We start from the raw sequence: 72,089 nt of genomic DNA, 5'->3' as shown, positions 1-72,089 counted from the left end.
TCCCAGACATTGCTCAAATAAAATACCGATACTGTTTTACTCTTAGCAGATAAAGAACAAAGTTCATTCTTATTTATATTAACACCTGAGCTTAAATTGCAGTTAAAATCATCACAACACGACTACATCAATATCACTTCACTGATGTATTATTTGTGTAAACATCTAAGAGCATGATTTCCAGATATCGCTCCTAAATATAGGCAGTGTTTAAGCTACATATGAACACACAGAGGTAGCTTTACAGTTGTGCTGTGTCTGTATAGTCTTGAATAGCATTCTAGGTATTTCTCATACAGATATAATAAAGATAACCACAGTAAGCAACTATGAATGAGCAAAGAAAAACATTCAGATTAAATCGCAAGGTATATATAGTAAAACTGACACTTCTACAGAAAGGATAGAAAGTATTTTCAATAGCTGCCACCTGGTTCATCTCCATTGTGAATTTCTAGAAAAGGGTGTTCCAACACCCCAGAAATACAATAATGTCCTTGAAAGGGTTGAGCAAAATGAAGCTAATGAAAATTCCACGGTCAAGCTTTTTTTTTTCCTAGAGCATGCTTAAATCTGCTGCCCATGAATTCAGAATTCAGACTGAACCTTACCTTGAAAATGGTGTCTCTTCATTGCCTGCTTCGTGATCTCTTCTGCCATGACTCCTTAGAAAGGTGAGGATCTCATAATAATGAAAAACTGGAAGTTTTAAACAAAATTAAAACCATAAATATAAGAGGTATGTTGCTCTGATGAACAAGTTGTATAGGAACTTTTGTCAATCATGGGACAGTCCCCCTTCTTTCCTGTCATTGTTAGAGAATTGCAGGAGCCAACAATATTCAGAAGCATTACTGCAAGCAGTAGAGTAAGGCATGGTAGGAGCCCTTCAGACTAGAAGAATAGTAAATATCACAAACAGCTATAACTTGTAATCCCTAATTTATCATTTATTTTTCATCCTGTTTGGTGTCAGATATTAGTTTTCTCATATAACTTTAATTTTCCATGTTAAGTAAAGAATGACTGTTTAAAAAAATTTAAAAATCATTTTCTAAATTAATGGCAATAAAAAGTACAGCAGCCTGAGTTCAAACAACCTTCAGGACTTTACGAAGCATCTTCCTTATGCAGCATATGTTTCTGTGTTTGAGGCAGGGAACTGTGAAAACTGACACCTGCACATAGTGGAGATGAGAGGCTTTAGTACCCCAGAATGAAAGATTTCAGTAGCAATATGCTGAGGGTGGGGAAGAATAGGACATCCATTCAGCCATACCTCTCCTGGGACTCCAGGATCGTGGAGTTAGAAGAACTGAAAATCTTTTGTTCTTCAGGTTATAGCAATGGCTGTGTGGGTGGAAATGGGAAATAGGAAACAGGTCCCTATCTTCTGTATCACTATATGTCCCTGTCCCCTGGCCCTTAGCCAGGTAAGCCAATACCACCTTTCTATTTACATATATTCAGAAAACCTGGACTTTAAGGTTAAATGAATTTTACTCTTACTTTTTAATGAGATTGAAAGTCCAGGGGTTATAACGTATTACATGCCTTAGTACAAGGGCAGTTTACTAAATACAGTTTAATAGAAAACAAGGCTGCCTGCAGAATCCCTTCTCTTTTTTTTTCTTTTTTTTTAAGATGTTGCCTTTGATATAATGTTGGTACTTGGCCTCTATTCTTTAGATGTCTTCTTCAACCAAATGGTTTTAGGTATTTTGAAATCCCACTCAATATAACAAACATTTTTTACCTATTTAATCCCAGTGATGCATTAATAGAAGCTGCTTGGTTACCTGAGACTCAAACTTTTGTTTCATATGTAAGTATGTACTTGAAAATCTATGCAAGAGTTTGATTTTAGCAGCCCACTTGTTTGGGTTTTTTCTGAGAATGGTCAGCCATTTGTCTCTGGTTACAGTGTTTTTCAAATTAATTTGAAAAGTTTTATTAAACCAGCGCTTGTTTAGAAATCACTTCTCTTATGACCAGAATTTACAGACATTAGATTGTTCATATTAGAAAAGTCCATGTTCACTTGCTGCACTAACTTGGTTAAATTAATCAGCATCAGTTTAACAATACTGAGAAAAGAGAAACTTTAGAAACTTTAGCAAAAGAACAGAAAAGAAATGCTGACAATGAATTCTAATTAAATAAGGAATTAAAGCCTGTAAACTAAAACCTAGCTAATAAAACTTAATGCACAAGAGTCCAGGTAAGTTAACCAGTACATAATAAATGGAATTCTATTCCACAACTAACAGCAATAATTAAATGGTATTCAGGATCACCTTGATGAGAACAAGCAGATTACTTTCATTCGTTCTTGTAAAGAACTCAAAAGAGTTTGGATAGGAGAAAGAAGTGAACAGTGAGTAGCATTTAACAAATTCCTTGGTTCAGAGCTTTTTCAAGATTTAACAATCCAGTGAATACATTTTAATTCTTCCACCTATTGCCTTTTTTCTGTGAGAAAGAGTAGAAAATTTTTGGAGGAAGGAAGGAAGAGGTATTTCAAAATGTAATTACCTATTAACACAGCAGATCTCAAGAAAACTCAATAGAGAAAAAAATTATCAATATACACAAAAGTTATTAATTTCAACACCCACGGTGAAACAGAAAATGAGGTACCTTAAGACCTCATTTGGATATACAAATTTAACAGAATGAAATAAAAATTATAATAAATAGAGATTTTTATTATGAATATAAAAATAGCCCCAAATGTGTATAAGAAGAAATTATAATGAAGAAAAGCATGAGACATTCTAATAGCAAAAATATGAGAATAAAGGTACTCTTTCTGATGAAGCAGTTACATTCTGGAATTGCCTATTAGATGTGAGTGTTACAGTGGGAAGAAAGAGAAGAACAGAACTCTGGTGGTGCAAGCTTCCCATTAACGTGTTAAATAATTTTATGATATATTTAAACTTGGAGAAAAAAGTCATTTCTAGGAACTAACCCCAACTCCTGTTGAACAGCTTGAGCAGAAACACAAGCGGGCAGAGTCAGTTAAATTAGGTGAGTTTGTTAATGTTTTTACTACATTTTAATATAAAATTAATTTTCCAAATTAAACACTGGCCAAACCTTACCAAACCTTCCCCAGTCACTTACTAGTTAAAGAAGGTATGTGCAAGCCTTGCTTAAGCAATATTTACTGTACAGAAGTTTGAATAGTTCAATTTTTAAGTACAGTATTAAGCCCCACAGTAAGTCAAATGTTCTTCATTTTTCTCCAGTAGGTCTTCATTCTAAATTGTATCCTACACAACTGCAAACTGACATCATAGTTCTGCTACTGGATGTAAAAAACAGGAACTTGTCTCTGGACAAGTTGTGTAAATGCTAACTTATTTGCTAAAATATATTCTATTTTGCTATGTGTTTTTTTACATCTATTTCATATTAACAATTCTAAAACAACTACAGAGTTTTCTTCCTTTGCTATTTTGCTTTTCTTTTTTTAATGCCCTCTTTTAGTGACAGTTTTAAAACTCCTTGGTTGGCCACCAATATTAGAGGTGCAGACACATGCCAACCTGTCTTTGCTGTGTCTGTAACAGCACCAACAGCACAACTGTACTTGAAGTCTGGCCTTTTCTTTGGTAAATATATGTTAGCTCAGAACTTAACACCTCTAAGTCTCCCACATTTTGATACTGGCCCTTTTCTCACACCGTTTATTTACAGCTGATTAAGACCCAGTTTACAACACTAAAATGGAACAATAGACAGTAAAAGGAGCAAAACCACTACACACTATTCTTGCTCCTGCAACTCCCACTGTCTTTTTTATTCTGTTGCAGACAGAAAAAGATAAGCAGGAATAATTGCTGTGCTTTCTTTGCCTGACCTATTGTTAGAATAGCTGGACTGTTAATGAAAGTAACAATACCTGAAGTAGGAAAACAGAAGGATTTTAGGAAAGAGAGATGTAACCTCAGAAGAAAAACAGTTGGAACTATTGAGCATAGCCCTTTGTAAAATAAATAGTGATTATATCCGTTGGATTAAGATGTCACTTCAGATACCATCTGAAAAGTGCTACCAATAACTATCAACAGAAAATTAAACTGCAAAAAGTTTCTCAGACAACAGTTAAAAAATGTAACTGATTATTAATGCTTGGTAATGTGACCAAAGCACTTTTGATAATGTAGCATAAAAATTCAAACACATCTGCTTTCATTACCACAAAGCCTAAAGGCTTAATCTTGACTACACATGCTATAAATTGAAATGATTCCACTGTTAGTCTGGATTTGCTAAGTATGGATGTAAATTAAATGAGAACTGAGCCCTAAATTACTTTGTTTTCTTTTATTCCAAGAGAGACTGTTTACAAATACTGCCCTGACAAACCCTAATCACGTGCATAGAAATTCAAGTGGTCAAAGTACACTATGAACAGTAATGAATTGGCAATGTAAGACTATTAACTACTGCAATCTTTCACGTAACTTGAGTAGATTTGAGGGATTTCAACCATGAAAGTCAGGTCTTAAATTCAATGGATTTTTATCAATAGAAATAGCAAGTGGGTAAGAAGCAAAAGACTTGAACTTTTACTAAACATTTTGTAATAGTCTGTTATGTAATGTTTATAGTAGACACCTCTGTGTCTACTACTGTATTAATTTATCAGGTTTTCAGGAATAAATGCATTTATATTAAAGATAGACTGCAAGATAATTCACTTTAACAATTCACTAATTTAGTTTTGAAGAGGTTTATTAATGCTGTTTGAAAGAAAACATAATACAAAAAGTACTGACGATTAACTGTGTATATACCGAAAACCTGCTGTTGATACTTCAATCATTAATGAAGCAATATCATGGAATCTCGATAGTACTTTTGAGAATGACATTTAATCACAAAAACCCAACATGTTAAAAAGCCAGAGAGCAACGTATGTCAGCTGAGTACACAAGTAGTCATCCACAGAAGAAAACCACAGCAGAAGAGGTTTTCTTATTCAGACACACTGCTGTCTTCAAAGACAGCAAGAATTAAAAAGGCAGCCCTTGAAAAAAAGCAGGGTTCATTTGTATGAAGAAACAGAAGATAAATCTTCTTGTGACAGGGTCTTCACACAGCTCAGCTCCAGTTCAACAAAGCTCACCATGACAAGGTGCAAGTATGTCCCCTCACACTTAACTCTTTTTTTCCTAACAACGAAAAAGTCAGAAACAACAAACTCCAAGATAACGCTTTAAGACAGTAATTAACACAAATGCTTCCAAGTAGAAGGACAGACTGATCCCACCTGTCCTGAGTCCCATTCTGGGCATCCCAGTGAATCACCCGCTTCAGAGCCAACCTGTCGGCTTACATACTGCAGTAGTCTGAACAGTGCTGCACTCCAGGGGCTTCATCCTCTCTTCCTTCAATATCTGACACTTCATAAAATTCAGGCATTTTCCTGACTGCTCTGGTGCTGTTCTTTTCAGCTGCAAGGGCACACATTATAAAAGGTAACACAATGACTGAAGCATTCCCTGTAAAATTGTCTGCTGTACTGATTTTCCAATACCTGGCAAAAATTCATCTATTACTTTTGTTTTGGGGGACACTTTTTCTAGCTGATTCTTTTTACAAGAATATGACTGTGAGTTTTTTGAGCTAGAGGTTTGTCACTTGGCAAGAAATTTAGCAGTGTTGTGCCTAGAATTTTCCTAGACAACCTTTTCCCAGATTCAGATACGCAAGTGTTTTATAGAAAATTGACTATGTAAACATTTTTCTCTTAATGAAAATCTGATTTACAGTTAACATAGAGCACGTATTAAATATTTGTATTATTTCTCTGCTAAGTGAGCATGCTAAATACTTCCTTTAGGGTGGCAGATATTGGCTGCTTACCTTAATTTCCAATATATACATGAGGTTAAACTAAACTGTACTTTTTACACTGCATGCATGTGATAAAATGTGTATTTTATCACTGGCGTGCAACAGATATGCAGTTCTCGTCAAGAGGTTGTTTTGTCCTAAAAAAAGTTTAAAAACAATATTATACTGTATTACACAATTGTTGCATCTCCTCCAAGATGACATACATCATTTCACCACCATGGACATAGATACGCCTGAAATAAACCCATAATAAATGTCACACTCGTAGGTTCAGTCATGCCAGACATCATATAGAGGGTGGACTTGTCTGAAGTCCCTAAGCTCCTGTTAGTTTGACTTGGAGACTGCTCATACATTTTACAGCAGAATGAAGACCAAAACTGATGGATAAGTGCCAAACAGTCTTTCATCCTCCACTGATCTGCAAATGATTAAGTCAAAAGGTGATGAGTAATATGACAATTTCTCCATGTGTTAACATACTGCTTCCCCTCTGCAGAGTGCATTACCGTCTACCGGGAGATATTCAGCTTTTGTGAGCATAATAATACACCACATTTATGTTTCTCAAGAATCCACACTAGAACTAATGGAGACACAAAAGGTGTTAAAATATTTGCAAACTGTGGAAACACATGCAATCCAAATAGCAAAAAAACATACCTAAAATGTAAATCACCTCTCATTATAAAGGCCTGACCTTGTTCTGCTGCTGGAGTGGTTTAACAGTAACGTGACTAAACTCATTGAGTTTTCCTGATGTGAAGCTGGTATGACATTAGCTTCAGGCATAAGTCTACATTGGGTGCTGATAAGCATTTCAGAGCTTTCCATGCTCCAAGGCTAGCAAAAGAAAGATGTAGAAAGGGCTTACATGTGATAAACAGAGCTAAAACCTCAGTATGGGTTGCCAAATGCTGCATCATTCAGGCAATGGACACATGTATGAGTGGGAAGACTAGTCACAGTACAGATAAATGCTGGCATAATATATGCAGGATGTACAGATTTGCTAGAAGTGGCTGCTAAGATGGCTGACCGCTCTGGTGTGTTCAGATCTATGTGGGCACTAATGTCTGTGCTTGACAACCTCAATGACAAAAATTCATCAAGATGCTCAGGATGGATAGTTTTCAAGTTCAAGCAAGTGGCTTATACCTGCCTCTTCCCTTGGGTGTGCTCTTAGTGTGTTGGCTGCTATAGAGCTGTTTGGATGACTGGCTCAAAAGCTGCCTTCCCGTGAGTGTGGCAGTTCATTCCCTCTCACATGAGAAGCACTAGGAAACTCCCAGGATTCCTAAAGCAACAGCACACAGTGGTAGAAAACAAAATGTGGCCTGTGGCAGCAAAACGGAATCCCTTGTGAACCAATAATTAATCCAAAACTGAAGATACTGATTTCCATGCCATCTTCATTTTAAAAAGAAAGTTTAAATTTGTTATCTGCATAGCCTCAGCAGTTATAAAACACTAAATTGGATAGTGCACACTCCTTACAGTGATTTTTTTTCATGCTCTCTGAAGTCTCAGGCAGGTGCATACTCATAGAGACTCACTGGGTTCCTACATGCCGAGTTTTCAGAACAATGCTTTTCTTAGTAAAATGGTTGCTGAGTAATCGCAACATCTATGGGAGTTTCCTTACCCCACAGTAGGGTACATGTTGAAGGTGGGGTTTTATTATGATGGGTTTTTTTGATAATAGAATTCCAGAGAGGCTTTTAATAGTTAGAATATGTATTGCTTTTGAAAACAAAATCTAATTCTGATGTGATTTGCCCAAGAAGCCTATGACAAGTATCATGCAGAAAACATTATTAATGGCTTGATTTTGCACCCTTCTACTCAAAACACAAATTTTATTTGAATAACTTGAATATAATGAAAAAACCTGAACTTTGATAGTAAGAGGAGGAATGAGTAATTCTACATTATTCAGTGGAATTCAAGCTGTAAGGAGGGACTGCTAGAGGTGTGATAGAAAGTTTTTAGCTGGTGTCACTTCATTGATCCAACACATACCGGTAATCTAATAAAAGTAGTTTCTCATTATTTACAATGAATGATATAAGCCTTTCCTTTTTTTCTACATCAGCATTACACCAGAAGTGCATATTTTTCTTTTTCTTTTACTTTTTTTTTTTTTCCTCTTTTTGGCATGAAATGAGTTTTTGTAAATCAATATTTGGGTTTTGCTTCTATATATTTTGGAAAACCTTTTTCTGCAATCCCATTACTGGGTCAGTTTGGAAAAGGACAGACTAATCTAACCCTCATTTTAGCAAGCTATTCCAGCAAGCAGGCTGGCAAAAGGTGCAAGTTGGGGCTGTATCCCTTCCTTATATCCTCAATCCTCTGTCCTCCCTGACCTTGACCCAGAGGATACCACACTTACAGCCTTCTTAAGAGCTGGAGAGATCGAACACTCGATGTGTAATCCTATGGCACTCTAGTTTCCAAAGTCTCACAGCAGTTGTAAACCTACATTTCTGGCAGCCTTTTGTGCAAGGATACCCATGTTTGGAGTGGTCTGTTACAGCTTCATGTAGTCAAGAGTGATACAGTAGTCTAGTGAGACAGGACTGCCTGCATTAACTTTGTGTAAATATATAGCGTAATGTGTATATGTAACAGGTTTAATGTCAGTTCTCTACAGAGTTTTGCCTGTTTGTGCTGGGACTTCAGCCAAATTGTCATCACTTCTCCCTTTTCCTTCAGTTTTCTCATGAATACAGTTTTTCAGGTAACATACAATATTCACCTGGATTTATGAATGTGCATAAAAGTCTCTTTGATAAGGAAAAAGTGATTATACACTGTAGAAGACCCATTTCAGAAAGATAATTTACAACTTTCTAAATTTGGTCTTTCTCATTTACTTATTTGTTCACACAGGAGCAATACAGAAGGGTCTGCCAGTTAAAACTGTCAAAACCAGAGACCAAGTGTTCTTTTTTTGGTCCTTAAAAATCTCTGTGTATTCTTAATAATTATTGAGAACCATGGATTTCTAACTTGTGTGTTTTCCAGTGCAAAGAGAAGGAATGCTGGCATGAGCACAGATGTGTTGTGTTCTAGATAATCGAGTGTAAAAATAGTAAAACAGTTGCCTTTTTGGCATCCTGCACCCAGTTGACTGCCTTTGACTCCAAGCAGCACTGTATGTTAACCATAATACGGCTTCTGTAAACTACTAATCCCTAGCGTGAGAATTGCACAGTGAAATGCAGCAGCCTAAACCTACCCACTGTTACAACTTACTCTTGTATTTTTGAAACATCACTACAAGATGAAAATCAAACCTAACCTACTCAGAGCAAAAGTTTGTTCTATCAGTTTTGCATTAAGGGCAACAAACTGTAGTACATATAGGTTGGGTTTGTTTTTTTCTTTTCAGTAATCATTTTCTCTTAATATTTCCTTTTTTAGGAAATTACAGTAGCAGGGAATGCCCTATACCTACATATGTTATATTCCAGCTCTGCTTTTGCTTGTTTCTGAACCGTAGCAGCAGTTGGTTTGTAGTTCCCACGGGAAGAACTGTTTAATGGTAACCAGGATATTCCTTCCATTACTTTTGATTTTTAAATTACAGTTCACATTCTCCTTTTTCTTTGCTTTGTCAAACAGCTAGACTTAGGCACAGGTTAAAATAGAACAACTCTAGAACATCCCTAAGTGTACTTCAACAGCTTCTCCTAAAGTTTTCAAGAGAGGTACATTTGTACGTAAGTAAATTCCCTGGCCCATGTGTACCCAGATATACACACATGTCCACAGAAAGAATATTCCCATAATTGTAGAAGCACATGGTCAACAGCATGTTCATCTTATGATCTATTGCAGCCATACCTGTTTTCCAATGCTGTATGTTAACATCTTTAGATGCCCAAAGTCACTTAGTGATTGCAAAGGTACAGGTGCTCATATACTTAGGGCCCAGAAGTCAGGCTCTTTATCATTTAGCTATGTCACTGAATGTGTTTTGAAAGCTAATGTTTGCGTTCCTCTCTCCTAGAGCACATATCCCTCTCCCTGAAAAGAAAAAAAACCAAACCTCTGTTGTTAATGAGATGAAGATGTGAGAATGTTTAAAGTTATTTTTCCCTATGTGGAGTGGATGTGTCAAAAAGTTCCTTTGGGAAAAAAAAAAAAAAAAAAAAAAGAAAAAACATCAAAGAAAACCTGGTTGCAAAGTTCTGTGTCCCGTTGGCTGAGTTTGTAATTAAATTGGCTTTTGTGCTCAGTCTGAAACAAGGTGTTGTAGGGCCCCCCCTTCCCATCCTCCCTCCCCAGTTCCTTCTCCCCTGGGCCCAAGCCTGGGCTGTGTCCCAGCACCCTGCGCTCCTGCCTTCTCTCCCCTCACTTTCCCGAAGATGTCTGGGGCGGTTAGGATTCGTCAGGTCACACCTCAGCCTGTCAGGACGCGGCGCCTCCTTTGCCCTGCTTCAGCCCATCGCTTCATTTCATCTACACAGAGCCTGGCGACGAGCTGGCCTCGTTAGACGCAAATAACTACAGCCAGCCAAAACGAGCAGGCTATTTCCTTCCCGCTTACCTGTCACATCTCCTCTGCTTTTGTCAAACCAGCCAGTGCTTTTATTAACCCCAGTCCGGGCCACAGCAGAGAGGCAAGCACGTACATGTACGCATGTGTGCATGTGTGTGCAGGCACATGCAGGCATGGAGTCCAACAGGAGCCTCTGGTTTTGGGCTGGGGTGGCAGGGGCCAGGCTACATCCCCAGCCCTTGACTCTCCCACCGCCCTCCTCTGTCCCCTTCCTCTCTCCACCGCACGCTGGCTGCAGAAACTCCTCCTCACCCAGCCCGTCTGTTTTCAGCCTCACCCACCTCTCCACGTGTTGCTTTCCCAGCATTTCCCTCATTTCCCCAATGTGAAGGTTTGACTCCTTCCCCCGCTTCCCATCCCTTGGTATGACACCATGTTTTCTTCACTGCACTTGTTTCCTTCAACCTGACTCACAGTGACTCCCCCAGTCCTGCCCTCCTCCTTGTCCTCACCAGCTCTCCCCTTCCACCTCCACTTCTCCTATTGCTTCCCTAGCTTTTATCAGCCCTCTTTCCTCCTGCCCAGCCCGAATCTGGATTGGGGACATGTGTTGAAGGTACCTCTGGCAAACCCTACAGCCTCAGCTGCAACCGCACCAAACACACTCCTGTTGTCCCCTCTGCCTCCAGCAGGCTCCTGTCCCCATCTCTGCACGTAGAGAGAGGAGATCCCTGGCACAGAAATGCGGGATTCTTGGCCAGAGTATTCTTCTGGCACTGAGGCAAAAGGCACCCCTCTAAACATGGCATTACACACAGTATGTGCACACCTGAAACTCGGCTTTTATTTAATACTTGCTGTACATTAAAGTTGGTCACTACCATTTTATTATGGGTTGCGCTATCGAGTCCAACAACTAACCTACTAGTAACAGCAGCGTGAGAGCAGAATCAGGAAAGCACTGAATGTATTTAAGATCACTACAGATTCAGATTTGTGTTTTTACATAGGAAATCTTCCAAAGAAAATCTCTCAAAAAATGTGTTGTAATATATTATTCTATATAAAGAAGTCTACACACAAAATAATTTATAACAGTAAAAGTGAAGAGTGAAAACTTCTTGTGCATGAACATAAAATCCAGAAATTACTCTATTCATAGCTGGGAAAATAACACATTGTTTTTACATAGAGAACATTCAGTTCTACCTTCCTCTTTGTGCATGTGTGCCTATTTCCAACTCCTAGCATAAGGAAAACTACATTTAAAATTGTTTGGTACAGTACAACAAAACCTGACATATCCCTGGCATTTATTGTGAGGTCTAGAAAGAACAGACAACTTTCTTCCACGGGTAGTTTACATGGTATTTTCCTGGCAAAAATAACTACATCAATAAATTGTGGGTACATGCTGGATAAAGCTGTTGATAGCAGAGCAATAACTGGATTATGGAATCTGAGCTGTTCTCCAGTGGGTGCTGAAGTATTTCCTAACTAGCGACAATCTGACTTCAGTACAATGTTGGATTACTTGTATTTCTTTGGTGTTTTTGCAAGCCATCTTTGCCTTTTCTTGGAAATAAAAGGCAAATCTGTTCCCAGGCCCTTCTTTTCCCCTACTTTTCAGCCTAGCTGTATCTGGACCTCCTCCCCCCCTTCCCCCCCTCACGCCCCCCCCCTTTTTCTTTTCCTTTCTCCATCCCCTTTAAGTTGTAATTCAATCTCTTCCAACTCATGATCTCTTTTCTCTTTTTGGCACTCCCTCCACCCTCTCTCTCATTAGTTTAACTTGAGTTAATTAGGAATAGTAGGCAGCCCTCAATCTGTTATGTGTTAAAATAGAACAATCCAAAACAGAGAGGCACAGACACAACTATGTGATCTCATTGTCTAAGGGAGACAGAAAACCAGTGGGGATTCTCTTATCTAGACTAACATCTTCCCAATGGTTAATCTAACTGGCTTTAAAATGTTCTGCAAATGCAGATCTAGGATAACAATCTTTCCACGTTTCCTTTTATTTTTCTTTTCTTTTTTCTTTTTTTTTTCTTTTCATTTCATCATTGGCAAGAATGAGTGAATTGGATTGACACAGAGGTGATAGAGGAAGAGAAATAGTCTACACGTCAAAATGACAATGTATATTACATGGTTAACAGAATGAGTGGTACGTGCAATGGCTGCGGGTATTTTCATCTGCTGTGTTGTACAATAAGCTCCTTTTTTTTTCCCCAAGTGTATCATCAAGATCACTCCCAATTCAATGCAGATTAAGTGTTTGCTTGAAGGATCTCTTTCTATGAGTAATATCACTTGATAAATGTGGAACTGAAGTAAGAATCTAAGTATTCACTTGTTGCTATTACTGAACTGTGTATATATAGAGGTCATGCCTGGTACTCTGACTGTAGTGCTGATCACAGACCTTAGGGCAGAGTGTGCTGTGGAAGTGAAATATAACAGATCTAAGAAATCAAGCCCTGATTCTAAAGGTAAGGCCTTGCATTTTTGATTGACTACATATGGTACTGTTTGGAAGAAATGCATGCTCAGGAAACACAGGTGTTACTGTGCAACTAATACAAAAATACATGCCTTTATAAAAAATATATATGTCTGTGTGTGCTTGTATGTTTACATACGTATATGTAAATATATAAATACATAAAGTTTAAGCCTTCAAAAAGAGTTGTGTAAGATTCATGGACTATCAACAGTCAAATTTACAGCAATGGTTACATTAAATTGCTAATTTTCTATGTATGTGCCTGCATGCATATGAAGATATGTGGCAGTAATTAGTGTTAATAATTTATCCATTAATTAGCAATGCTAATGCAGATATGCTTTGAAATTAAAAGAGTTCCAGTGGTCTTTTTGAAACCTGATATCCAGGAAACAGAATCAAAAATCTATTTGAAAAATGGGAAGAAAGAGAGACATTGAAAATACTGCAGTCAAAATGTCATCATATATGTTAAGAAAAATTAATTTCCTTTCTGTCAAAAACATCGCTTTATGACAGAGAAACCATCAGACTAATGGGGCACAAAAGGAATGTGTAATGAAAGACAAAGAGTAAGCTTGATTATCAGAACATACAAGAATGTTAAAGCACTTGAGAAGATAATATCCCCTCAAAAAGACATCCTTGGCAGTTTCTTTTGGGGGTGTGTGAGGGAATTTCTAGCTGGACAGAATTAATCTAAGACCAAATAAGGAGAAGTTGCACTAAGTTTAGGGGGGTTTTACAGTTTATTGTTAATATATTGATTATTTATTTCCTCAAATATTGGTACAATTATGTGCAAGCTGTATTAGATCCAGTGAAGAGAGACAAATGTGGCCCTTATAGAGGTCTTCTGTTTGATCTTTGCTTTAAATAGTAATGCAAAAGTGCAGTGATGGGTGTTGCTCTATTTTACACCACCAATGAAAAATACTTCTAGTTTTCCATGAAGTTAAAAGAACCCACAGTAACACCTTTGTTTCAATATTGATAATTAATATTGTTTAATTTACACAATCTTTTTCTTTCTATAAGCATTATAGATCACATGAGAGTTGCATAAGAAAAAGGTATAAATGTGTGATTTAATACAAACCCAGGGCATTATGAATCTATACAACAGATTACATTAATAATTTTATGCAGTTTGGACATCTCAGATTATATCAATTCCAGTTCTACACAGATGCTGCAACATCTTCAGGAGGCCATAAACCACATAAGAACTGACACATAAAATCATTTTTAGTCATAATGTAAAATAGTAGGGGAAAAGAGTAAAATTACATTAGCCTAACATCTATCCAACAGATATCTAGAAAGTGGATACCTTTAGGAAGTCAGAAAATAATTGCCATTCTATCACACATATAGTAAACATACTGGTGATTTTACAAGAGTAAACATATTTATCCCCCACATGCAGAAGATTAGAACCATAGTTTCTGTCCTTTCTCATTGCTTTCCCCACGTAAAACTGATGTGCAAGCCCCTGAAAATGCTCCATGCCTGCAACAGCACATTTTCAGTGCAATACACACAAAACCCCGGTCTTCCATCAACATGTATACTGGCCTGGCAAGAGTGGGAGAAAGATAGTGCTGTGGCCTGAGAAGAACCGTTTTAGTACATAGTAAACTAGGGCAAGTATTTGTAATGAGCTGCGTGGAATGACTCTAGAAGATAGTTATGTAATACAAAGAGGAATCCACAGTCCTGAGTGTTTTCGACTCACTTCTATCTATGAAATTTAGTCTCGACAAAGTTTCCACAGCAGGCTTGGTTTCAGCCATACTGAGTATGAGACTTTGTCAAAGCTGCGGAATGCAGGATCACATAATAAAGAGCAACAGAACCAAGAGCAAAGTAACTTTTAAAATGCACAGGTAATGCAGGGGTGGCTGTGTCCTGTGGGAGTTAGTGGCACATAGCTATTCATACATGTGGTTATCTAACCTGAAATATTAAAAAAACATAAAGCCAATAGTTTTAGAAATTATCCTTTAAGAAACTGCTTCAAGTGGATTAATAACTTTACGTACTAAAAACTGCTATAAATCATTTTGGTGTGATGACAGTTTATCATGTGTTATCAATGTTCATGTTTGTATTGCAGTTGATTTTACCTTATTCTTGAGACATATAGAGGTAGATTCAGAAAGATAAATATACATTTAGGATGAAACAATGGTATTTTGGCACTTGAAACAATGGTATTTTTTGATTTAATATAATACTAGAATTCACCTCAGAACTAAAACTCAGACCAAGAAATATTTTAAAATGTGTTGCTTATATGTTTAGACAGATTGCTAAAAATACATGAAAACTAATACTGCTGCCTAGAAATCCAGCAAAGCATAAAAGAGGTACTGAAAGCATAAAAGCAATAAAGCTCACAACATTCAAGCTATAGCAGTATAACTCATGATCTCAAAGAATTTGTTTAGGCTAAATATAGAAGAATATTAACTATGATCAAACAGCGTCATCTTACATGCTATCCCAGGAACACGCAGAATATTAATCGGATTGCTAATTTCCTCAGAGGCTAGAGGTTTAGCAGAAAATTTTGATGGTTAATAAGCTTTAATGTGTTAATAAGGGCACTGGAAAAGGATTTAGATAGCCAGGATAGCTTACTCTATACAGAAATATGCTACAATGTTGGCATATGCTCCTACAGTATATTCCATCCTGCTTACTATTTCCTTTGGCAAGAAATTCAGAGATTAATTAGATCTGTACCTTTAAATGCATTTGCATTGTTGGACTGATGCTAAAAAAATATGATATATTGGACAACAAGGCCCCATATAAATTTTATAAATCTAACATTTTCTTATAAAACATTAACTGCTCACTTTTAAATTAGGAAAAGACTTCCTGGGATTTAGACTTTAACAGATTATTTTCAGTATCTGGGTGAGAATAGCAGGATTGGGAATATGCCTGTCCTCCTCCAACTTCACAAATTAAATGGAAAACATTGAGAAGGACAGCAAGGTCCTAGCAGACACGAGAACCACCCACACCTTTAGGTAAGGAAGCTGCACTCAATGACAACTTCATACACAGACCCTGCCACTGTAAATAATTTACTTTCACTGACGAGTGGCATGGTCCTGTCTTCTGAAAGATGTTTTGTTTCCATAAAGCAAACCCTTATTTCAAGCAATAGTGTGACTGACATCTCTCTAGTTTTAAACCTTATGCAATACTATGTGATTATTCTAATTGTTAAATGAAGTTTACTTGCTGCTGGGGTGTAGGGGTTTGGGGTTTTGTTTGGTTGGGGTTTTTTTTCTTCTTCTATATTTTGACTGAAAAAATAGAGGTATCTAGGTAAAAATTCTCAAGATTTTGCATGGTATCTGTGTCTCAGATGACAGTATTTTCTTTTTTCATCTTCATACAGCAGCAAAAAATCTATGAAGAAAATATTTTCATCTTTTATCCAAAGATATTTGAATGTTTTTATATTTTAATCATAGAGAGAGATATCTGACATTATTAGGACAAAAAGCAGACAGATTCTTACTGTAATGGAGTCACCCACCCAAAATATCCTTTCCTTTTTTGAACCCTGACCATCCCTTTTCACAAACACTCCCTTTTTAATCCACTGCATGGCATTGCATAGAGTCCCTGCTCCTGCAAATGCTCACCATCAGGCAAAGCACTTTCTACCATAAATATTCATGCTGAATTTTCGGTATTGACTGTCCAGCTACAGGCACAAACCTATTTGACAAAATGTCTTTGCATGATAATCAGGTTAGTATCTTTTCTTGATTGTTAGCATATTGCTTAAGCCTGAATTTAAGCAAAGGAAATTAATTTGTCTTGTTTTCTAATTCTATTAGCATTAATAATTATTCCAAAAATAGTAAAGAAAGTTTAGACCCCTAAGAAATACTGTCTTCTTGGAAGAAAGCAAGCAGCTTTTATCAATTTGTGGTCAGGTCTGGGGGAAAATGAAGAACTCAGATAATTTTTACTTTGGAGATATTTGAGAAGTTATGACATTCTCATGTGTTTGCTATTTTAAATTTTTTCCAATACAAATTTCCATGACTTATTTTAAGAAATATTCATTATGGTCTTTGCATAAACTGAACAATGAAATGTTGTACAAAAATGCATAGCCTTAAGAATATGTTGTGAGTGTATATTATTTAACTAACTCTACACTTCAATTTATGACAAAATGAGGGACTGGGTAGCACACAAAGGGAATGGATTTGAAATGCCTTATAAAACATCATTACTTTGAAGTTCACTCTTGCAGTTACCAGAGGAAGCATGGCCAGATAGCTATTCCTGTACTCAAAAAAAAAAAAAAAAAAAAAAAAAAAAAGTAGTTTTTTTTGTTGACTTGCATTTAAATGCATTATTTGTACAGCTGTAGCTGCACTAAAGCCAGACAAGACACTATACTCCAGTCTAATAAAATTTCATATTATTTTGTTTTACCTGCTGTCACAAAGAGAAGAAATGGGAGGATAAATCATGAGACTAATATTGTCAAAACAACTCATGAACTTTTTCAGAACTTCTTACATTCATTATCCTTCATTCCAAAAACTGCTGTCTATGATTAAATACTTTTAACAGCATTAAGTGAACTGAAAATGCAATTCTCCAAATACTGAACATTTCTGAACTGTAGGTACTAAATGAATTGATAAATTTACTTACATATTAAGTGACGTCTTAATAGGCCCCTTTGACTTAATATGAACTTGCATGACTTTTCTAGATAGATGAACCTGCTCTTGTCTTACAGTTGCTCTTCCTCTTCACTGCAAATTACAGCACTTGAATGTCATGTAATTTCTCCTCAGAGAACAGATATTCTATAGTTTTTCTAAGAAAAATCCTGAGTAGAAATGCATTTTTCTCCGCTTTGTGCAGAAATATGACAGTATTCTCTTCCACTATATTGAGTGCCCTTGGCAATGCAGAACACGTTGCAAACAAATGAATGAACAAATATGTTTCTGATTCTAAGAACTTACAATGCTGGGAAGATATTAGACAGGTATTGCACAGGTATTACATAATTATTACAAGTATCTTTTTTATTTTTTCATTTGAATTCTGACAAGGAATCAGCTGCGTGGATTTTGCTGACAAACTGAAGGCTGAAAGAGATGGTATTGATGAAAGATTGAAAAAGGGAAGCTAGACTTGTTAAAAACAGACCACAAAGTGTAGGATTTACAGATGGTAGACTCCATCCTGATACTGCAGTTGCATCAGTGCATAGAATTGCTTGTGAGAGAACAAAACAGAACATATTCTAGTGTACACAGTTTTCTAGCTCCCAGCTTTACCACTTAGACTTGTAGCGTAGTAGAGTGATTTGAAACAAGGCAGAGGAAAAGCAGGTTTATTCAAGGGTCATTAAAGTGAGAAGTTGCAGTGTTAAAAAGATCGAGAGCCCCTGTATGGCCCCAACCATGCTGATTAACTGATTAGAGTAATATGGAAGAAAACTGGTTTTAAAAATGCATTTGCTGCAGTTTGAGCCCAAGCTCCCAGCAACTGACAAATTTTACGGTGGCTTTGGGAATATTTTTCTTCAAAAGGCATATCACAGGCATATGGACACTTATGCACTGAAAGAACGTGAATTTTCTGCTTGTGTTGTCACCGAGGTGGTGAAAGGAGAATTTGGCGACCATTAAACTAAAATGGGAAAATATTCAGACTGCTAACTAAGAAACCAAAATTTCCTATTGAGGTCCTTTCTAACAATTTTGTTTATGTTTTCTCAGCTTGTTTAAATAGTTTGATATATACAATTCTCTTCAATTCTAATGCATATCTTAGCCCACAGTAGCTAAATCTTCACCTCATCAACCATTTCTTTATTAGCGTTCTAAGTTTTAGCTTGTATGTGGTTTGATAATCTCTCCTTGCTTTCCTGCTTCTCCCTTCAATCTACCTCCTTTTTTACCTTCTGGTTTGCTAAAAGTTTTCATACTTGCCTATGCTGAATTAATACAAAATTCAAGGTGAAACTTTGAGATAATGTCAGAATTTTACTTAGTTTTGAGCTGAAATTGTACATCTTTTTTGGCAATGATAGGAAAGTAGTTTTATGTAAACCTTATCCTGAGCAAAACAATTGTGAATTTATGTTGGTTGTGAAAGACTAAAAACTGTCTTCCACAACTTGCAAAACTTCTGTGTCAGTGGAGTTTGGCAAGCTAACTAAACAAGAAAGAATAGCAGTATTTTAATTTTTCAAGCCATATTTATAACTTTAGCTGTATGCAACTTGTTTTTCAGGGAAAAATTGTAAGGAATAAGTAGTAACTCTACCTTCGACCACTGTCACCTGTCTTTGACTTATTTTTGCCTCTCTGCTTTCTTGAGAATCTGCTGATTGTCCAGGTAAATTTCAGTTTATTACTATCATTATCACCACCCCAGAATACAACTTTGGGTTATGATCTAGGTAATGTATAATTTGTAGAATTTTTCAAGTGCTTAGTATAAGTATAATTATTGTGCATAAAACTTAACATTCTTATTATCAACCCAATATGCCAGAATATATGTATTTCACAAGCCTCAGCAGGACGCTGAAAAATGCACTAATATGTTATAAACATGTACTGATTTTTCTTGGGAATAATAAACCTTGATGTTCTCAGCTCTCATATTCTTCCTTACACAAAGCAACAACACCAAAAAGTTTTTTTAATTATTCTGTATTCTAGTAAATGGAGCAGTCAACAAAACAGACCTCATCTTATTTTAAAACTTTAAAAAATTTAAACTCCTCAGAGATTAGCTTTAGAGGTCTGAATTTGTTTCTTTTCTTTGGACACTTTGGCAGCAGCAGCCAGATGATGTTGCACACAAATGGTGTAAAAAAGGGGTTTGTTTACATTTATAATTATATAGATTACTAATGGCCCGGATCCACTGATGAACAGAGCAAGCTTTGGAGCATTGGCCTAAAGTTACATGAAACCAAACAAGATGAAAAGCAGTGTGAGACTGAAATGTACTTTTCACTGTTTAATGTGTTTATGGAAAGAAAAGCAGAACACACCCCATGCCTCTCAGGAAAAAAAAAAAAAAAAAAAAGAAGAAGAGAGAGAGAGAGAAAGGGTTTTGTTGCTCCTGTTTTCTTAGAAATCGTGTAACAATCTGAAAATATTTGTAGCCACTTTTTTTCTTAGAATTACAATAAATTGGTTAAATGCTGGTACATTTTATTGAACTACACTGTTCCCAGGTCAAACATTCTCATTTGTTAGAGAAAGGATTTTTTTTTTCTTTTTGTAGTTTTTTTCTTAGAAGGGATGGGAAATATATTTATTGAATCAGTCCCCAAAAGTGGATCTGGCTCTGTCAGTATCTGCAATAATCCACACATACATACAAATGCATACACATGTAACACATCCACAAAACATACTTCTAATTTTAGATGAAAAGTGAATAATGTCACACACCACATGCTGGGATGTGTTTTTCACTGTAAGCTTGGCTCCTTCCAAGATTTACTGTTGTTACTGGGTTTGCATTTGTAAATCTGCTGGTTAACATGTTTCTGTAACAAAGCAGGAATTTAGTTCCCAGAGTGTATGTTACTTATCTGACTTCTTGAACTAGGACATTATCATCTTTTTTTCAATCCTGAGTTCAAGGGATCTTACAGAAATGACTAAGATACTTCAAATTTGTCACAACACATATTCCTTTTTAAATGCAATTATTTAATGAAGTGGTACATAGGACTTAAAATTACTCCTTCACAAGACAATGAGAAAGCTCTTGACAGCATTCAGTGGAAGCTAGACTAATCACATAATCTTTTTTAAAAATCATAGTCAAGTGTTTTAGCTCTTAATTCTCACTTACCAGTGATGCTAATGAGTAGCATATGTACACTAGTATAATACTTCTATTGACAAACACATGAGAATTGGTTGTAACCATGACAAAATAGAGAAAAATGGGAATTACAAATTATTACAAGCTAATGTTGTCAACTCACTACATCTGAACTTGAAATTAAGATATAAGCTACAGGACAAGGGATAGTGTCAATCCTACTAATTACTTTAAAAGGAGAGTAGATTCTACCAACAAGAAAACAGAGACTCTTCATAATGTGCTGCAAAAGTTTTATTCTACATTGGGATTTGGATTCTGAGTACTAGTAGCCTGCATTTGTATGCACAGACCTACAATCTGGTTAAAGTCCACTTTTCTTTAGAAACACCAACTTCTGACATCTTCCACAGAAACCTCACTGAAATTTGCAAACAAAGAGAGGTCTTGCTTTGTGTTAGTTGTTTGTCTGTTTAAGTTAAACTAAACAGTTGGGAAATAGAGGAGTTGGAAATCCATCAAAATCCTCCATTGGCATTACAATACAAGGAAAATACTTGAGTGTCACAGTTAATTTGGAAATGCTATATGATGAATCACTGTGCCAAGTTATTTTTTATTTCTAATAACTCATGTTCCTACTGCAAATATGGTTCTTTCCTAGCATTTCTTATTCTACTTCAAATGTTATAAAATTAAGTTTTGACCCCAAGATTGCTTACCCATATGTGTGGTTTCTAGCCAACTCTGTAAGAACTTTCTTGGAATGATCATGGTAAAAGCAAGTTGGGGCAAGAAGAGAACAGGATGTCACAAATGAACTGTTACTGATTTCATATTAGTTTTACATCAGTTTAATTGTAACCTCAGTAGACATCCTTTTGATTTCTTCTACTAATAGCAAGTTTCAAATCACGTCCTGGCACTTTACTGTCATGATGTATGGAAAAGGCACACTGGCTCTTGAGTAAGAAGGTTTTTCCTATATTCACTGCAAAGATCTCAGGGCCCAATACATCCTATACCAAAAGATACAAGAACAAATCTTTCATAAAACACTGTAGTTATAAACCTGCTGATTATTAATATCAAATTCTAACATTGATAATAATAAAAAGAGATATAAGAAAATTAGGGAATATACATTTAGAAAATAATTTTTAAATATCAAAAAAAAGGTAGATAAAAAAACACTTTTGACTTTTTTTTTCTTTTTAGCTGTACAATAACTTTTTTTAGATACTCTTTAAAACTTCAAAAGTAGAAAGAGGGTTATTTTCACACATGAGGCTTTCATAACTGAGGAACACAATCACTACACACAGGCTTATAAAGCACACATAGCAATTATGTAAAATCAATTGAGGCTGTCTAAATCTTGGCTTTGAAACAAAGGTTCATGGAGGAAATGCTGAAAATTACTTGGCAGTAATTGTTGCTAACAATGCAGGTTAATAACTAGTGTTGGGTCTGATTCTGATCTAACCCTGACTAGTTTTGCACTTGCATGAACTTTATTGATTTGCATCAAATTATTCATGATTTTCACTGATAAGAGCTTTTATCTGTGACCTGTGGCATAAAATCTACATCTTTATTCACAATCAATTATTTGAGGAAACTTCAAACTATTTCATTACTTATTACTTGCTCTCATTTGACCTGTGTATTGAAAAAAAAGTAAAAAATAAAGTTTAGTTTAATTTTTAACAGGAAAACCAGGAATAAATTTATTTATGACTCATGCAAAATGGACTTTGTTTAATGTCACACTTCTTAAACATAGAACAGAGACAAAAATAACAATTTTACAATAACATATTCTAGATATAAAAGTCATTCTGTGCTTCTAAAACTACCATGACTGAAGGTATAGTCAATAAAAATATACTCATTTATTAACAAAGATGTTGTAATAATACTGCTCTTTTATCAGTTTTCATTTTTACAGCCCAGATATTCTTTCATTTTCTCAAAGCAGTATTGCAAAAGAGATACAAATGTCCATTAACTTTCAGCAAATAGTTAGATAGAAAAGCAATAGACCATTATTAATATTTTAATTAAATAATATCCTGTTGACATGAAAACTAGTTTAGCCTGAGTGAAAATGCATACTTTTGTCAGTTGCTAATTTATGAATGGACTGTTTCTATCACCTTAATTTTGCAAATATTTGATGTCATGATTAAATAATAAGGAGGACTTAGTACAGTAGGAAAAATTCTATTGACATAAATAAAATACAGCTGCTTATGTTCTACATTTTAGGGCAAATGTGGACACAGACCTTTACGAATCACAGTTACATTTTTGGGGATGGTTTATCACAGTTTTGTGACAATTTGCTTCTTCAGAAAAGTAGATACCTTTTTGATGCATCAGACTCTAATGAGTTCTTTTCATTTGTTTTTATTTGTTTATTTATTTATCCACTTGGTGGATAAGGAATTGGCTGGATGATCACGCTCAAAGAGTTGCAGTCAACGGCTTGATGTCTGACTGGAGACCAGAGATAAGTGGTGTTCCTCAGGGGTCAGTATAGGGACAGGCACTGTTTTAACATCTTTGTGGGCAACATGGACAGTGGGATTGAGTGCACCCTCAGCAAGTCTGCTGACAACACCCAGCTGTGTGGTGTCATCAACACGCTGGAGAGAAGGGATGCCATCCAGAGGGACCTTGACAGGCTTGAGAGGTGGGCCCATGCGAACCACATTAAGTTTAGCAAGGCCAAGTGCAAGGTCCTGCAGATGGGTCAGAGCCATCCCAAGCACAAATACAGGCTGGGCAGAGAATGGTTTGAGAACAGCCCTGTGGAGAAGGACTTGGGGGTATTAGTGGATGAAAAACTGAATACGAGCCAGCAATGTGCACTTGCAGCCCAGAAAGCCAATCACATTCTGGGCTGCATCAAAAGAAGTGTGGCAGCAAGTTGAGAGAGGTGATTCTGCCCCTCTACTCTGCTCTCATGAGACCCCACTGGAGTACTGTGTTCAGCTCTGGGGCCCCCAACATAAGAAGTATGGACCTGTTGGAGTGAGTCCAGAGGAGGGCCACAAAGATGGTCAGATGGCTGGGGCACCATTCTTATGAGGACAGGCTGAGACAGGTGGGGTTCAGCCTGGAGAAGAGAAGGCTCCAGGGAGATGATATAGCAGCCTTCCAGTAGCTAAAGAGGGCCTACAAGAAAGCCAGAGAGGGACTTCCTGCAAGGGCATGTTGTGATAGAGCAAGGGGTAATGCATTTAAACTGAAAGAGTGTAGATTTAGATCAGATGTAAGGAAGAAATTATTTACTGTGAGGGTGTTGAGGCACTGGAACAGGTTGCCCAGAGAAGTTGTGGATGCCCCATCCCTGGAAGTGTTCAAGGCCCAGTTGGATGGGGCTTTGAGCAACCTGGTCTAGTAGAAGGTGTGCCTGCCCATGGCAGGGGAGTTGGAACTAGATGATTCTTTAAGGTCCTTTCCAACCCAAACCATTCTATGATTTCCTTCTTCACAGCAACTATCATCCCTTTTACCTTTGTCTGAGTTTTTTGATGATAAAGTCAAGAAGAGAGAAAAAGAACTACAAGTAGTTTCAATTTAAAGAAACAAAATGTATTACATATTACCAAATATTCTCGCAACTTTTAGGAAATGCTGTAATGCTGAAATAGCTAGTACTTAATCTTCCAATTTGTATTAGAAACAAAATTGCTTCCTGTGGCTGAAATAGGTTCTATAGCTAACTGTTTTTAAAAATGGTGTTAATAATTCCTGAAACATTACTCTCTCTCTCATCGTTCCACAATATATCCAGTCCCTTTAATATTTCCTTTTATTTGTTCTTTGATGTTGTTTTTATTATTGCATTTTAGTCATTATTTTATATATAAATTGCTCTATATACAAAAGTAAAACTTCTCTCCCCAAAACCAATACACAGTACGAAACATGCTACAGAAAATATAGACCACAAAGAGCAGACAACTAGGTAGCAGAAAGACAAATGAGTGTTCCAAAAATGTATTTAGACTGATGTACATGCTTCTAATAAAGCATTTTGCTCTAAACAAACCCAGCTAGATTTTAAATAAATATTCCTGGGCTCTCAGTCAATCTTTTTAAGAGCAAAGACTCTTCAGCAGAGAGGATGTGTTTATCTTCTCCTGAGGGCCTGCTACACACAGAATGGTATTGTTAAGCTTTATTTACACTCCAGAAGCAATATAACAGTTCATAAATGGTAGATAGGAAGCCCTCTCCCTGTGGAGGTGGTGAAAATAAAGTGAAAACCATCTCACCTGGCAATACGTATCTCCAGTAAGGTATTTGTATCAGAGGTAGATGAGTAGACTTCCTTTAGAGCCACCAACAACAGTTATTCCCTTATGGGGTACCATTCAGTTTACTAGATACTGAGATAGTTTAGATACCTCCATTGGAGTGAAAGGATTTGTGCTGTAAAATATCCTGTTTCTCACCACTGATTATGGAGAGTTGCTATACAATTAACTCAGACATAGACACCTGTATGGCTGTGGCATAAATTTGTTGAAGTGTGCCCCATTCTATTGTGCTAATCATGATATATCATGTCACCTCACCCCATCAAAATCAGAGGGTGGAAACATGGCTGTTTTTCTAACGGTGGTTTTTGACTGGTTTTCTTCAGCAAACTTGATTTGCAGAGCCAGCTGTCCACAGGTTAACCTTGGTACCTCTGCACTTGGGGATTGTGCATTATTGCACTGCTTCTCATGCAACAGTCAGTAGGGGTTGTGGACTTTCCACTCTGAGCCCCAAGCTTCTTTTCTAGGTGCTCTGTTCTCTCTTGCTCTGTTGTCATACTTTGATGCCTGTTGTGAAAGGATTTATGATGAAAAGGTGAAATTATCCTGAAATTTGTTGCAAAATTCTATGTTCAGCTTATAGTTGAGCAGACACCATCTGAGACCGTATGAAACCAGAAGAAATGATCTTGCTCCACTAGCAGATGGGGCTCTGTGTGAATGAAAAAAACATCCAGCTGTGGTTGCACAAGCTTCTGTGTAGGAGCAGAGGAAATGCTTGTTTGTCCCTCCCCACAGAAAGTGTCTTGGGATGATAGCGTCATTATGGATTCAGCAGAGAATAGGCCTCATTGCAGCATCCACTGTCAGCCCAAGCACTGATATCAAGAAGTTATTCAACATCTTTTGATACCAAGATTACAGAATTACTAGCACTAGTTTTTCTGCCTCTTGCTCTGCCTTTGCACTTGTTGTAGTGAACCAATGCAAGTTAAATCTGGCCAATACTGGAGAAAAGGTGTTTGCATGAATCAGCCAAACAGTCACTAGTCTTATGATATGTGTTTGTGGAGGCATTATGGAGAAAAATCTTCCGGGAGATTTCTTCATACACTATTATCGTCCATATAGCAAAAGAGAAAGATTTTTCACTAAGTGAGTTCAAATTTCAATCTCAAATAAATAGTTACGTGTCTGTCAGCTGCCTCACTACACGAGTTTATACTCACAGAAATTTTGTAATGACTAAAGAAGTGTTAATTGTGCTCAGATATGCTTGTATTTATATAAAAGGAACGCTTGGATTTTCAGAAATGCAGGATAATCAGTGTGCTGCAAAAAACAAAGGAATTTGCTCAGTAGCCTTCAAAATCTTGTCATTTTTACTTCAGTGTTTCACATTTAGAGCTATCAGAGCTTGTACATCACACCCACCTTTGGAAGCAGTTTACATGGGTAAAAATGGCAAAAAGTTCACACCAGTTCTGCCTAGTTTCTGTTGTGTCTGCCTTTCTACATCTCACTAAACAGTGACCTTTGTTTCTGTTCTAGTGCCATTAATGGGATGTCATAAGGAAGATTATCAAAGTGAATAAAGCATTTCAGAGCGAGTGTCCAGTTTTCATTAATCTCAATGATTTTCACTTTTTAAACATAATTTGGTGCATTTGTTACTTACATCTTCCACTCCTAACTTAATGCCAGTTTCTGTCAGTACCAGCAGGGGATCTGTATGTATGAATCACTGAATAATTCCTTTTCTCAATTCCCTGTATAATCTGAGTTTGGAAGAAGTGGTTGAGACAATCCGGGTTTTCAGTAAGTGATATTGTCTCAATAGATATTTTTCAAGTGATTTTTTATTATAAGGTTTTATAAAGTGTAAATATGTACTTAGATATTAAAGACTCTGTCTAAATTCAGCACAGATGATACAATAGCATTAGCAAACTGCAGAGTGCAGCAGCCTATTCCACTCATCTCCTGTTCCAGGGAACTTTTGACAAGAGTGTCCTAAATGACCATGGAAGATTATTCACCTTAAGTGTTTTGAATTATAGCAATTATAACTTTTTGGAGATTACTTAAGTTGTTATGCGACCTTTTAGAAGGCATAATTGTTATGGAGTTCAAGGTGTAATTTTGATAGATCATCAGATGCCAAAGATATGCAATTTGGAACATTCCCAGAGCTGTAAATGACAAAAACTGAAAGTAGAGAATATCTACTGTCCGTTTATCTGGAATAAAATCCTTGCACTGTCCTACATCAGAGGTGGTCCAAGCTAAATATGTGCAGTCTTATCTGATCTACGTAGCTTTGAGCATGTCTGGTACAAGATAAAAGTTAGATTTCTTTAATGATCAAATATATGTATTTCAAAGGGCAAAGTCCACTTTCTGTAGAAACCTACGTACCAGAATTTCTTGCTGCTGTGATTACAATCTCAGCCTTATACAAAGAGTAAGTCACCCGTCCCCTATTGCTGGAGAATGGAGACACCCAGACTGTGGGAACTGGGAAGACAATTTGGCAGTCACTCAAAAAAAAAAAAAAAAAAAAAAAAAATCTGCTTTGAAAAAAGGCAAGTTTGTGCCTACTTCTGGGGGAAAAAAACGCAACAATTTCTGGCCTTTAGAAAAGTCAAAGTAATTTCTGGGTAAGAGATAATTCTATTCTCGGAATAATCTTATTCTATGATGTAAAGTAAATGTTTCTCTATTAAATGCTGGAAGAGGAATTTCTATAACAAATATATGGCTTTCAGACTGTATTAGCCCAACATACACTAACATAAAAATACCAAGTAGAACCATAAACCTGGTCAAGTAATTTCCTTTGACTTAAGCGGCGAGTGCCACTTGAGCTGTACAAGGGTTTTGAAGACACTGATATGACTTTGGCAAGGTGACAGGATCTACAGGATTCTCCTGGACTGACATCTCAGGGCAGCTAGGAAAGGCCAAGGCATTTCAGACAGTGCTAGTATTGTGTTTAGGGAAGAGAAGCCAGTCACAGATTACCTTTGGCCGATTCTTGTGACACACTGATTTCATTAGTTGGATTGCCAGGTAGCCCAACTAAAAGCTCTGCTTTCTTCTGTGTGCTGCTGCTATTAAATCATATCTCATGTAATGAATATGGGGCTGCAACAAATCTCAAGAATATAGGCCAAATAGTTTGCCCACCTAGACTACAATGAACCCAATCAAAAAGTAACTGCTAACAGTGTTGGTGATATCCCACTGTACAATCACATCTGAGAAGAAAGGTTAGTTTGGTTAGTTAGAATTCTTTTTTCTTTTCATCTTTGTGAAGAAACTTATGGACAAAAGATTTACAGCTTCTTCCAACATAAAACTTTCATTTAACCTACTTTCATTTAACCTAAGAATGACATAAGCCAGACATACAGTTCATGCAGCCCTCGATCTTGTGGGTTAGCACCACCAATGTCATGCAGCAAGGCATCTCATAGCTTAATTATAACTTGCATGGTAAATCACTACCTTTCATTTGTTCCTTTTACTCTTGTATTGAATAGGGGAACTCAGTAGGTTTAAACTGGAAGAAATGTTATACTTTAAAGGGTAGAAAGCACTATCACATAGTCATATAATATATTATGTAGCTCTCCAAGGTTTGCAGTGGTTAAGGTTCATTCCTTAGCAGTGAAAAGACAGCAACAAGTAGCAATCAAATCATTAAACAAAAGAAAGGAAAAAACTAGATAGAATCTAACATTTTTTTAATCTAACATTAACAATGAAACTGTGTAAACTTCCATGTGCAATATCTGTAATATCTGAATGTTGTATAATCTACCGTTTGAAAGAATAGTACAGTCCACTAAAGTTATAGTGCTTGAAGTGCACATCTTTATCTAGCTGAAATGTGTAACAGTAGTGATCCAGGATGTGGAAAAGAAGTCACGGAATGAAAATAGCTGGGAGCTGTAATAAACAGGAACGTGGGATGTGAGGAAAAGGAAATAATTTCTACACTAGGCTAAAAGGAATCCTAGGCTGAAAGTGAATAAGAGAGTTATTGGATAGGAGATGACTGGGATGGTCATGAACAGCTAGTCTAAGCAATAGTTAGAATTTCCTAGAAAAAGGGAGGGGAGTCAGGCATTCATAGATATGAGAACAGAGATAAGTTAAAGGAATTATTGACATTAATGGTAATTCTTGAAGCAAGTCTCAGCAGATAAGGCCCAAGGATAGGACAAGCAAATTATTCAAGATGGCAAGTAATCTTTTTAAGAGATGAGTCCTTTTTAACAATACACAAGGTTTAGAGAGAAAAGAAAGGACTCACAGGAAGCATGGTAGTGAAGGTGATTCATGCAATCCAAGAGTGAAAGAGAGAAACAGAAAGGAAAAAACAGGGTAAAGTATGTGTTAAATGAATGAATGGTGTGGAAAATAAAGCAATGATTACCAGCATGTTTGGAAAAGTTGAAACTTTTCACCCAGGGTAGGATGTCTTAAGGCTGTCTAAGCAGATTTCAGGCTGTCCTTGCAGACATGGGAAGAGGTATAATTTTCCAAAGAAGTTGTGATAATTCACTTCTAGCTTAATAATAAAATAAATCAGGACTGCAATGGTACCTAAATATGAGGACGTATTTAGAACACTCCTGCTTGAGAGAAAGATTTTTTGCTTTGCTTGAAACCACACAATTCCATTGATCTCTGTCTTACAGCTCCAGTTAAATTCTGTTTAAGTTAGGCAAGTCTGAACAATTAGCAGGTGAATTAGCTAAAGACAAACTCTATGAGCTTTTATGGAGAAATGAGTAGCGGGAAGATTATTAGAGTACACTTTAGTGTCTAAACCAGAAAATTACATGGAAATTAAGGAAAAAAAAAAAAAAAGGAAACCACAAAAACTTGTTATGTGAAGATAGCACTGAGAAGGTATACTCCATTTAAAATGAACAAACCCTGTTTAGACATTGCCTTTTTTCATGACACTCAAAGACATTATCTAAGGCAGGCAAACATTGTAACCCAAAATGTTAAGGTCTGAAAATGCTGTTCACAAAACTTTCAAATACACCATTCTACCTTAGGATGTCTTGAGCCAGCCAGCTGAGGCAGAAGAGCTGAAAGATGCATCCAAAAGGAAGAAACTGAGTTAGTAACCTTGGATATCATGGCATTACAGCAATGGGAATGGGCACCCTTCATTCACAGGGTGAATGGCTGAAACATGTTCAAGTCCACACAGCTCTTTACATCTCACTGATAGATGGACTATTGTGAGAATAGAATTCTATCTTATCCAGAAATTCCTTGGACTTTTCTGAAAGCCAAAAACTCTTGCTCCAAACATATATCCAAACACAAAAATCATCAATGAAAATTACAGCACGCTCATTAATTCAGAAAGTATGTTACATGTAACTAACGCATTGTAAGATTAAACTCATGATATGTCCTATATCATCCATCAGTTAAATGCAACAAAGCCTCCATTGCTAGATGGTTTAGGTGATGCCTGATATGTGAATTAACTGAGCTCAGTGAGTTTTTCAGGCATCTGTGTAGTTTCAATTAAAGCAATAAGATAATTTGTCTTTATTTCTATGGCACAAATCCATTGTGCATATATCAGAAGCTTAACATAGAAAAACAAGTGCTAATTCAGTCCCAGTTTGTTCTGTGACACCATTCATCAGAAAAGGTAGGGCTTAATGAAGAAAGGAGTTTCTTGTGCCATATAAAATGATTTGCCAGTACCAGAGACATGTTTCTCATTGAATAATCAGAACTGGAGATACATGCACCAGTGTGTTCCACCCTGGGTAGAAAAGTCCTGTCTATAAAATAATTTGTTTTGAAAGACACAAACTCATATTTTCCAGAAGGCACTGTAGTAAAATTTTGTCCTTAAAATTGTGGTGTTATCTGGAAAAAAACAACAAGGCTTTGCTTTGTCCAACCCTCAGAGTATTTTTTCTGGATCAATCAATTTTGTCCTACCCTCACATTTCCTGAAAAACATGTGCAGGATTTTGTATCACCATAGTCATCCCTTATCTCTGTGATCTACAAAGCAGGTATTAATTACAGGAGTTATAATGTACTCTGAACATATTAAAGTGTAACCTAAGGTGGTTTGTGTTTTAGTGAACACTTTCCAACTCTGGGCATTATTCTTGCCAACTCTACAGTGAGTAGGGCTTAGTTTGTTTCCAGAGCTAACATGTCTATCTTTACCTTCAGAGCTGCCTTCAAGTACGTGAAGAACTTCACTTAAAATCTGGGGACCTGCCTGCTGAGAGAAAGCAATTTTACAGGTAAGACAAGGAGGCCTTAAACTGTGTTGCCCAGAAAGAAATTTGTAGTGTCTGGCTAAGCAGATTGTTTCAGCAGCTTTTGCTTCATCGAGGTCTCAGCTCAGTGAAAAGGCTGTTGCTTTTGGTCTTAAAAATAAGTAGTGTCATTTTCTCTTTGCAATGAATTCTTTCATCCAATCATATTCCTGTATGCAAATATACCATAGCTGGTACAGATAAAAAAGCACAAATAAAGCTAAGAGCTCAGTCAGGACAAAAATCACTGCGGTTCCCTTATACCTCATTTCACCTGTGTTTCAGGAGCGTCCTCAAACTCTTCAGCTGAAAATATGAAGAAGCAAGGTTCAGACAGCAATCCTGCTCCAGTTTTGCCAGCGCTGCCAGAACCACTCAAAGATCTGAAAATTAAGTACACGAAGGTTAGTAGCATTTGTGTTTCTTAATTTTTCTTATGCATTCAGCCCAGACAATAGAATGTGTTCATTTTAATCTTATATGATCCATGGAACTGTAAATCAGTGCTTAAAATGTTTATTCTGATTTCTTTCTGATATTATACATATTAGCAATTAATGTTCAGTGATCCTTCTAACCTAATTATTTCAGGAAGTGTGCAAGTGTGATAGAATCATTTCATATTTCACTTGGAGTGGGTTCTGGTTTTCTCCTGAAACAAACTTTCTGCAGTGATAAGTTTCTCAGAAAGTATAAATGGATCAAAGAAAGAAAAGTTTCTATTACTATATTATTTTTCAGAACAGTGAGAACAAATAAAACATTAGCGCATAGCATCGTATTACAATCAGATTTAAATAATAATACCAAATAAGCTTCTGTGGAAAAGGATGTGTGAAAAATGAAACTAAAATAAAATTCATTCCACTCACATATTTTTCTTAGAGACAATGAATCTCTTTTTCAGCTTAAACCAGTAACTATCAATAAAACAGATAAAGTCTACCATCACTAATTACTCAATATTACCATAAACTTTCTTTTTGTAATAGCAAATTCTTTCCATATGTAGTTAGAAATACACAGATAAAGAAGGTCTGAATCCAGACTTGTCTTCCCAGCTTGAACAGACCCTTTGCCTGTTTTATATCATAGTACACAGGTATCTGCAAGAACTTTGAACAAACTGTTGGCAGAAAATGTTGAAACTCTGCCCTCTGAAACATTCAGGTAGAACAATTGATCAGAAAGGATGTCTTCTCTTTGGAGACTCCTCGGTTACTGTTCGTCTCTTTTTCTTGTTACCATTACAATGGAAATAAATTTTCTTTTCTAGAACCACTGCTTATTTTCTTTTCCAAAAGCAAGGTGTTCAGCAATATCTAGATTAGTCCTTTTGAATTCCATTCTAACCTATTTTTTTAATGGAAAAAACCCAACCAGATTTCAATGCATGTCTTTCTTGAATAAATCACACAGGACCTTACTTTGTAAATATTTAACAGGCTATGAAAGCTATGTAGTTCTGCCACGTGATAGCTCTCTACTGCTCTTCCTGTCTCAAAAAAAAAAAAAAAAAAAAAAAAAAAAAAAAAAAAAAGCTTAATTTAGAGAAGATACTTTAGTACCTAGGTCACAGTGGTGTTCCAGAAACTACAGTGCTATTTATTTGATTTGCATTTTTTCAAATGAAAACAACTAATATGAGCAAAATGCCAGCTCAGAAATCTGATTAACTGAATATGCAAGACATAAATTCCTGTAAATACTTCTATCCTTTGAAAATATTTAGTTAGCAAAAATCTATTCCATGAATACAAAAACCAGCCACAAGACAGCCAGCATGATTGAAATGTCTATAGTGTGCAATTAAGGAGAGTGTCACGTTGCAAATTAGTTTCTTTTGCCTTAACAATAGATACCATTTCCTTAAAAATTGCATATAATGTGTAACTGTGCAGAAATGCAATGAACTTGTTTGCAAAAGTGTGTACCTACAAGTGATCAAATCCAACACACCCTTGTAGAGGCTTGATTTTTGCAATGCTTTCCTCCTCTCTTCAAATATCACACAGGATTATCTGAAAGCCACAACAGTGTGCTGAGGGAGAGGGAGATGGGATAATAGAAATGTCATCCCACACCCAGCACTCGTCCCATGATTTAATAAAGCCTCTCCACTCTTGTTTTCTTACCCATCCTGTTCCTCTCCTGTCTCATACAAGTTAGAATATGGTGTGTGGGATTGTTTTGACTAGTTACATTGGAGGGATCAAGATGAGGGAAGCATTAATTATTGTTGATGTATTAACCTTTCTGTATGAAGCACCTTGGACAACAGCAGATCCCTCAGCTCTGGAAACTCAATTTTCTCTTGCTCTATCATGGCATAATATCAACAGCCATCACACAAGGATATGAAGAAAGGTAACTGCAGGAGATGTTCCAAGGACTTTCCTCTTTACTTAACACTCTCTCTGTTTTATTTTCTATGAAAGGGAACATTTGGGGCCTTTTACAGAGATGATTTAACTAAGTATTTCCATATGTCTATGGAAATATGGAATCTATAGGTTGGTATAGCTACATTTCAGGTTATGCCTTTCACATATAGCATAAAACTAAGCAATTTGAAGGAAATCTGAATTTCAAGAATTAAATTTAATGCATTTTTAAAAGTTAAATTGGCTTGGATGTTGAACCATAAAGTGATCTTGAATTGGTTTCATATCTGAATATCCTTTAAAGATATTCCAATGAACTGAATGAGTGTTGGTAGCTGGCTGAAAATGTGCTAGTAAATATTTTACTTAGTCAACACTGAGGAATTAGACAACGATTGTTTGACAAATTATTTCTGTCATGATGTTTTCACATATGCTAAGCCCTGTGGTGCTCCTTTAATCAGAGAAACTCAGATTGGTTAATTATTAAGTTGTCAAATTACATGAGGGGGGAGAAAATGGCAGCACATTCTCTCACTAAGCTGCATGTGGAATATCAGAAAGTGTGGAAGGATAAGCCACTCTGAGTGAAGAAAAATTGTAGCTGAGTATCATATATGTTGCAGTCACTAGCTTAACAAACAAAGATGAGGGGTAAAAACACAAAAAAAGTAATTAGAATATCAGGGAAAACATAATCAGCTATAAAGATACTATAGAAACATACTCTTTTTAAGATCAGCTGACTTTGTAGATACAAAGATACTAACTGAAAAATCAAAAGTTTAAATAAATAATGAATAGAAAGAATATGTTCTCTGATTATTATTTCATTGCAGCAGTAAAAGTAATTCCTGCATCAACATTAACATACAATTCCAAGGGGAAAAAAGAAAAGTTACTTGAAAGATTAACCAAATATCAACTTCTTGTAAGGAAAAACCTGGGGGAAAAAGATTTCATAGCAGGTATTCTGTATGGATAGATTTGTGTAAAGCTTACAATTTCCATCTTTAGTAGTTACTTAAATAATTTCACATAATTTAACTGGTGCATCTTCACTGTTCCTGGCCTCTGAAAAAACACTGGTGATGTCATTCCCTGGTTTACTAACTGCACTAGAAATCCTGTGAGCAGTCAGCCAAACAGTTGTTGAGACTTGGTGATCACTTTTAGCTCTTGTGAAAGGAGCAGCTGGGCTCATTTGAAGAGCATTGTCAAGAAAAGCTTTATCATATCAAGACTTGTAGGCTGTCAGGAGGCAGATTTATGGTGGGAAAAGGTTATGCTTTTTCCTGTACCATAAGTTTGGAAGAGTTTCTTCTATCTAAAGAGAAGTTAGCTTAGAGATTTCATTCCATATTTATAAAGCTACCCTTAATAGCTAAATTTGAAATAGTCCACATTTTAGAAAGTTCTATGACTCTTCGTGACTACATTTCTGTAGTATGGATTATAGTTCATAACAATAATAGTGAATTACATAAAAATTCTTCCCTGATGAAGAATAAGTTTGTAGACAGATTCTGAATACGGGATCATGTATAGGATCTTTGCAATACAAGAAATGAAGTCTTTTCTTCTCTAAACCGTACTTTTAAGTCACTTCTACAGAAGCACTGAGATCTGAAACCCTGTACAGACTGCACAATATTGAACCCAGAAAAAGGGGATCCTTATTCTAAGGAAAATGCAGCAAGAAGTTATGTTTCATAAGGTGATGACACCTAATGTAGAGGCCCTAAAATCTATTTCAACAGAGCTGTGGTGTGGTCCATCTGACACAAAGCAGTCCAGAGTCAAATACTTTCTTTCCTCATGCAGCACAGACACAAACACAAATTCAGCACTTCCCATCTAGCAGATACTTTATAAAACGGACTCACAGTCTTTTCAATATACTCAAGGACTGAAGGAAAAAAAAAACCACTGCGATGACAAAAAAAGGCAAAGAGCAGGCCTTGTCTCCCTGTTCTCTGCTCAGGTCATTCGAGTGACCAAATCAACTGCCTAAGCAATGACTGAAATACTGTATTCCTGCAGGTAACTTCAACCCCAAATGGTGAATGGTATCAAATTATCTGAACTGAAATCAATCATTTCAGAGAATAAAGGTTTTACTGCACTCTGACACTGGGAAATAAAGCCAGTCGGGGTTTTGGACTGCAATAGCCTGTTATCTGGGCTCTATATTAAATACTAAACTTTAGAAGAGTACAGTCACATCTACAAGAAATGTGTATTTCCAGGTCTAGTGCAAAGAAGTCTGAAAGTCATTAATTCTTTGAGTTGTTGAAATAAAAAACATCTTCTCTCCTAAAAATACCGGTGAAATTACAGTTACGAAATGCCTGCAACAATATTTCTAAATCCTTGCAATATAAATTTGCAGCCCTAAACCTCATGGGCCATAGTCAGACATCACACACAACCCCCTGCACTGTGTATGCCACAGAAGGGGAGTTCTTTTGCATTTATGTCTGACAAACCAGTACAAAAAAATACAAGCTGCCAGTGGAATTCTGACTGGCAGACCAAACACTGTTGCCTATTGCAAAATGATCCCAAATGTTTGTTTTTTTCAGCAGGACAAGGGAGTTGCCAGGGGCTGCTGTTGGCCTGTACTTCAATGTTGTCTGGATTTAGAGATCCACATCCTGTGTGTTTGCAGCATATACTCCCAGCATTAAATAAGCATGGCTGCATGTGCACTTATGAGTGCAGCTGCTTGCAGTCTATGTAATACTGCTTACATGGAGAGTTTTGGCTTTTTCCTTCTCTTTCCTGGCTTTCTTACCTGCATATGCAAGACTGCTATCTAACTTATGAAAGACATCTGGATAGTTTGATTTATACAGCCCTGATACAATGTTGTGTGTATATATAACATAATGAAGTTATGTTTCAAATGGGAATGGTATTAGAAACATTAATAAGAAAGATATTCTAAACTAATATTATGGGTGATATTGTCTGGTGCAATAAATGTAGTATTTAAACAAATACTTTAAAAACTTCCAAAAATGGTATGTTTTGCTATTATTCCTTTCACAGGCAGATATGAATTTGGCATACTGTAACATCATAGCAGTGTTATGTTAATATTTACCTTTTACTTTGTCTCTTCTCTTGGCAATGTAGCTAGTTACTAAAGATGGTTTTTTTTGTATTAACCTTTTAACTGCTGTCTTTGCTTCTTCACAACAGTCAGAATTTTGTGTGGATATTCCTACAATCAACTTCACTACATATCTGAAATTTCCAGGGACTTATTTAATTCTCTGATAGCTTTTGTTAAATCAGGAGTTTGCTGGTCAGTCCTGATGGTCGGAGGCGACAGTGATACTCTATGTATGGTACCCACATAGAAAGAAGCTGAAACATACAGGAATACATTAATAGCAAAATGTTACCATATCCATCCAGGGACAATGTTTTTATTGGTCTTGATAGTTATTACCAAACTATTCACCAATTATTAACAAGGATGCAGACAGCCATCAGTATGATGCAAAAAATCTGTTCCCTGAAAGCTGTCATGTTTTCGTAACGTATGTGGTCGCAGTGTTAAGGTTTAAATCCCAGGTCTGTGTGTCAAAAAGCATTCATCCTGCAGTTTTGTTGTGTTGACTTTGTCCGGAGTCAACCATCATTTGCTTGATTTTTCTGCCCCAAAATATTTTCTGGTTTTCTATTTAAAGGTTCCTGCTACTCTGAGCCACAACAGTGGTCCTTTATCCTAATGGAGAGGAAACGGGAATCAAATCTTTTATGCTAGTTGGTGTCTCAGCTAAGCTCCAGTGACTAAAGGTGGGGCAAGATGCCATGACCCTAGAGACAGGCATGGTTTGAGCACAAAATACCTGGTACAGTCAGTCAGAGCCTGCCATGGTCTCAATGGCAAGCACGATCAAGATCTCATACGCATGCCAACAACACAGTGGCACTGGGAGAGAGCAAGAAGGGAGGCCACCAGATCAGCAGCAGCGGGAGTGTGGGCTCAGGCCCTGGGAGGGCGGCTTAGGGTGGCAAACCCTTTTCAGCACTGACCTGAACCCGGAGGTCACAGAGGATGACAGGTACTGTTAACATCATACATTACCATGTCTACTTTAAAGAGCAACCTACACAAAACTTGGTAGCAGCACAGGCTCCTCTTTTCAACATCAGACCTTTTCATGTATCAGATCTTTTCAGTGGGGTTTTCCTTTCTGTTTCAAGGCTGACCTACAGAGTCAGAAAGAAAATATTAACCCAATTTTTGACAATTTTACCAGCAGTGGCTCAGAGATGGCAGGCTCTAGGGTAGCACAGATCTTGTACAACTACAGGTAAGGCCCAGGTTCTATTTTGCATTTGCAAACAGAGGTAAGTACCTCAAATTTCACCCTGAGGTCCTTAACCTTCACTCTGCTTGCGCCCTAAATTTTCATAGCTGTGTAATATCATATAACTTATCAGTAATCACAACTAAAGTAGAATATATTTTTAGTAGATTGGTTTATTCTGTCACTTAGCAATTGTTGAAATCAATTCATTTTGTATCATCTTTAGTATGACAGAAGAGAAAATTGAGAAATAATATAGTTATTTTAATAATGGTATAAAGTACTTCTTTTTAAAAAACATTTACCATTTTAGAATAGTGTGTATGGTACCATATTTTCCCTACACAATTGGAAAATACTGATTTTTCAGGAACAGTTGCAGTGGTTTATTTCCTTGTCTGTTTGTTCGTTTTAATGAAAAAGCAGACTAATTTCTACAGATTTCATCAGAGTCTTATTCATATTCAGTAACAAAAAATCCAGAAAGATGCAGGACTGCTCACTCCTGAAACATTCTTTGGACATAGTTTTAAGGGATAACTGAAATTAAGACACCAGAGCTTGAAAGAGAAGGAAAGTGCCATGCCAGACAACAAAATTAATAGTAAAAGTAAAGCACACATGGTGGGAGTTTTGTGCTGTCTTTGGAGAAAGTATTCTTGCATGACACTGTTGTCATTTAGACTTTATAAGGATTTAAAACATTTAATTATTCCTTTAGCTGTAACAGTACCTTTGCCCATTGCTTATTCCCATACAAAAGGGCTTAGCTTTCAATTTCTGGGGTTATTATAATAAAAAAGGTTACAGATCATAAGAGTTCAATATGGGAGAGAACAATGCCCACCTTGCTTTGTTTAGATCTTGTTCTAAGCGCACCAGCAATGTTGCAATCAAGAGTTGACGGTATTTGTTCCAGCCATGCAAAGTAAATTCAGTACACAATGTGCTTTCAGCCTGTATAAAAGTTTGATCTTTGAGTAATGACACAGTTCCTAACATTTATTAAATGAACTTTGGGTATCAATTTCATTGCTGCTGGGTAAGCTGTTATGATTAATTTTGGTGTAGGCCAGCTGCTGTGCAATTGTTCTTTTGTGCTTCTTAACTGTTAGCAATATGTTTCGCATTCGATGAAAAGCTTGAAATAGAAAGATATTAAATACAAAGATAGGATATTCTAGTAACATTGATGAAAGCACAATTTTAGCTTATTTTCTTGGTTTTAATTTTAGACTTTTTCCAGTCCCTGTCAGGTAAAAGTCAGGATGAAACAGTTAAATGAGGAATGCATGCTGTCCTCATTTTCCTGGCATATAGGTGTTCCAAACAAAGGCAACAGATTAGTACAAAGGCTTAGAGTATGTCTGGGACAATTGAAAATCAAGAATGGTGCTGTCTGCTGAGGGAAATCAGTGTAGATAAATAACAGAGATCCTCAGAGTTTAAATGAAGTATGAAAAACTATCAAAATGGACAAAGTAATATTAATTTTCTGTAATACCCCTTGCAGTTCAAACAATAATAGTCAGACATTGGCAGTAATAGTCGGAATGACTGGAGTATGCTTGCATTTTATGCCTAAAAGCTGAATGGAAGACAGGGAAGTGTCACCAGTGTCAGGGTGACAAAAGACTTGATAACTGTGACAATTAAATTGGAGGTAATCAGGGTATTGATAGAAATTACTGAATAAATAATGAATAATGTCAAATGGTTAGGATCACCTTAAGCAGAAGATAGTCATACTGATTATAAAGCAATGACAGCTAAAATGGTTACCCTAGGATCATTTCCACAAAGCCTGAAGTCACATGAGGCAAGTAGCTTCACCCTTCAAAAGGAGGAATTGCAGCATTTGCTGAAGACCAAAACCAGAGAGGTCTGAATTCCTGGTGTTTTGCAGAGAAACTTTCAGGTAGGGAGGGGAGAGAAAAGAGCTCCCCATATACATGACCATCAGCTCTAATCCTGCCGAGCGATGAGGTCATATACACTGTCAACACCCACATTTACTGTATGTTTGTATGATTATATTCACACTCTGAGTGCAGGATTATGGCAATATGGCACAACCCCACTTCTGGCACCCACAGTATAACCCCTGGGAAATAACAGCATTGTGATGTGAGAATGTTCAGATTGAGATCCTGCAAATAGTCTTTCCAAAGGAGGAGTACGAATTAGCTTTCAAAACTATGATCAGAAGTGCCAGTTTCCCACATATTTTCCTCCAGGACCTATTGAGTTTTATAGGGTTATACGTATAGTTGAGGACTACAGTCATCTTTTGCCCATAAGCCACCTTCAAAATTCCGCTCACTGTCAGCTCTTGGACATATTAAGTTGGCCATTGTAAACATTTTGGTATGTGCTAGTTCAGTCTGGAAGGCCAGTCCTCCTTTTCTTGTAAGATTAGGACAGGGAGAAAAACAGCAATTAAAGAAATAGGTGATTTCATCAATACAGTAATTCAACTTTTCTTCAAGGCATCAATTATATATGAGAGATGGCTTTTCTCCCAGTATGTGCTGCTAAGTGTGTTTTTAAGAGAGAGTCTCTGTGAAATGCACCAACTACCAATGGCAAGGACAGTCTAGGCCTTCTCTAAGTTTGCTAACAGTGTACTTCTTGTGAATACATCAGTCATTTCGTCTTGATTCATGATTCCTATATTTATTTAATAGAATAAATTCCACCTTTTTTGTAAAAGATTAAGAGCGTTATATTTCTGCTTGTAAATCTTGATGGGGATCACATTCAATGAAGAACCAATCCACAAAGACAAAGGATTTTTGTGAATAATAAAAGAGCCCTTCCCTAACCTCTAATTATTTTTCTCCTGTAACATGAAAATAGACAAGTATACTTGCTTGCTTTTTACTCTGCTTAAGTGGTTCTTTGTTTCATTCAATTGACTGTGGTGGGAGTTTTTAGTCTTGCCTTTAATTTCAGAAAAACATGCTATTGGTTATTTTTTGTTGGGATTTTTTGGGGGGAGCAGGAGAGAGAGAAGAGAAATCAAAGTAAATCTAAATAAAATAGTGTTCTCCAAGATACTACATGTACTATATATACTAAACCCAAGGATTGGGTCTACTTCTCTTGGGGCATGTAACAGAAAGGTCCTCCATTGTTACCAATCCTGTAAGCATAGGAAACCCAGGTAGGTTTAGGTAGGTCATTTAGGTCTGTACCTCCCTTGTACATCACAGACTTCAGTATGAGAGAGGAAGGAAACCTTTGTAAAAATATCTTTTTATGATATGAAACAAAGTGGAAATATCATGTAGATACAGAAAGTTTGCCTTTCCAAGTTAAGTCCATATGTGATTATTCATCTCTTCAGAATAATGTAGAAACAGTTATTCCATTTTTAATTCAGGTACCTATCAATCAGGCAGCTCTCAGCTATGAATGACAGATTTATTAATTAAAACAGATAACAGGCAGCAGCTATATATATGTTACTAACACTGTTGTACTATTTCTTCTTCTGCAGATATTTATAAACAATGAGTGGCATGATTCGGTCAGTGGTAAAAAATTTGAAGTCTTTAACCCTGCAAATGAAGAGAAAATCTGTGAAGTTGAAGAAGGTGACAAGGTAGGGTTTTCTTTCTTTCTCTCAACACTAGCTTTAAATTCAATTCTGTGTCTTAAAAGCAGGAAGGCAAGCGTCCCTCTGTGTTGATGTACAACACCACCCCAGAGATGTACCTACTTCATGCCATATACATCCTTCTGCAAACATAGTTCTTAGCTTTTTCACTAAGCCTTATTATTGTTTGTAAACAGACATTGAAAAACTACTTTACTCTTGGGATCTTGCTCATATGAGGAAAGTTCTGAAGAAATATTTTTTGTCAATTTTTTTTAACGATATTAATTCTTTTTGTTCTCTTTGATCAGTGACATCTAATAATTTAAAAGGGGGGTTGCTATTTTTTTCCTGGCTCTTCCTTACACAGTGATGTAATCTGTTCATTACACATTTACACAAGGCTTTTCATTATAGATAACATGAAGTGGACAAATACTGATATTTTCCCACAAAGACGCTATGAAGATGATCATTACTGTTAGCATTTTCAGTTATGAATATGTTCTCAGTGCTGCCTCCTTCAAATACTTGGTTTTGTGAAAAATGTATTGGAACATAGTCCTAAAAAAAGACTCTGAAGCTGAAAGTAACTTATCACATAGATACTAATTCCACCAAAACTGGTTTCCTTACAACATGCTGAATTGATGAATTTAAGCAGAGGACTAAAAAGATTGTTGACATCTGCAGACACACATTTATTCTTTATATTTGTGAGGTTTCTTCGCAGAAAATTACAGATAGACGCCATGCAATCAAAGATATAAAGAACACCTAAGCCCTCAAATAAGCAGCTCTGTATGTTTGCTATATCATGTATTTTTCTGCTGAAAAGGATTTGTCTAGCGCTCCCATATAGTTTAAATATAAGTTAGAAAGTAGGGGGTGTAGTTTTTTAAACAGAACAGACAGTGTTGTTTAAACAGTTTTAAAACCCATGACCAAAGAAATTTTTTTTATAGACTCTGAGAAAGTAAGTATGAGAAGTGAATGTTCTATTTCCAGTTCACAGGTATACCAAAAGTGATGACTGTGACTGAAAATAAAATTGGTTTTATAATTACTGGTTTGGTTCTTGCAAATATTTATTATATTTTCTACACTTTCCCCTTCAAAGTCAAATTTTTACATCCAAAAGCAAAATAATTTTCTCACGTTTCTCACAAAATGACATCTGGTGTTCACTTTAGTCAAGAAATATACATATCTAGAATTATTTGTATAGCAAGCAGGTTTTAAACTGAGCAGTAAAATGTCCATTAAACACCTTTTTATCCATGAGAACTACTATAAAACTTATAAGCCATTTATCTGTGTTATAAGATCACCAAAAATTTACTGCAACTATAATAAGCACAATCTCTTTCAGAATATTTTAATCTGCTGTACAAAGATTCACTCTGAAATGAAATGCTCTTTTGAGAAATATATAGAAACCCAATTTATTTAACACCCTGTGCTCATTGAATCTTAGTTACTCTGTTCTGTAATTTCATCATGAATCTCCTAATAAACTTTGGTTCAAATGCTATCTGCCTAACACATGAGCAATAGTGACCACACATTATTAAGGAGGTCATAGTGAAGACACATTTTAAAGACAAAGATGGCTGGGAAAGTCTGCATGAATCCGGCTTTTGATAATTTCATGTATCTAATCATGAGTTTTTAAAATGCATTGCTCTTACTTTTCTTTAGTGCCAGTTACCTGTATATAGTGCTCAGAGTCACTGAGATTGCTTCAGGCTCTTTTTGTCCTCAGCAAAAGAATTTCATAAGCATGCTGTTAACTTCTGAATCATATCCCACTAGAAACATACATGCTTTTGATGTAAAGTGCTACTTCTTCTACCTCTTCTCTGTTCAGTGTTTAAAATCCAAATTACATTGCAAATCAGGCTAGCCTGATATTTGATCATCCTCAAATTAAATTACTCATGACCTGCAACTGTTCACTTACCATTCAGAATTTTTGTAGCTTTCATTCCTTACAAGCAATCTAACAACTCATTAAATAAAGAGATAATACTGTTCGACACACACGTTTGCTTTCTCTCCAATTATTTTGCAAACTAATGTGTAATGACAACTGCTATTAACTAAATTGCCAAGTGAAATGTACAAATCTAGTAAATTACACAGTCATTGTGAACCTAATATTCTAGAGCCTAGTCTTTAGATAATGAGCCAAGAGATTTTAGGAATTTAATTTGTGTGTACAATAGGGTTGACAAAGGGCTGTATACTGCCTTGCAGTGGTATTTAAAAAAAAAAACAAGTGGAAATTACAAAGCACAGACACATATGTGGGTGGGAACTGTTTTCCTTTCAGTTTGATGGCTTTTTCAAGCTACGTTCACTAATCCTAAGGGCCCCTAATAATAATAAAGCATCTCAGCAAATGGTCAGTGGGATGTAAATTAAATGTATTTCTGTAAAAAGTCTAAACTAGCTGTGAAAGAGCTATCTGTCTTCATACTCATTGTGTAGATTTATGTACCCAAATTAAATACAGTTTCATACAGTTGAAGAACATCTTTTTCTTGAGGTATTTGACAGCATTCTGCCAGATCCTGAAGAAAAACAATTCTTTTTAATCTGGTAGATTCAGCTACCTTACGTAGGTGACTGGTCAGTATTACCTTATAGTAATGACTGTGCTATTTGTAGAGATCCTTCTTATCTTTTCCCAAACTTCCTGGAAAGAACTTTGGGAAGTTCTGTGGGCTTCCTGCCTAGCAGGTCTGTGCTGGGCTTTCTAAGCCACTTACCCACCCCACTTCCAGCTTTTAAGAACTAGTTGTTGGCTACCAACACCAGTTAAATATTCAAGATCTGGTTCACATTTAGAAAAACTGACTTTGGTGTTGATTTAGTCAACTTTGCCGACTTCGTCAACCTTGATAGTGATTCCCCTGGAGCAGACCCTGACAACTAGCAGTACCAAAAAAACTTTGAAAGAAATCCTTTAACCAATGCATGCAAATTGCTCAGGGAAATGTTACATGTATAGATTCCTCCTTTTTTTTTTTTCCTTGACATTTGTTACTAATTTCTAACCAAAAGTAGAATAAACATCCTTTCTAGGTCATTGTTTTCCTGGGAAAACTTTTACAAGAATTGTGAAATATAGAAGAATTGGAAGCACTAAAAACCTTTTCTCAAGAGATTTTTATATCCTGGAACACCCTTACACAGAAAAGAGTTTCATATAATTCATTGTAGATCTTCCCGCTATAGCAAAAGCCAAATGATAAATAATAAGCTATATTATTAAAAACATTAATGGACTGACAATTTAGCTTGCTTAATGCAAGGGCAATGCTTAGACTTCAGAATATTTAGGCTTAGCATTTTAAACCTGTTCAGTTAGTCAATTGTTAAAATTATTTAAAATACAAATACTACTTATAACTTTCAAAAACAAATGCATTTATTTGTCTTTCTCAATTAAATGTATGTTCATTTTATGAAACATTCTAAGGAACAGATTTTTCTATCCTGGTCTTCATCACAGCACCAGATACTTTTAGATAACATTGAGTACTTAATAGAGATTTGGGCATCTCTTTGTACATAATAGAGATTAAATTACATCAACAGTGTAATTGGTGGGTGTGTCCCCAGTTCCAGACACTAGAAGGCAGAGGGTTTGAATCTCTAAATTTTAAAAAGAAAGTTCCTTAATATGTTTTTATTTTAGAAGCTTTGAGAACCCATCTGTTTCTCATAAAACTTCACATTGCTGAAATGACAGCAGAAATGTTTGAAAGAAAATAAGTCATGTATTTAAAATTACTGTACTGATTCTGATTAGATTGGGGTTGGTGTCTCCTATTTATCTTGCAAAACACCTTGCACGTTTAACAACCAACAAGCCTGATGACAGAATCAATTATTGATTATAAAAGTTTCTCTGTTTTCCCCACAGGCAGATGTAGACAAGGCTGTCAAAGCAGCTAGAAAAGCTTTTGAGCTTGGGTCGCCCTGGCGTACAATGGATGCTTCAGAGCGAGGAAGGCTCTTGAATAAACTAGCTGACTTAGTTGAGAGAGATCGGCTGATTTTAGCTGTGAGTATGATACGTGAACAAAAAGACTGGGAAAAAAGCCTATGTCCTGATTTGTAAAGAAAAATATAAGCATGCCTAACATGATAAATACTTGGAAAGTAAGGCGTTCTCAATACTTGTTTTGTATCTGTATTGCAAATGGACCTCATTAAATTGGCTTGCACTCTGGTCTGTTAACACCCAACATCCACAAAGTATTTGAGTATTTGATTAGCTTTAAGATGATACTTAAGCCACCTACAATTGATGCAATTTCAATTGTTGATTCTTAAGGACACACTAACATTGATTACATGCTTAACACTTTTCTAAACCATGGCCTGAATCAAGGCCTAAACTCAAAACCTGGCTCAGCACTTACAAATGATACAAGTCAGAACTGGGAGAAATTTTGATTTCATGGCTCTGTATTTTGTTATGACTCGTCCTTCATTAACTCCAGCTTGCAACTGGGCAATGAGTGAAAAAGCTTAACCAGAAACAAAGATAGCAATTAATTACTTATTAGTAGGAAGAATATGGGGGGTGGGGAATGATGTCCTGCCTTTATCAACTGCTGTGTATTGGCCATTTCACCACTGTTAACAGCAGACACATAAGTTGTAGCACCACCACCTACCTGTTGAGCACTAAGGCAAGAAAGAATGCTTGAAGTAGAAAGGCATCACCTGTTTGATAAAGTATAGCACCACCCCCTCTTCTTTTCAACCCCACATGTGATGCTACCATTAAGATGATCTTCTTTCTATTTCAAGAAGTTTCTGGAATTAACACTGAGGCAGGGTAATTTTTTGCACTGTTCTGAATATGAACCCTGGGTTTCTGCCAACAGTGTCAAAAATTTAAGAGAGCAGGAGGAGTATCCAACATTCACGATCACCTCTCAGACTGATCTAGTCACAATTTGAAGTATTTAGCCATTAGCTACAAACCACAGCATTGATAAATGCATAAATTTAAGCCTTCAAAATATATAAACCTGTAAAGCATCTATTGTCCATTCTGTTGTCCTTGTGGCTGTAGTATAGGAAGACATTTGCATGTGTCCCAAACAGGTTTTTAAAAGAAAAAGAAAAATTCAAAGGAACTGAGGCTGTTTCCTTGAATTCCTGTCTGCAGCTGACAAATTTACACTTTTCTTTAACCAAGTTGTTTCTCTAAATGAATCTTGTCATCTTGATAGGGACTGATAACTACCTAGATTCTCAGGAGAAAATTTGTGTGGCTTGAACTTGTGTCCTTAACAATGCTCATTTCATTGCAGTTAAGACAGACAAAATTTTAAGAGAGTTACATTTTTAATAGGAAAAGTATGCCCCCTTGTCAGTTAGATACTGGATAAGCTGGCATTTGCTTCTTTATTGTACAGCCTAAGGCATTACACATGCAAAGAGGATGGAGAAATAATCTTTTTTCCACAGGAAAGCTGAAACATTAAGTTTTTGTTCCCACTTGCCATTTTCATAATATGAAAGTATTGCTTTTCTGTGGCTCCCTACCCAAGTTTCTGCTTTACTGAATTTGTTTTTTTTCCCTATGCCTTGCTCACATTATTGAATACTTTTCACTTTTAGATAAGGTGTGTTTGAATGAAGTGCTTTTCAGATGTCATCAAAATGAAGAGAGATTTTCTCCAGAAAACTAGTATTAGTACTACAGAATAGCAAATAGCCTTGTAAACACTAGGGGTCAAAATAGACCCCCAAAGCTTATTCCAAAGGCATTTGCCTGTGTTCATGAATGTGGCCAGGATCAAAATTATTCCATTTCAGTGTTTTATATAATGACAAGATGCCTCTCCTGAAGTTCCAGAGGTTCAACAGCCTTATAGGCAGGCTACGGGAAGAATATGTCAAAGCAGCATACTGAAAGAGCCACTGAGAATTTTGTTTCTTAGGTTTCAGTGTGTTGTGATGTTCAAAGCTGCAGACTTCATAAGTTTGAGGCCAGGGAAGAACTTTCTCCCATATTCAAATAGAACAACACAGTGCCAGATATATTGCCTGGAATGATGAGGGCCTATCTCATTTAGTCAGTTCCTTGTTGCTGAAAACCATCAAGCATTGCTGGCTTCTCTGTTTGTTCTGTTCTCTTTTCAGGTATGATATCTGCAATGTGTCCAGTTAACTAAAACTGTGGATTTCACAGGGGGGCTCTTGGTGACATGTTTTACTTGCAGGATCAGTCTGTAGACTCAGCCTGAAATGCTAAAGAACCTTGGACATACAAAATAGCAAAATTAGAAAAAAAACCCCATATATATTTCTAAGATCTGACTAGATCTTGAAACTATAGTTTGGAGGTTTCCTATGAAGTATTCTAACAGGATTGTTCACAAAGCTGAAGGTCCCCAGTGTATCTGTGCTGGAAAATTCCAGAAAAAAATTCTAGCAGTGTCAAGAAGATGTTGACTCTATTTAAGAACTGCACATGGTCTTTAACTAGATGTCACAATGATTAGGGGTATTGAAATGGTATTAATCCAAACCATACTCCCTAAATTTGGCTGGAAATCAACCCTGTTTAGTGCTGGTCTTTCTGTGGGATCATTAAAGCACTGTGGGTGGAACAGAATTGGTCAGCTTATAGAGGTTGAATGAATATTTGCTGATTATTATTCTAAAGGTTTGTATCTGCCTGGCATGGAGATCCATGGTATGGAAAGTCAGGCCTGGCTTCAAATAAGACTAGTTAGTTCACTCAGTCAGGAGTTAGCCAATAAAAGTATAAGTATTATTCATAGTGAATTTTTCTCAATTAGGAGTTCTTTATGGCTCAGATCCTTCCTTTGCACAGGAAGACTCAAGGTATTATTTGGAGCATTTTATTCCATGCTTTGAGTCTTTTTGCTCATATATGCTGATAATCATGAATTTAATGAGCACCTAGAAAGATGTTCCTTAATAATTAAACAGCACAGGGTCCTAAGTTAATGTGACAGTTATTTCCAGGAAACTAGTGCCTACCTTGGGTGTCAATGCATATAGGCTAAGGGAGGCTACTCATTTTATTGGCATCACTTATTTTCAGAGACTCCTAGCTGATCTTTTTATCTACACTTGTAGAATATTTAATTTAAACTAGAACAGTGTAACTGATTCAGATGGGAGAAATGTTATTGTTTTTTCAGAACATCTCATCATTACAAATGTGCCATGATCATCTTACCTGCGTAGCTCACTGTGAATAAACCATCACAAAAATTTCTCATTTGTAAATTGCAGTGTTGGGTTTTTCAAAATGCTAAGTATCCTTCAGAGGGGAATTAATCTAAATGTTTGTACTAAAGCTGAAAACCTCTGAACTGAAAAACCAAAAGCTAAATGTCAAAGTACAAGCATGAGGACCATTATCAATATTTGATATTAACACTGTAATTGTTTTCTGCAGACAATGGAAGCCATTGATGGTGGGAAACTCTTTTCCACTGCTTACCTAATGGATTTAGGTGCCTGTATCAAAACGTTACGCTACTGTGCAGGCTGGGCTGATAAAATCCACGGGCGTACTGTTCCAATGGGTGAGTAGTTCTGAGATAATAAAAGTGTAGAACTGAAGCCAATGTGATCTGTAAAAAATTGTCTTTTTCTAAAAGTAGTGCAACACAAAAAATATCTCAAACAAAATATTTTAGATAGTTCTTAATATAGTTTATTTAAGATTTATCATAGTGCTCATTTTAAAAATTTAGTGGAGTTACCCACATTTATTTCTTGTTCTATACACCAGTGATAAGTACTCTTTAGTGACAAAAAGATTTTAGCCTGTATGTACATCTAAGAAGTCTGATAGGTTACTTTTGTGTAGTAACCTACAGTTTATTCAATGGTCCAGTAATGAAAACCAGGTATTTGTTTATTAAAGCTAAGATTATGTGAAAAAGTAATCTTTGTTTCAGTTATTGGATAATGTATTAGGAAGAGTACTAAGAGAAAGGAATGAGGAAACACTTTTATTTTGCTGAAATTTCATTCCATTCCTTCTTCCATTAAATAGGTCTATGAAAACATTGTTTCTAGCTGACTTGTCTCAGAAGGACAAAGAAAAGAATGGTAATAAAGAAGGAATTAAGGAAAACTAGAGTGATAAATGCTTCCAACTTTTTTGCATCACGTAGATCTCTATACTAGGCTTAATGGAACACATGTTTATTTGAATCAAAGAGAATTTTATACTTAATGGATTTGATTTAAGCTAAGATCTAATATTAAAAAATGTCTGATATGTACCTAGGATTGCAAGTAGCTTTTAAAAGAGCACTTTCTAAAAAAGAGGTGATAAAAGAAAAAAGAAATGAGGAATGCTTATTGGTGTGCTGTGCATACCATATTGAGAAGCAGGGTTATCACTGAAAAAAGTCGGTCAGACTGGCAGAATCAAACCTTAGAGATATGAAGAAAGTAGATATTAAATCCAGATGTACTTTATGGTTGGGTTTTTGCATACTTAAGATTTTGAAAATATAATTTATAAGTAGAATTTTATCCAGCTAAGTTTGGTATCCAACTTTATCTTCTTTCTTATTTAACTGTTTCTCACAAAGGCTTTGTCTGAATGTCTAATTTATTTGTTCTTTCCCTAGATGGAAACTTTTTTACATTTACAAGACATGAGCCTATTGGCGTGTGTGGCCAAATTATTCCTGTAAGTTGGAGCCATTTATGTAAAGCACAGATGTGCCTGTTACAAATGGAAACACTTTTGAAATTTTGTCTATGCAAGTGCATTACCAGTCAGAAATTTTCAGGTTCTGAAAGATAGGGACTATCCTGAGTACACATCAAATACTGCAACATGGAGTATTTGATGAGTCAGTCCAGTCCAGCCTTGTCTCTCTCCTCCCTGTATAGGGAGGGAAAATAAATCTCAAAATGTTGACTGACGGATTAGTTTGAAAGACAGAATTGTGTTTTGTTGTAACTGGAAGAATTAGAAATAAACAAATAGGAAAGGGTAATATTTACAGCCTATAAGCAATAAGCTCTTTAGGACCTGGAATATCTGTTCTGCTCTGTACAGCATCCAGACAGCTGGATCATTATGACTAAGACTCATTCACCATGTTGATGGTACAAGTAACAACGCAAAGAATGTGTCCAATAAGCACAGTGATACTGAGCCATATGTTCCCAAGCTCCTGTTTGGAGTGTGTAAATTCCCAGTTTTGAAGTCACTTATTTTAAGTGAAAATTCAAAAGGCCTGTCTGAGTCTGAACATCCAAAATGTTGAGGAACTCAACTTTCAAACTTATTTGTGAGGTCTAAAGAGCTTCAACTGATTGCTGTGGAAATGGTTATGAGCACTAGACACTCCTAATCCGACCACCCCTTTGCACATGGTATGTGTGAGCAGCCTGACCTGACCTGCTCAACAGTTTACCAGATTCTGAAATAGTCAGCTTGTCTATCAGGTTTGCTCAGACATGTGGGTCCCACACATGTTCCTGATATCTTTCAGTTGAGCTTGCAGATTTGCTATCTCATCAGACCACCACATTGATTTGGAGAACATCACTGGAATACATTTTGATCCAGCCTCTAGGAGAGCTTGGGAATATGCTGTTTTAGATTCTCTTGTAGGTCAGGCACAAGACATTTCAACTAAAATACTTAAGATATCCTAAAGAATTAGAAACACTAGATGTGGCCACTTCTAAATAAAATTGTATCCTGGAAGTATAAGCAGTTAGTATAAACACTGGCTTCCCTTATAAAATGTTCAAGCACTTCTGAGTGTATCTTTATTTTCTCTCCATTGAAATGTGAACCCACCAAGTTGGAGGATTTCACATAAACCAAAAATTTTGAGGACTATGTGAACGCTGCAAAACACTTTTACTAGCTCATCATTTCCATTTCCCTTCCACTCACACAGTTTCACTTCAGTGATGAAGATCCAAAAAACCCTGTAATCCCTTACTTTGTGTTCTTTGTGCTCCTGTTATTTTTGGGGGTGGGGTGACACTGAAATGAGATAAGGAGAGAGATAAAAAACAGTTGCATGTTTAGTCCTCCAAGCCTTTCTGACAGAATAGGTAACTGTTAATTGCCTTTTTCCCCACTTTCATAAAGGTAAGGCACACTGCGGCTTTTGTACTGAGTCTCTTGGGCTCAATGCTTCCAAAACTATTAGAAATATTTTCAAAGGGGCAATCTGTTTTTCCCCCAGCCACATGGTCCCTCATACTGTTGAATATGGGGTCCAAAGGAGTCAGCTGCCCTGCAGTCTGGCTGGACTGACCACAATAGAGAGCTGCCAGTGAAACATCCGGAGAAGAGCACAGGGGCAGAATTACATGTTATTATCTTGTCTCCCTTAGAAAACTGAATTGATGATGCATGTGATCATTTAAGATAGCAAAACTCCCAATTTCACACTAATCCAGCATCTTTCTGTAAGGCTTTGTTAGAGGAGTAGACTTATTGTCTCTTGAGCTTTTAACTAAAACATTGGATCCCATGCACTCACATAGACCAAAATCACTGGTCTTTGTATAACATGGCTTGCTTTTTCAAAATATCTTCATTCTGAAAGGAGTTCAACAAAGAGTTCAACCACCCAGCTGACAATTCACACTATTATCATAGAAAAAGAAAAGGCATTTTGGTGATATATGAGAAATAGGATACACCTTCTCGTCTGTCTTTCAGTGGAACTTCCCATTGGTTATGTTCATCTGGAAGATCGCCCCTGCCCTTTGTTGTGGAAACACAGTGGTTGTCAAACCAGCAGAACAAACTCCACTGACTGCCCTTTACATGGGATCCTTAATTAAAGAGGTAAGTCATCAACAACAGAGTTTTTTGCCCTTCTCAGAAATGTAAGAGTATACTGCAGCTGAAATGCCACAGAGGTAATATAAGCCAGGCTGTCCTCTGCAAGTACTTCTCATTGCATGTCTAGCCTTGTACTATGGAACTTACCTTACTGTAAACCAGTGAAGCAAATCCAGGGCAAAAGCACGCATCTCTTTCAGCCTAGTCCACACACAAACCCCCCCCCCCCCCCCCCCCCAATAGTAATTTAGTAAACTCCATTCCTTGGCAAACATGTTTGTATTACAAAAGCACAGTACCTTTCAAAGCCAAAAGCAAACAAGGAATCAAGAGCAGAGTACTTAGAGGTGGTTGGCAATGACTTTAATAGCATAGTTATCACAGAAAAGGACCTGTGTGTACAGCTCATTATTATAATGTTTTAATTGAACGAACTTTTCATCCACCAGGGTTTATTATTAACGAGTAGCTGTAAAATTGAACTGGTGACTGCTGCCAAACTTGTGAACTCTCCTCACACAGAAACTGGGAGAATACACTTTGTGCTCTTGAACACAAGAGTGTGGTACTTTCTTCAGTGTCTCCAAAGTTACTTTGGCTATTGTGCCCAGCCTAGTAAACACCCAAAGAAGAACAGTTAAATAGTTTAGCTATCTTGCTTCCCAATAAAATCAACAAATGTAATCTAACATGTTTGAAGAGTTGGCACAGATGTCAATAATCACCAGCACAATAACCTTGCAGAGTGTTAATGGAAATGACTTGGCACATTTTATTATTCTGCTTCAAAACAATGATTCAGCAGAGCATACCGACTGTTTATGTGTTAATATTTCACAGAAACTGAATGACTATCAGGAAGGAGCCAAATCTTGCTATTGCGTCACATAGTAAATGCTATTAGATAATATTGGGGAGGAGGAATTGCTTTAAAAAAAATCAGAGATACGGTTTCTATTCATTTTTAACAATAAGTATCAGAAAGTATATTTCTCTGAAAAAAAAACAACTTTACAAGGAAAGTAACTCTGTTCTAATGAAGTCTCTATTCTGACATTCTGATTTCCTGAAAGGAGACCTCACAAGTGGGAATGTGATCAGTGGTCCATTTTGTATGCACACTTACAATGGTTACAGAGTGGTAATGACTGGTATAATGCTAGAGTATTTTTAGTAAAAGGCAAAATGGTTGTCATTTTACCCATTCCCTCAGTGTTCCACTGGATGAGAAGCTTAAGTATATAATTGTTAAATGTCTTTGTTGTGTTATCTGACAGATATTGTAGATCTTTAAAAAAAGACAAATATTTATGTTATCAAGTCCTTCAAGGTTTATTCACCCAAAGCTAGCTGAGTTTTAATTTACACTCAGATTACTCAAATAAAGTTGAACCCTAAATCCCTGATAGTGATCAAAACCTCAGTGATCACTTCAGTAGCTGTTTTAGACTTCCTGTGAAACTATCTAAAGATCTAATTTAACTTTCTAGTTCTCCAGTGTCCATGTTAAAAAAAAAAAAATAGTCACTTTTGGTAATTCTCACTAACCATTTTAATAGTCCTCACAAGGTTTCTTTGCTAATAGGTAGAGAATAGCTTCTAATACAGACATGGAAATTAAATGCCCAAAGTGAGACAGTGTCCCATAAAAAATAGTCTTCTTACTTTTCTCTACAAATTGTGAAACACAATGCTAAGCAAATGGAAGGAACCTCATTGTCTCATCAGTTCTGGGGTAAATATTAATCTGGAATATGAAATGAGCATAAAAAGCATTGATAGAATGTATCTGAGCACAAACCTGTAAGGAACCTAAGTTGCTCAAACAAAAGTAATGGTCTGGTGTCCATAATGAGGTTTAGGAGCTGTAACTCACCAGTTGAAATTCACCATTTTCCAAAAGAAAATGGAACCTTTGCATGTAATTCCAAAGTCCTGTTTAACACTAAGAAGAGACTCATTTAAGTGATAACACAGGAAATGCAACTTTTTGGTCTTTTAATTTTATGCTTGCTCTGCAAGTGCCATTGAGATCCCATAGCTGCCAACAGGAAATCCAGTCGCACTTCATACATCCATGGGAATTTCCCTGACAAGCTTTTGGAAGAAAATAACTTATTTTGCCTATGAATGGAATATAACTAATACAGAATTGGTGGGAAACAATAGATTTGATTTGGCCGACAGGAAAAGCTTCTTTAAATAGAAAACTGGAAATACTGGAACTGTGCATATCTCAGGTAGCCAGCTCTTTCATGCCTGGTAGCTGATCTGCCTTTTTTGTGCTGTAAACCTTCATGTTGCTCACTCTCTACTTTCAACCCATGTCCAGGGAAGAAGTAAAGACATTGAGTTTGAAGTACTATTTCCATAATTTTTCTTAATAGAATTTCAGTGTAAGTTAGCAGTTCATTAATTAAATTCCATCTCATGAGCAGAAGTCAGCAAGCACACAGGATGAATGATTCAGATAACTTTGATGAAGAAGACATGAAATTAAGCAATCTTTTTCTTTACACATCTGATTGGGGAGGAAAAAAAAAATTATTCTTTTGCAATGACACTGAAAAATAACTAAAATAAAATGTTCTTTTTTTAAAGAGCCAGTTCAATAACCTAAAAGACAGGTGAGGGAAAGAGAGTGTAAATCATGTGAGAATGAACACATTCGGGGCTCTAGGGCTGAGAATAATTGCATGACTGAGAAAAGGTGGTGGGAGAAGTGAAAAGGGAAGTAACAGTTTATAAGACATGGTCTTCTAGTCATCCTTCCCCAAATTTACAGGGATCTCTCTTACAATTCAGGCAGGTTTTCCACCTGGAGTTGTGAACATTGTGCCAGGCTTTGGACCCACCGCTGGAGCAGCAATTTCTCACCACATGGATGTAGATAAAGTAGCTTTCACAGGCTCTACAGAGGTACTATAATGAATGCAAGAAAATACAAGCAGGAAATGTGCCCCTCTGATTCCCAGTAATGATTTACTGTCTAACTTGTTCTATGTAACTATTTTAACTGTTTTCTTTCTTTTGGCTGCTGGTTTGTTAAACAAAGTCTGTTTAATGATTTGTTGGTTATTATTAACTTTAAACATATTTAAACAATGTTTGTATTGCAGGAAAGCCCTTCAAACAAAGTCACTCCATGAGATACAATAAGTTCTCGTATACCAAGGCTATTTGAAGTCTTGTCCTTTAAAAGGAAACATTTTCATAACTTTTTGCCTTTTTTTTTTAAAAGAATAATTTTTTTAAAAGAAATGCAAAATGTGAAACAGACTGTGCTCCGTTTTGTTTAATTTTAGTAACAACAGGATGGTAGGAAGGTACTTCAGAAAACTCATTCCTGGTTCTCCACACACTTAGGTGAGGTGATGGCTTTTTGGTATTTAAATGATACTGATGATCACTTGGGTGGTCTTAAAAGTATATTTGAATATGTGTCAGTTTAATAATTGAAAGGAAGGTCACTTAATTTTCTGTAACCTTCAGTCTGAAGAACAGCAGGTGATGTCATTGAAGATTTCTCAGTGCAGGCATTATATAACTATATCCTTAATTACAGTACATTATATTATCTGTCTGTACGCATGCTACATAGAAGAGCTGCCAACTGGTCTCTTAACTTCTTGGATGTACACTCTAAATATAAATGTCATTCCCTCATGTAAAGGATCAGTAGACACCAAGAGCAAGAGCTATGTTTACTCTTAGAAACATTTAGCTCTAAAGTAACAGGAAAAGAAAACAACCCAAAAATGTGACATCTGAGAAATACCCCACAGATGTTGCCAATGGATAGTAACAACTACAATTCTCAGTGCCACATCCCTCCAAAGGCAGGTGGACCAGGGGGTGTATTCATAGACTTTGGAGGCAGTCCTATTCTTCTGATGGTGTAATTTAGCAGCAAGAAATGAAGGCAGGAAGGTGGGCAGAGGGAGGAAGCTATCTAATGGTTGCTACACAAGAGCAGTTACAGACCAAAACCACAAGGGTTACAAGCATGTTTTTCCTTCATAGTTTCTCCAGGACAATTCATATTAAGTAGTTCCTTTAATTATTCCATCAGTGGAAAGAAGCAGGGTAAGGGTTCTGCCTCACAGTGTCCATCTCCTCTTCTTTTTTTTATTCTAAGGGAGAAACTGGAGTAAGGAAGAGTTGGCCATGCAGGCAGTGTAGGTATCTACTTTTTCTCTCATAAACTTTGTGCATCAAAGGGCTTTCCCATGTATAAAACATGGGAATTTCAGCCTAATGGGAGTAACTGGCAGAGCAGAATCAGTGCCTACTTTAGATCACAGATAAAAGCAAGTAGAGTGGTGGTAACCAAAAAAGCATCAGACATCTTTGGCAAGTAACATGAGTGTGTCCGTGGGGCAATCTTTCCTAGAAAGCATTCCTGGTTTGTAGACTGCAAGTCACCTGCATCCTGACTCTTCAATTTTTATTTTTGTTAATTTATTTTTCATTTCTAAAATTACTGGAATAGCAGACAACTGCAAACAAATTTTCACTGTTGAGGAACTCAGAGAAGTGTTATTGAGATCATAATAAAGTTTTTGAGATGAAGTTGTCCTCTCCCTACCTTTTAGGTTGGCAAACTGATTAAAGAAGCAGCAGGGAAGAGCAATCTGAAGAGAGTTACATTGGAACTTGGAGGAAAAAGTCCTAACATTATATTTGCAGATGCAGACTGTTAGTACCATTTTTATTATATAAACCTACTACTTTTGCAAGTCACATGTTCTTTTTCTTTTCATTGTCAGTAAATTATTTGTACCTGTTTAATGAAGGAGTAATTTTTTAAATTTTCTAATCACACCATAGTTTTAAATTAGATTGCCACCAAAAACTGGTGGCTCCTGAATGAATATGAACCTCTGACAACCTGTCCACCCTTACTGTAATTAAGGACCATCCTAATCCAGCATGAATGCAGAAGCAAAAGCAGCTAGATGGATCTTATACAGGTTTATTAACCTTCTAGCTGAATACTCCTCTTGGTACTGCTGATAGGGGAAATAATCTTGAATCTACATTTCACATAGAACAGATGAATGTGTGTTTGTCTAGGAGTACCATGCTAGTCTTGATAAGAGTAGTTTTGGACATAAATAAATAGATGAATTTCTGTGTTTTAAAGGACCATAAAAATAAAAAGTGCTAAAAAAGGAACTGAGAAATGTTTGTAAAGAATTTATGATGTGACCTTTCAAGTTTATAATCTGATGAACTCTGCATTTCTTTGCAGTGGACACTGCTGTGGAATTTGCACATATTGGTCTGTTCTACCACCAGGGACAGTGTTGTATAGCAGGATCTAGGATTTTTGTGGAAGAGCCTGTTTATGATGAGTTTGTTCGCCGGAGCATTGAACGAGCAAAGAATTATACTCTTGGGAATCCTCTGTTGCCTGGTGTACAGCAAGGCCCTCAAGTAAGTAATGTTACATGTTTCCAGTGTAATTGTGACACATCACAGTTTAATGTACTTCTAAAGCTATTGTTGCATTAGTTTCAAGGCTAAGTACAGTTGTCTAGGGGTTAGTCTAGAGAATCAGGAGGAAGAAACTGGAGTGATGGTTGTTTGTGTCACTATCATAGGCCTAAGGGTGAGATTTCTTTCTCTTCTCTAGTTCCTTTTTATTATGGAATGAGAACAATTATATAGAACTGAAATGTTTTGAGAAAACTCCAATGAAACAGCTGTAAAAGTGCGAGTACAATCAGATATTGCTAACATTATATTCAAATAGTGCCACTGTAAGTGAGTAGCTTGAGGAAATAAAATTTGATAGTGTCTGTTCCCCTTTTTCAATGTGCTAGTGTTTCATTATCCTGGTTTCAGTTTTAGAATATTACACAATTAAAATGTATAATTCTGTACTTTTTCCAACTTATGTTAAAAGGTTGTGCCAACAGCTTCCCCATAAAATGAATGCTAAAATGCAGCTTTAAAGAGCATAGCTATCACAATGCTATGGATTCAGTGGATCACATTAGAACCCTGTTAAATGTCATCTAGAGTCTTATTCCCATATCAGCTTGTACTATGGGATATATTTTTTCTTGGCAGAGCTATTATGCACATAATTGACTGCCACAGAATAAAGGAACTGTATTAGAGACAAAGCAAAAGTTGGAGACAAAGTAACTCCCACATATTTGATAATGTAACATGTTCTTCATTGGTTATCACAGTCATTTTATGTAACCAAAGACACCAAGTAAACTGGAAAACTGCATTCTAAGCCCCACAAATTTTGGTGAATTTAAAAATAGTAAGGATGCTATTTGCTATTCTACAATGTGTCTTGCTAACAAGCCAATACGTTCAGCTGAATAAATTTAAGTGCCAGAGGACAGGAAGATTGAAACCAGTAAACTCCAGGTGTCTGGTGTACAGCTAATATCAAACTAACAGGAATCTACTCTCATGTTATTATGGCTTTATTGAGTTTGAAATTCTTGCTAATAATTTAAATGAGAGATGAAAGTAAACTTTAACTAAAAAAAAAAAAAAAAAAAAAAAAGAAGGTCAAAAGTGAAAAAAGCATTACTGAAAACATTTGAAAGAGCATGAAGACCCTTTTCTCCTCCAGTCTCATCATTTGGCTTTCTTGACCTCTTTTTTTTTTCTTAGTAAGCTTTAGCAGAAATCTTAACTTTTTTATAGGTTAGCAAAGTTGGGTTTTTTTAGAGCTGGTATGATCCCATTTAATGGAAAATTGTAACCATGCAGTTTAGGTGCATTCCTTTTGTGGTAATTATGTTAAATATCTCTCTTTGTCTTCAAATTCCTTGTTGTGCTTTGACTAATTCTTTCTAGAAACAAAAAATGATAGCCTGTATCAGTCATATTCACTGTGCTCTTTTGTCGTGGAGCCTCCTAGAAGGCCGTCTTTGTCCTCCAGTGCCCAGGCCCTCTGGGGCAACACTGGCCTGAGGCAGCAAGTTTGAGTAATGCTTTGCACAGTGGGCACCAAAGAAGAGCCAAAGGCCCTACTGGAATTCAAAAGATCATATAAATGCTAATTCACACATTATTAATAAAAATAATGATGATAATAATAACAAAGGAACAACTGACAGCAACGTGAGCTGTATCATCTAAACCTCATCTTCTCTTCAAGATGTTTATGCACAAGAGATATTTGGCCACCAGGGTAGCAGAAATTTTATGTCTTAAGCATTCAGTAAGGCAATTGTTTGAAAGCAAAATGACAAAGGGAGCACAGAGGACTAAAAATCACCTCCCTATAAATATCCTTATAAATTCATATCCTTATAAATATAGGCTTTTATCACAGCTTTGGCTGAATAGCTGTTTAGTCTAATACCCATCCAGGATTCCCCAAAACCCTTGAAAATGTTGTTCTGTTCCATGACCATGGTAAAACTTGTTGCTTAAACTTGAAATGTGACGTTTTCATTGCACAAACAAGAGAATAAGATGATACACACCTACTCTGCTGACTGATGAGTATGATCACAGACAAGAAGCTTCTGTGCAAGAGTCACCCCTAGAAGTAATCTCAGTATCTTCCTGAGCCAATGCTTGAAGGGCTGGACTCTGAAAGAGGGAAGAAAAGAATCATGAAAATGGAACAAATGAAAAAAAAAAAAAAGAAGAAAACAAAAAAGAGGGTGTTAGAGGCCTCTGCCAAACAAGTTTTACCATTGAGTTTTTCTTAATATAAATGTTATCTTGTGCATGATCTCCCTTCACGCTTGAAGTGGTGATTGGTTAGTTTGCAGAGGGGAGGAGAGGAAACAATGTGTGATCTGTTTCTAGTCCCTATTTGCACTATTTCCTTGTATTCACTTTGTCACTGAAAACTAGAAGGGGTTAGAGAAATATAAGGGCCCCTACTGTACTGCCACCATAAACTCCTTTTCCAGTCAAAGATCATGCATTTTGCTACAGTATAGACCCAAACTGCAATATTCTTGGCATATATGTTCAATTTGTTAATAGGCTTGGGCAAGTGGAGGGGCAGAGATTGGCTTCATACCATAAACAATCTGCCATCTGTGTTTCTCAAACTACAATGTAAATGTCCTTATTCCACTAATAAATCAGAAAGAACTGAAAACAGCATTGAATTTCAGGTATATTTTATTGTTGCTTTTTAACTTCCTTTAATAGTTTAGGAAAACAGTATGGCCAATCTACCAAACTTAGTGAAGTACAGAAGAGTCTTGTGGGCTAGATCAAACCCTCTGTTATTTCTGCAGAATCAAGTTCAGCAATTTTTATTTCAAGGAATCATTTGCAGTTGGCAAGAGTACTGTGAGAAGTATAAAACACATTCATTGTATAGATTTTTTTTGTCTTTTCTTACTAAAGAAAACCAGGATATCAGTCCCTCTACAACTGATACTCCTATGTCAAAATTTCTGATTACTTGACTATTTGAGGAAAGCCTGCAAGGTTTTGAGAAGTTAGTGACAAGAATATTTGCAGGGTTTTCCAGCGGTTCCACTTCAACACATGCAATTAAACAAAGCTGGAACATTGTTAGGTTTCGGTTAATGAGTTAGAAGAACAATTCCTATTAGTGTGTGTTGTTTTCATCCCTGCAATATCTTTTTCTAATCCAAATTTTATCTAATCTAAAATCTTTAGATTGATAAGGAGCAATTTCAAAAAATCCTGGAGCTAATTGAGAGTGGGAAAAAAGAAGGAGCCAAACTGGAATGTGGAGGAGGTCCATGGGGAGACAAAGGTTACTTCATCCAGCCCACAGTTTTTTCTGATGTTACAGATGATATGCGCATCGCCAAAGAAGAGGTAAATGAATTCTTGGTAGTCTTTACTCTCACTGGAGATCAAGTGTTTAAATGTCTGTACAAAATATCCATTTAGGAGGTCAAGTGGCTACATAAAACCACTCTCAGTAAATCTGTTGTTCCATCCCCCTGGTGTTTAAAATGCTTTTCTTGGTTTCTGATGCCTGTTTCACCAACTCTGTGGAGGTGAGGGAGAGGAGCATGAGGCTGGCCTGCCAACAAAGGCTCCAGCTTAAGCTGGCAGTAGATAAGAAATGCTGAAGTTTGGATTGCTTACATCACCCCATTCTGCCCATGTCTCACATATCAGAGTCACAGTAACCTGTAACAGAGAAGCAAACCTTGAAGGCACAGCTTGTGAACTCTTTGCACTGCCTAAGGAGCCACTTAAGTTGAGGTTTGGACAAAATATGCATGAAGAAGCTATTTTGCAATAAGAGAAAATAGTTAGATTGTGCTTCCACAGGCATTTTGTTCGTGGCAATTATAGCAAAGCAGAGTTTTTCCTTTGCTGAGTTATTTAACTTAGAACAGTTTGCAGATGTGTTTACACAGTGTTGAAAGAGCTTTTGCTGACCCAACTAAGGTGGCAGTTCCAGGCCATCAGTGATCATCTACAAGGAACGGGACAGTTAAGAGTGCAGAGCTGCTATGTCATTGAGAAAAACAGGGGTTTTTCATATGTTTTTTTACATTCATCTTGACTAACAACTGCTGAAGTTGTGCTGCAGTTGGTGTCCATTATACTTCTTCATACTAGACAGCTCCTTCAAATTTGTTACAAATCTGGGTGTTGCTTTATATAGCAAGCGATACTGGGCTGATGCAGTCTGCTGAACATACTTAGTACATTCAGCAAGAGTCAACAGGGTGAGTAAAAATGAACACCAGAGCATCTAGAGTTAGTTGTGTCAGGGAGAGAGCTGTGAAAAAGGAGAAAGCTGTATGAGGAATAATTTGAATTGTTTCTGCTGGTCTGGGAGGCAGGTTGGAAACTGCACAGAGGTATGTTTTTTCACAGATCTGTTAGTTTCCTTTGGGTCAGCAGTACAAGAACTGCTTCTTTCATGCTATTTTGAGTGTATTGAATAACGAAACCCCAGAGAGCCAAGGCAATTTAAAGAATATCCAGGTTCTGAAACTCACAGCTTGAACAATGGGGGAACATTCAGTGGTTTTCTGATCTGTGTAAATCAATCCCTGCAAATCTGGTTAGAAACTAGCACTTTCCAGCAAAATCAAGTGGAAATCTCACAATCTACGGGAGCGGAAGTAATTAGATGTGGTAATAACCCCCCGCTCTACACAGCCTTGGCACTGCATGGTAGGCATGGGCACCTCTGGCTGAGAACACAGAGCAGCGGTAGTGGGAAAACTGAGCCTGGGGGACTATTATGTCACATAACACCCATATGGAAAGCAGAATTAGTTGTTTCACTTGGCATACATGCTCAGCTGTGCAGCTACCTGCAGAGATGAAAGTCTAATACAAAGTTTAGAGGAAGGAAAAGCTGAATGTCTTTCTCAGCTCTAAAACTGGAACTTACCAAGAAAATACCAGTTCATTGGTAACCAGTATGGATATGCAACACACTGTGACTCCATGCTAACTACCTTTATGGTGGGTAACTTTTAATCTTTATTTATTTGTTTTCACAATTTACTGGGTTTTTTTTATTTATTTATTGGTTTAGTAATCATTTTATAATAGGCTATCTTGATTTGCCTCATACTACAAAAATCTTATCTTTGTGTGAATTTATAATCCTTTTTAGAACTCTATTCTGAGATGTACACTCTTGACTGAATGAATTCAGTAATAAGGCCATCTGACAGAAATAAATTTAAAAAATATAAATTATTTACGATAGTAAGTTATGCTAGTCTACTTCATATGTTTATATGTGTCTGTAACAGATATTTGGACCTGTTCAACAAATCATGAAGTTTAAAACCATAGATGAAGTTATCAAGAGGGCAAATAATACTACCTATGGCTTAGCAGCAGCAGTTTTTACCAAAGACATTGATAAAGCACTGACGTTTGCAGCTGCTCTTCAGGCTGGAACAGTATGGTAAGTAATGGCTTTTTTTAATTCTTCCTTCAGAGCTCCAGGTGCCAATGACAGTAACTGTAGGACATTTTAACACTTCTTTGGGTGGTGCACTTTTATATTTCAACTCCTTGTAATCTTTAGAGAGGTAGATTAATGCCAGCCTCCTCTGTCTCTCTTCTCTTCACCTTTCCATACTTAAAGTGCTATTAAATAAATATTTCTTGTAAGTCTGCACACAATTGTTCTGTAAACTTAGTCTAAAAAAGGAAATTGATTTGCTAAAAAGGAGAGGAGACAAAAGGAAGTACAGTGAGAGTGCTACTTACCTTTCTATTCAGGATCTGAGGATATCCCAATACATACTTAATTTGTGAGGATCATTTTCTGTACTGTGTAAACAAATGAATTATCTGAAGTTTTGTTGCCATTAACCTGGGCAGAACATTCACGTGTGATCGAAAAGATTGATAAAATGTGGTTGAAAAAAAGGAAAGAAATGCGAGTGGGGGAAATGCTACAAGGACAACTTTTTCCAGTGATGGAAAAGAAAGAGGCAACCTATATGGAGTTGGAAAGGCAAAGGCCGAGAGATGCAAGAGTGAGAGCTGGGAGGAATAGCAGACTTGAGTCTAATGAGTATCACTGACAGAGACCTTCATTTGCCTGCAATTACATCACTGCATCAGAAAGAGAACAACCACTTTTCTTGAACACAAAACCTTTGTCCAATTTACATTTTATCTGAAAGGACTTGCAACCAGCACAAATTCCTGCCAGGTCCAGTGACCTAAAAACATATGCTTTCTAAAAATAAGTTAAGAGTTTTGACTTGGGAGTTGGTATTCTTTAAATGGAAGAAAATTTAAAATAAAATTGGAAACTTTGGTTTTTACTCTTACATGATTGCTGGTCTGTCTAAGAATCCTTAAATATGAGCAGAACCTCATTTGTTGAAACCTGTAGACTGGTAGCAGGAGAAATTATAAAACATGAAAATACAGAATACCTGAGTTGATAATGCTGCAAGACAAAGCCATCTCCTCACCTAGGGAACAGGATGCACATTCTGCTAAAACTCTTCATACTACAAATTCTCCTGTGAAATTCCTTTCTTACTCATTATTGTATTTTTGTTCTCAACCACAATACAGAATATGGTTTAACATTGAGTAGAACCAAACAAAACTTCCTAAAGGTATACTGAAGCAATCCTGAATTTATCTATTGGAAGTGTACCTGCAGAAGGCTTAACTGTGACTAGTCTTTGGTTTGAGAGCTTATGCACTAGTTAGCAAGGAATTTTATCATAAATATCAGAGAAAGATATGACTGTCACTCTGCTTGAAGACCCTTGATGAGTGTTAGAACCCTGATTACAAGTGTAGTTTCTGGTCTCTAAACCTTGAACTACACATATTTTTGCAAATATATTACTCAGATATAGGTTGTGAATATCACCACAGGTTTTTTACAGTCAACAGAAAAACACAGATTGTTCAGAAGTGAAAAAAGTTGTTTCACTGTCAAAAGTAACTTTCCTGTTCTTCCAGGGTTAATTGCTATAGTGCAATGTCTGCTCAGTGTCCTTTTGGAGGATTTAAGATGTCAGGAAATGGACGAGAAATGTAAGTAAATACTTTTAAAACTGTTGATTCACAGGAACTGCAAAATGGAATTCCAAAACCCAACTTTAAACATTCTTAACTAGGATGCCCAGTTTAAAATATTATCAAATTAGTCTATACAGTGTTTAAAGGCTTCATGTTGTCAGAGCCAATGTCAAGCAAAGAATTCCTCTATAAAACAAATAAGAAAACTACTTAGATATACACTTTTTCAAAATTACCATTTTTAGTAGCTTGTGGTTTACTGATAGACAAAACTGATCATTATGCTTATGGTTTACGGTTTACATTTTTTGCATATATATAGAGAGAGACATTTGCACAAAGGTATATGTGTGTGTAGTTTGTGGAATCCCCTTTAAGTGCTACGTATTTGAAAACACAAGATATTTCAAAATCCTTGATTTAAACAAGAGTTTTCAGTTTAAAAAGTCCTGTGACAACAATGTTTTTGTAGTACATTCCAGCTTGGTCAAAAGCTATGATAAAAATAGTACTCTGTAGTCTTTGGACCTTTGGTCTTTTCTCAACTTAGAAGTGGAGGAGTATACAGAAAAGATAAGCTAATAAAATTCTTTCAAACTTCTAAGGTTTACTCCACTTTCAATTTGAATCATGTCCTGTCTTACCTATATTCATCCTAATCTTCATATTAGCAAGAGAATCATGTAATGTGTTACATGAGGAAACATTTGATGTCATACATGTTCATTACATCATGTAGAACTACGTCTTCTGGGGTTTTCTGGAACATAAACCACAAGCAGTCCTTTGCTAAAAATGCCATATATCTGGGAACAACAAATAATTTTTAAAGCAATGAATAAAAATCAAAATATGTAAGTTTTCCCTTTTATTAAGCCAAATGCATAGTGCTTCTAATGAATAATGGAAGTAATTAAAAAATATATGTGCAGGTGAAGTGCTTCAGAGCTTCTTTTTCTCTTTTTTTTTTTAAGAGATAAAGGCTAGGGTTTTCATGCTTGCTCATCACTGGACTCAATCTGCTCCTTATGGCAAAGCTCCCACTGACTTCAAAGGAAACAGAGTTATGCCAATGCTAAAAGCTTTAGAAAATGTCAAAATGAAAAAAAAAAAAGAAAAAAAATTTAGGCCATTACTATCAAGGACAGTTTTGCCTTTGCTGGGTGCCAAAAATTGGAAGATCGTCAATTCTGAATCACAGCCTTTTGCAGAAATATTTTGGGGATTCATTTGCTGGAAATAGCAGGAAAACAATAACAAGCTATCATAAAGATTGATATTCTCTATAACAGTGCATTTTGAAGCAGTTAAGCTTTTGTGTAAAGGAAGTTTCCCTAATGCTTGGTTCAAAATCAAAATTAGTGGACCAATAAAAATATTCCTGCTAAAGGGCAAGGAAGGAATTAGTACCAGACAGATGTCTGCCATGGAAAAAAGTTTTGTAAACATGTCGCAATCAATAATCAGGAAGACAGTTTGTCAAGCCATTGACTTCCTTGATTCCCACAATAAAATTCCCTCTATAATTCTTGGAATAATAACATTATAAATTAAACTACTGAATGTCACATTCTTACAGAATGCCTCTTCAAAAATGAAGAGAATCAGTAAACATTTTCGCACAGCATGAGAGTCCTGAGCACAGATTTCTGTTTTGCATAAATATGTATCTAGTAAGATGGCAGTGAGAACTGGATAACATTATACTGTAGCAAACTCTTGTTCTATAAAACAATTAATTATGTCTAAATAGTTTGACTGTGCCAGATGTCAAACATCTAGGCACAAGCAAGGTTCATCTCATCATGTAAAACATAAAGGTGGATTCATGCTAATAACATGTCAGTAAGATTTAAGTGGTTTTTACTGTCTGTAAGACTTCATAGTAGATTAATTATGTCCCCCATTTACTTGAGATGAAGTGTCTGTTCTTTGGCTCGAGAAAAGTCTGGACATCAGAGGAAGGCCTTTGCAAATAACTTGTTGAGCATGCTTGTGAAGACCTAATGTGCTTGATTTCCTGCACAGAAAACCAGTTGAGAAATGCACTAAACTTATTAAACGCTATTCTTTTGCACAGAAATGAAATTGCTTTCTCCCCCACTTCTCTCAGGAGACAGCTGCTGTAGCTTTTTGAAAGGCTTCCAGCAGCAGTCTAGCTGCACAGATGTCTTCCGAATATGTCCAGTATACTTGTCATACATCTGGCCAATTGCACAGCACCACCAAAAATCCCATCCAGGACATAACTCATATAAAAAGCATTAACATAAATATTGCTCTTGGTTCTCTTTTATCTAGGGGAGAATATGGCATTCATGAATACACAGAAGTTAAGACTGTCACAATCAAAATCCCACAGAAGAACTCATAATGCTGCTTGAGATGCAGAATTCAGCATCTTCAAATGAATCTGAAAAGGCTATCTGAATTCTGGAAAGATTTACATCCCAAATTATTCATTAACCTTTTTGCTTTCTGATTGCATAAGAAGTACTTGCTTACATTACCAGTATAAAGAATAATGTAGAAAATTTTAATGTAATTAACTGAGAAAAGGACACTTTAATGCCTGATACATAGCTAACTAATTTTGAAATTCATGTTCAGAATAAACTACATTTTATTTTCAGTGGAAGATGTCTGTAGTGCTGTGAAAATGTTCCTTTTTCAATGTATTCTACAGGTACAGTTTGAATTTATATGCTTTTCTAAATGTTAGATGGCAAGCTCTCTTTGTATTTTCTGTTCTTTGTGGCCTTAACAAAAGCACTTATGGGTAATTAGCAGATAGATACTTTTCTGCATCTTTCAAAAATAATAGACTTCTCTTAGATATATTTCTTAGACTACTGAATTTGTTCATTATAGTACACAAATGTAATCTGGAAAATATTAAACAATATTAAAGTCCACTTTCAACACCTAATATTGCTCCTTTCATTAGTCTTTTCTGTTACACTGGTTTACCACTGGGCACTACGTAGCACATATTTTATGTACTTAAAGAGGCACTACTGTCTCAATGGTGTGTTTAGGTCATTGGAAATATACTTGTATTGGCTATATGGAGACTAAAGTCCCTAATTCTCTGACAGTATTATAAATGGGAAGATATGAACATACAGAACACTGGACTATATGAAAAAAGCCAGCACTTGGCTTTGTAGTGTTAAGTATATAAAAAAACCTTAACAGATAAGAAGCAAGAAATATGGAAGGGAAAGAAGAAAGAGAAGGGGAGATAAGGGAAGGCAATCTCCTTTGTGATTTATACCTGCTCCATTTTTTCTGTGCTCATATGCCTGCCTGTGACTTGCATGTTTTCCTCCCTCCTCTTTCCTCCTCTAGTCCATTGCTCCCCTTCATCCTTTTTCCTTACCACCTTTTTCATATGGCTGCTTATTCTCATAAAGGCCCTCTGCAGATATGTGTCCCAAGCTAATCACAAACTCTAAGGTCTCTCTGTCTGTGCAGCTTCGGTGTTTCACTGTTCTCTGCTAGTGCAGCTATCAGCACCCTCTGAAGGCCACTCACCATCAGCAGCAGCCAGATATAAGCTTTGGGACAGTGGTCTACAGACACCAAGTACAGCAATTACATAGCCTGCTACTGACAGGGTCGTATTTTCTCTAGACTGAATCCAGAGCTACAATTCATTTCTTGTTACGGAGGGTCAGCCTTACATACAGCCTTATGTACACGGTCTGCCTATTACTAAGAACATAGAGCACCACAACATTTTAAGCAGCAAGTATAGAGAATGTGCACAGAATTGAAAGCAAAGAGGTTTTGTTCATCTGGATATGCCTATCTTTTTTTTTTTTTTTTTTTTTTAATAAGGTGATTAAAACAAAACCCAGATCAGGCTTTCACCCTATGACTCTTCTCTGGATGCCTTGGATGCCTTTTTTCATGAACTGAAGAACTGGACGTAAGACTTGTGGCACGAGTACCTCTCTCCACAGGCCTCTACATTATCTGTTCTTGAAAGGTGTCAGTTCCACATCCCATACATATGCCTCTGAAATAATTTCATTGTTCACAGTTGTCAGACAAACCCAATCCCAGTCCCATATCAAGAAACAAGTAACAAAATAATAGAAGAAGGAAAAGAAGGAAGAGTGAATCAAAAGTAAAAAAGTACTGTGGCAATAATTAGCAGAGATTGTTCAGCAGAGGAAAGTGTACAGAAGCACAGAAATCAAAATAAATGCCAAACAAAGGGAAAAGAAAAAAAAAAATCTAAATAAATAAGCTGCAGAGGAGAAAAGAATGACAAGACACTCCAAAAGACTTTAAAGGTGGTAGTGAACATAGTATTAGAGAAAACCTGGATACAATGAAAGATTAAATACTTAAAGAGTTGGAAAGTAGTATGTAGAGCAGGTATAGGTCATCATAATTCTCTACTGTCTAAATTCTGCTTTTGCTGAAGTCAACTGTAGAAGTCTCAAAGGAGGATAAATAAACCAAATGACAATAAGTCCACATTTGCATTTTGGTTTGGATCAGGAGTGCACTGCTGAAATTATATTCCTGATCATCTGCACTTACCTTCTTTAGTTCACATGGAAGAGTGATACAGGGGAGCAAAATTGCTTGCCTTTTTGATGACGCTAAGCCAGAAGCTGCACACTTGGTGTGGTATGATCCAATCACTGATAACCATTCAGCTCTTAGAAGCAGACTAGGGCTGGTCTGAAGCAGGTCCCCTCTGAATGTGTACTACGTGGGCAGTTGATTATCATCTCCTTACAGTGTCCTTTGGCAGCTTAGGACTGCAAATCCAGTCCTACCAGGCTACGTTGCCTGCAACTGCAAGCACGAGAAAGAATGACTTTGAAATATCACCCAAGGAAAGGGAAAAGCCAACATAAATAGAGGTATATAGCAGAAGGATCAGCTTGACACTTGCATGCATGGATGTATTCTTCTTTACAATGCCTAAAATATTTTAATACTGTTCTCAGCAATATTGTAAATCTATTTTAGTTCATGATTGACAGAGTCTTTCTCTTATTTACAGGTAAAAGAAAGCTGGCAATGGTCTTGTTTCGTCAATTTAAATGTTTCAATGTGAACAAAATGTAACATCTACTAGTGACTTTAGGTTTTTATTTTTTTCAAAAAATAAGTCAGAGAAGTGTTTCCATGCTACACATGAGAGACAGAGAGAGAGAGAAGAGCAAAAGAAGGCAAAGACTGTAATTCAACCAAGGTGAAACACCCAACGTTTTCATCAGAGCTAAGTATAGATTTGGGTTAATCTGGTGACACACTGAAGTTGTTCCCATGAGATGCCAATGTAAAGAGATACACCTTTTGGCATCTAGTAAGTGTAAGGAATTCAATATGTGTGTGTTTGTCTAAAACACTTGAGATATGTTTGAAGGAGGCAAACAAGGGCTCATTAAATTGCATAGTCCAGTTTACCTTAAAAGAGCACATCAGTTCACAGTGCATGGCAAAGTATCCAACCCGGACGAATTTCAGACTATAGTCCCATTTGTTCCTCAGCTGCCTGGTTACTAACTCAGATTCGAGGTCAGGAGTGCATTTCACTCTACAATGCACACATTGTGCAATAATACAAACTCTCTGTGAGAACAAGAAATGTCCTTTCACAATTAAGCGTGTTTGTAACTGTGTTCATAGTATTAAAGACTCCATCGGATGGTGAAATACCTTCGCTATGTCTTTGCATTATATCTGCATGTGGGTACAGTGACTTATGATCACCCAGTCCGGGTAGGAGTAAATGAGGACTTCAACTCCACAAATATTACACAGGTAATTAAGGAGGCCTTTTCTTTCTGTGCTGGAATCAGTATCGTGTTACTCCTGTTACATGCCAAAGCAGCACCACTGAAATTTACTGGGATGAAACGTGAGAAGAGCAATAGTTTATGTAAATATTGCTTATAATGTTAGGGAAGTTGTAGTCAGCATTTCACAGAGAACAAAAATTAACAAGAGAAATGAACTTACTGCACTTCCTTTCAAAGCTCCTGAAAACTGACTGCTATAGTCAGCAGTAATTACTAAATTTATACTTCATGTTTGGATTTAAATGGTGATATTTTTCGTATAGTTCTCCAAGCCAGTGGGTGCCTGAATAAATAATGTACAGCAAAATCCCAGCAGATTTGAATGGGACTATTTCTTTTTCCAGTGAACAACCTTTCTATCCCCTTAATACTATTGAATGCATTACTTTAATTTTCATGAATGTATGACCAATGAGATGCTTTTGCAGTCTTCTTGGAAAGTTATGTTTCACGCAATTTTATACCATACAGAAAAGCAAGTCCTAGAAAATTGGGGTGATAAAAGCCATTGTCTTGCCATCACAGAGGCTATCCCTGCCCCTGACACACCTTTTTTTTTTTTTTTTAAGAGGGGGGAAGCTGTTGAATAGCAACAGCAGGATAGAGGAATCCTCAGGCTATTTCAGTCAAAATAGTGAAGCTGTAAGGAATTCTCATTCTGTCTCAAGAAAGAAAATTACTGATAATCCTCGACTGCCAGATATCCAGGTCTTAAGACAGACAAGAGAAGATATGGAAAAAATATTCAGAGCAAAAAAGGCATCTGGCTTGGATAAGGAGTGAAAATTCCCTGATGAAGTAGGTTTTAGGGAGGAATTTGAAAGATGTGACATCTTGGCAGGCAAAGGGGTTTGGGGGAGGAGAGTGGGATATTCCATCTGGGACACAAAAGATAAGTGCAGAAAAGACAAGTGCAGGAAAAAGAGGGAGAAAGGAAGGGAGCAATAGCAGAACTATAAGGAGTCTGACGAGGAATGAAAGAAAAGCTAAGGATCACCTTGGGTTTCTGAAAGATCTCGCTGTAAGATCTCATTATAATTCTGTAAGAGTTAACATGAAGGGTTTAATAGATGAAGTGTCCTTCCCCAGCTCCTCCATCATCATGTTTGCTGTCAGATTTTATTTGTCCTGTCTGATCCTTCTGCTGTTCCTCTTCTCATTCAAGTCATGCTCTAGTTGTCTTGGTGTTAATATTGTCTTCCATCTATAACTCTATTAAAAAGTGAGATTTAAATAACTCATTAGGAAAAGTCCACTTCAAAATAAAGCAGCAAA

At 36.5% G+C, this 72,089-nt stretch overlaps 1 protein-coding gene across 2 annotated transcripts; it reads left to right on the top strand.

Annotated features, from left to right (window-relative positions):
- Nucleotides 1-14,659: 14,659 nt before the first annotated feature.
- On the top strand, nt 14,660-67,912 carry ALDH1A1 (aldehyde dehydrogenase 1 family member A1). 2 transcript variants are annotated; one of them, XM_049795488.1, is made up of 16 exons: nt 14,660-14,782; nt 19,197-19,301; nt 31,268-31,341; nt 31,642-31,760; nt 41,571-41,675; nt 45,604-45,744; nt 49,135-49,264; nt 50,327-50,388; nt 52,396-52,524; nt 55,327-55,440; nt 57,117-57,219; nt 57,776-57,960; nt 61,153-61,317; nt 63,234-63,391; nt 64,924-64,998; nt 67,285-67,912. In XM_049795488.1, exons 4-16 carry the CDS (start codon nt 31,671-31,673, stop codon nt 67,355-67,357), a joined length of 1,530 nt encoding a protein of 509 aa, XP_049651445.1. In that variant the 5' UTR covers nt 14,660-14,782; nt 19,197-19,301; nt 31,268-31,341; nt 31,642-31,670; the 3' UTR covers nt 67,358-67,912. The 2 variants fall into 2 exon arrangements, with proteins under 2 accessions (XP_049651445.1, XP_049651446.1); XM_049795489.1 differs by lacking the exon at nt 14,660-14,782 and adding an exon at nt 16,587-16,673.
- The last annotated feature ends 4,177 nt before the right edge of the window (nt 67,913-72,089 follow it).

Source organism: Accipiter gentilis, chromosome Z (assembly GCF_929443795.1).
Source record: "Accipiter gentilis chromosome Z, bAccGen1.1, whole genome shotgun sequence".
NCBI classification, from domain to species: domain Eukaryota; kingdom Metazoa; phylum Chordata; class Aves; order Accipitriformes; family Accipitridae; genus Astur; species Astur gentilis.
This window is presented reverse-complemented; position numbering and strand designations above follow the sequence as displayed.

What these genes read in the sequence shown, in the direction of transcription:
- ALDH1A1 (XM_049795488.1), top strand. Translation starts at nt 31,671, where the DNA reads ATGAAGAAGCAAGGTTCAGACAGCAATCCTGCTCCAGTTTTGCCAGCG. An exon ending in CTTTCACAGGCTCTACAGAG is followed by an intron (nt 55,441 to 57,116) that starts GTACTATAATGA and finishes CCTACCTTTTAG; the next exon opens with GTTGGCAAACTGATTAAAGA. An exon ending in TATATTTGCAGATGCAGACT is followed by an intron (nt 57,220 to 57,775) that starts GTTAGTACCATT and finishes ATTTCTTTGCAG; the next exon opens with TGGACACTGCTGTGGAATTT.